This window comes from Cavia porcellus, unplaced genomic scaffold (genome assembly GCF_034190915.1).
Source record: "Cavia porcellus strain 051 isolate PalLab524CR breed Dunkin Hartley unplaced genomic scaffold, mCavPor4.1 scaffold_3, whole genome shotgun sequence".
In the NCBI taxonomy this organism is placed as follows: Eukaryota; Metazoa; Chordata; class Mammalia; order Rodentia; family Caviidae; genus Cavia; species Cavia porcellus.
The window spans coordinates 48,551,246-48,623,334 of record NW_026947486.1 but is presented as its reverse complement, the minus strand read 5'-3'; the positions used below and the strand labels follow the sequence as shown (position 1 = coordinate 48,623,334).

At 34.5% G+C, this 72,089-nt stretch overlaps 1 protein-coding gene across 1 annotated transcript; it reads right to left on the bottom strand.

Annotated features, from left to right (window-relative positions):
• Positions 1-51,429: 51,429 nt before the first annotated feature.
• Positions 51,430-54,757, bottom strand: Pou3f4 (POU class 3 homeobox 4). The gene has a single exon (XM_013153636.3). The coding sequence runs from the start codon at positions 54,750-54,752 to the stop codon at positions 53,607-53,609; it is 1,146 nt and encodes a 381-aa protein (XP_013009090.2). The 5' UTR covers positions 54,753-54,757; the 3' UTR covers positions 51,430-53,606.
• Between the last annotated feature and the right edge of the window lie 17,332 nt (positions 54,758-72,089).

Genomic DNA, 72,089 nt, shown 5'->3' with positions numbered 1-72,089 from the left:
AAGTTTATAATGTTGAATTCCCAACTCAGTAAAACAGAATGGGCTCAAATATAATTCTGATTTTAGTGTATATGCTGATGAAGTGATCAAAATGAGTTTAAATAAATAACCCTATAATGCATCTCAATGTCTTACCAAAACAAGAATAACCCAAACCCAAATCTAATATGAAAAAGAAAACTATAAAGAGCAATAAGGAATTTATGACACTGAGACTTAAAAAATACAAAAAAATCAGTAAAATAATAAAGGTGGTTCTTTCACATATTAAATACAATGAACAAAGTCTTACCATACTAAGGAAGGAAAAGAGCCAAATCCATGCAACTAGAAATGAAGGTTAAATCAAAGTGGACTCTGCGAAATCTTGATTACAGCTAGCTGCTTTGAGAAACTGTATTCTAATAAAATGGAAAATTCAAAGAAATAGATAAATTCCCAGATTTATAGAAACTACTAAATCTGAATCTAGAAGATATAAAAAGCCTTGATAATCCAATATTAACTAATGTAACAAGAAATTATAAAATCTGCCAACTAAAAGAAGCCCAGATTATAATAGATTCACTGCCATGTTCTAAAATAACATTTGATAAAACATAAAGCCAATGCTGCTTATAATCTTTAATAAAATTAAAAGGGAATCAGTACTTCCAAAGTCATTCCTGAAAGCAAGCTTTCACCTGATTCCAAAGCTAGGAAAGTACTCAGTCAAATAAGTGAACTCAAGGTCAATCTCTTTAATAAACATAGATGCAAAGTACTCAATACGATATTGCTAAATATAATATGGTAAATTATCAAAAAGTTTATAACCCATCAACAAATAGTATTCATTTCAGGAATGCAAGAATGATTCAATGCATACAAATTAGTAAATGGAGTAACCCACATATACAAAAACCAAGAGAAAAACCACATAATCATCTCAGTAGACATAGAAAAATTATCTTTAAAAAACCAGACTTCCATTCTTGATTTTAAAAAACTGAAGCAAATAAGAATAGAAAGCTTTTTCACAATAAAAAGCCATTTTTTTGCCAAGCAAATGTTCAAAGTGACATTAAGCAGAAAGAAGCTGAAAGCTTTCCCTCAAAAGACAAGAAAAGGATAATGATGATGTTCCTGTTCAATAGAGTTCCCAAAACAATAGCTAGAGCAATGAAATGAAGAAAATATGAGTAGGAAAAAAAAAGAAGTTGAACTATCAATACTTGTAAATAATATCACCCTTCGCATGTATGATCCCCAAAAGTTCACCAAAATACTACTATAACTTATAAGCAAATTCAGTAGTGTATCAGGATACAAAGAGCACTCTAAAACATCAATGTAATTCCTGTACAGCATTAACAAACTCACTGAGAGAGAAATCAATGAGACATTACCTTTTCACAGTAGCATTGAGAATGTGAAATACTTAAATTCCATCTCATTCCAAACAAATGGCAATCACCAAGTAATTAATCAAAAACAATGCTGGAAATGTTTAAATGATAAAGTAAACCTTCTTTATTGTTTGTAGAAACTGATACAACCACCACAAAAATCAGTGTGGAGATTCCTCAAAAACTATAAGAAAATCCATTTACTCTGTTAACATTCCCAAATCATTAAAGGTATCATATCACAGTGATGTATGCATACTCATGTTATAGAAACACAATTCCTAATAGATAGATCTTGGAAGCAGCATATATATCTATCAACAGATGGATGGATAAAATCTTAAACTGCTCCCTTTTATGCAAATCAATCTAATTATCTCAACTCCTTTAGACAATTTTAACTTTCTCTTTGAAGTAATTGCCATGAAGAATATATACTGTCCACCTCACCAGAGTAATTACTATGCCCTACTAATGCCTATTTTGGGTTTCCTCTTTAAATTAGTTGCTCTACTTAAGTAAGAAAATTCTCATATTTTAATGCATATTTTATCCAAGTATACTGTGTGTATGACAATTGTTTGTATAATTACTTGTAAGAAAAAGAAATGAATTTGATCTTGAAAAAATGAGGAATGAAGGCAAAAGATAGTGTGAAAATTTGAGATGTGTTTTGTACACATATCAATTCCCAATAATAAATTAAATCATCATTTACTGCAAGCACATAAAATAAAAATATTTAAACAAATAAGATTCAATTTATAAAGTTTCAAAATTCTCAAATCTAGAATAAGTATTTAGCTGCTACTATTTACAATACACTTACGTTGTAAAGAAAATTGTAATGTAGTGTTAATGCCCTTAATAAATGTAAAGCACTATGTTAGTTAATGTGGTTGACCTACATTTATTTATTATATGTTCAAATATTTTCATATTCTCATATCATCCATTGAGGAAAACATTTAAATGTTGAAAACTAGAATAAAAGATAAGTTTCAGCATTTCTGAGGAAGGTGAACCTTAAAGGGATTTAGAATAATCACACTGAAACAAAAGGAAAAGAATCTAAAAAGGGATAGTTCAACAAATACTATTTTAGCAAGGCTTATTTTTCACCTGGACAAATTTTGTGAAGATAGATCTGTTTGTTTTTATGTTGTTCCCAATAGAATGTAAGTGGAAACACTTGGATTTCATATATATGTATTTTTAAAGAGGGTAAAATAAGCCATAACAAAACAGAACAAAGTAGATCAGAAAAAAACAATGTAAGTGACACAGATTTCAAATCAAGACAACAGGGGGTCAACATTGACTATCATAATGTCTCTTATTTTCTTCTAAATAATTGTCTAAACCTTCACATACAATGAATTCATACATTAAATAGTATAAAACTGATCAAAATAGAATAAGGAAATCATTACAGGCCTTCAAAACCAGACAATAGGAAAATCAACAATGGCCTCCATGATGTCCCTTGTTCTCCACAAAATAGCTGTCTATACCTTCATGAATGTTGAAATGAAATAATGCAAAACAGACTAACACTATTCTAAACAAACAATAAAATCATTACTGGATTTCACAGCATAATAATAAAAAATCAACAGTGAATACCACATCTCTTTTTCTTCAAAGTAGCTGTTCACATCATCATGTATAATACAATTGATTCCTGTTAACTATTATATATATATATATATATATATATATATATATATATATAATATGCCTAGAATATATATATATTTCCATTTTATCTTCAGGATCTAGTCCTATATCTAGAACAGAGAAGCACTCAAAAAACACTGTTGGATAGAAAATATTGCAGACGTCTATCAAAGTTTGGGCAGCTGATGCTGTTGCATCTCATTATGTCTAAAACATTAAAAACCAAAGGTTTTGACTGTACCCCAGTAGACAAATGGATCCCATAAGTACAACTCTTTCAGACAACATCTACATTTAATTTACTCTTTCAAATAAATAAGAAACATTTACCACTCAGTTCACCTGAGTAATTGCTACTCCCTACTGTCCAATAGCCATTCTGTATCTCTCCATTAAATTAGCTGATAACAATGCTGGAAATGATTTGGGGGATAAAGTAAACTTTTTTCTTTGTTGATAGAAACTGGTACAAAAATCATGTCTTCATTTCACTTGTTAGTTACAAAATTTTTCTTCTATGCCCTGCCTCTTCTTCTTTTCAACAGCCAAAATTTATCCTGTCAATTATTTATTCTACAATATTTTCTTTAGTTATTTACTATGATTCAGACTCCTGGTAGGCAATGTCACGATGAATAAAGGACATATTCTCAGTATTGGGAGATTTCAGAAAAAATGAGTAGATGGAAAATTAGATAACCTATTATGACATAGCATGATTAGAATTATGAATAATATTGTATAAGAATGTGCTGTCACTTGCTCATTTTATCTATTTTGTTTTCCTCTTTTGTTATATCTTTTTTGTTATGGATGAGATCTAGAATATTCCCATTAATTATTTTGAATGTAGAGGTTTTTGGACCACTGAGGTTATAATTATTTTATCTATTGATGAGTTCAACAGATATATATCCTGCTGGGAGGGTGACCAATTCGGAGGTGAGGTATGACCTGAAATGATTTATTCTTTACCTCAGAATTTCACTTATTTTCCTGCTTTCAAACTGCCATGGGTAGAGCCTCCTTTTCTCTGCCATGCCTCTGTGCCATCTCATTTTTGTTGTGAGACCTGCTAACCATGGTCCAAAACCAGGAGCTAAAATAAGCCTCTCTTCCTTTAAAATTCATAACTGATATTTTGTCCCAAAGCTTTTAATGTAGCGACAGATTTTGTTAGCAGAAAAGCAGGGTTACCTCTGTGAACCTACTTGATCATGTGATCCAGAAATGTTTCAAACTGGTTCACAGGGAGTTTGGAAAGTTTGGAGATGACAGGTAGGGAAGGCCTCAAATGCTATATGCTAATGATAATGGGAGATTTTGTTGGAACTCTAAAAAGATCAGGATACTCACAAAAGTGTATACTGTAAAGATCAGGCTCAATGGTTTGAATTTTGGGAATAAAAAAAAATACATTGGTAGACAGACTAGAGTTCATGTACATAACATGAGAGAAGAAAATATGTCTTCACTTTCTATACTTAGAGGCTTTGCAGATTACTGGAATTAATATGATGAAATATTCACTCTGACAGGAAATTCCAAAGGAGTCAAATGCTGAGGCTGTAGCATGGGTATGATTACTGTTTTCAACCGAATTTAAAAAAATACAGATATTTTGAAGGAAGCACCTGCAATGTTAGGGAAAAGAGAGATTTGAAAATGATAAATTAAAATTAAAAAGAAGCCATGTATTTTGTATCCAGATGTCAGATTAAGGTTTAGCAGGTCAAGGAGTATACCCTTGAGAAGTAAGTAATGAAGCTGTAATAATGAAACCAAAATTGCACCTGAGAATCAAAGAATTCTTTGCCAGGAACTCCTGCTGAGAAAAGCCCAAAGTAATGAGCAGAGCCACCATGATAGAGAACAGGAGGGTTGAAATAAGCAAGATTGTGGTGAGGGAATGGCCTAAGTGCTTTGGAGTTCATATCTTGCCATATTCTGCCCCTGTTCTTCAACACAGATTCAGAAGATTCAATGTTTTCCTTGCTGGGTTAAGACTTTGCTTTGGTGTCTGGAGGACTCTGGATATCTCCGCCCAGACTGCTGGAGTTCCCCCAGGCTTCCAGGTGCAGTGAAGGGGAGAGGTGGGTTTGAGGCTTCCACATCAGCCTCCCCATTCCGGCTTCACTTGGAGAACTGCTGAGCTGCCGATGGAAGGGCGGGCCCACACTATCAGCCTAGCCCAGCCTGTTTAGCTGCCGCCCCTGGCCATAGGTCTGCAGAGGAGGAGCTGGGCAGATCTGGGGTGCCCTCACCAGCCTCTCTGCGTGTCTGGAGGACTCTGGATATCTCCGCCCAGACTGCTGGAGTTCCCCCAGGCTTCCAGGTGCAGTGAAGGGGAGAGGTGGGTTTGAGGCTTCCACATCAGCCTCCCCATTCCGGCTTCACTTGGAGAATTGCTGAGCTACCGACGGGTGGGTGGGCCCACACTATCAGCCTAGCCCAGCCTGTTTAGCTGCCTCGCCTGGCCATTGGTCTGCAGAGGAGGAGCTGGGCAGATTTGGGGTTCCTGCATCGGCCTCTCCAAGTGTCTGGAGGACTGTGGATATCTCTGCAACCAGGGAGGGTCCACAGGTTCCTGAAGCACTGCGGCCTGTGGTGAGTACCCTAACCCGGCTGCGATTGAAGAACTGTGGAGCTTCCAAGGGGCAGGTGGGCGAACAGTATCCCTGAGGCCCAGCTTGTCTGGACCTGCGGAGTTCTGAGCAGGCAAAGGAGGGCCATTGGTTCTGTAGGCCTAATGGCTTGGGGTAGCGCGTTGCCAGAGTCTCAGTAGCTCCAAACATAGAAGGGGATTTTCAACAGATCCTGAGGAAACTTTCAAATAACACTTGAAACAGAAAAATATAGGAAAATGACAAAACGAAAGACCAAATTACAACCTCAAACCTCCAGCCCATCTCAAGAAACCCTAGGAGCAATGTATATAGAAGAAAATATATCCCATCCACTTCATATATTGGACACAATAGCCACTGAAATGGACAAGCAACTCCAGGAAACTTTAAAGAAATTCAAACTCGAAATAATCTCCCAGATAAAAGAAGAAATGATAAAAGAAATGAAAGAGATTCTAAATATATCTAAAGAAAACACAGATTAAAAAATTGGAGGAACTAAACAAAAAGATAGAATCCCTAGACGAGCATTATAAGAAACAAACAGAATACATAATGCAGATGCACAGAGATATACAGGAAATAAAAAACTCCACTGAAAGTTGTAAAAACCGCCTTAATGAAAGTGCAGATAGAATTTCAGACCTTGAAGACAGGATTGCAGCTAGTGAACAGGAAAGGAAAGATCTTTTGAAAATAACAAGGAATCAGGAAACAACAATTCAACAACTGCAAGACGATGCAAAGAAGAATAACGTAAGAATGATAGGGATTAATGAAAGAGAGGGAGACAACATGAAGGATGTCAGGAGGATATTTAGAGAAGTAATAGCTGAAAATTTCCCAAGCATGAGATCAGAAACTGACATCAGGATCAGTGAAGCATATAGAACTCCAAACAGTCATAACCAAAATAAAACTACACCCAGACATATAATAATCACCATCCCAGAAATCCAACACAAGAATAGATTATTAAAAGCTGTCAGAGAGAAAAGACAGATCACTTATAAAGGAAAACCTATCAGAATCACAGCAGACTTCTCAGCACAAACGATAAAGTCAAGAAGAGCATGGAGTGAAGTATTCCAGATCCTAAAGCAAAATGGTACCAACCAAGACTGATAAATCCTGCAAAACTATCATTCAAAATAGATGGTGCAATACAATACTTGCATGACAAAGAACAGCTGAAGAACTTCATGAACACCAAACCAACCCTGCAAAAAATATTGAAAGACAGTTTAGATACACAAAGGAAAAAACCACTAAGCAAAGCAAATAATTAAACAGAACAGAAAGATAAAGATGCAACAGCAGAGAGATAACATTCCTACAATTAGCCAGCATTTAACAGTAATAACCATTAATGTAAATGGTCTCAATGCACCAACCAAAAGAAACAGATTAGCAGAATGGATCAAGAAACAAAATCCAACCATATGCTGTTTACAGGAAACCCATCTAACCCAGAAGGATACTCACAGACTGAAAGTCAAAGGATGGAAAACAATTCTTCATGCAGCAGGAATCGAAAAAAAGGCAGGAGTAGCCATTCTGTTTGCAGACAACGTGAACTTTAAACCAACAATGACCATAAAGGACAAAGAAGGTCACTACATACTCGTAAGGGGAAAACTCCAAGAGGAAGCGATAACTATCTTAAATATATACGCACCAAACTCCAGAGCACCCAGTTATATAAAAAAATTATTAACAGAAATGAAAACTCAAATTACCAGTAACACAATTGTAACAGGAGACCTCAATACACCACTGACACCAAGGGACAGATCAACCAGACAGAAAATGAGCAAAGAAATAACAGAACTGAATCACACCTGTGAACAAATGGGTTTGATAGACATATACAGAATGTTCCACCCAACAACATCAGAATACACATTCTTCTCAGCAGTACATGGATCATTTTCTAAAATAGACCATATATTAGCTCACAGAACATATTTAAGCAAATGCAAAAGAGTTGAAATCATCCCTTGCATATTATCGGATCATAGCGCTCTGAAATTAGAAATTAATGAAAAAGGATACTGCAAAAATTCCGCAAACACATGGAAACTAAATAACACACTCTTGAGTAATCAGTGGGTCACAGAAGAAATTAAAGAAGAAATTAAACAATACCTAAAAGAAAATGAAAATGCAGATACAACTTACCGGAATCTGTGGGATGCAATGAAAGCCGTTCTGAGAGGAAAATTTATTGCACTGAGTTCCCACATCAGGAAAACAGAACGAATACAAGTAAATAACTTGATGCTACACCTCAAACAGCTAGAAAAAGAAGAGCAAGTCAAGCCCAAAGCCAAAAGAAGAGAGGAAATTATAAGAATCAGAGCAGAAATCAATGCAATAGAGACTAAGAAAACAATCCAAAGAATCAACGAATCAAAGAGTTGGTTCTTTGAAAGAATAAATAAAATCGATAAGCCCCTAGCCAACCTTATTAAAAAAAGGAAAGAAAAAGCTCAAATTCATGCAATAAGAAATGAAAAAGGAGAAATCACTACAGACCCAATAGAAATACAGAGGATCATCAACACCTATTTCGAAAACCTCTACTCTCAAAAGTTTGATAACACAGAAGAAATAGACAGATTCTTAGAAGCATATGAAGTACCAAAGCTAGATCAAGAGGATATAAAACTGTTGAATAACCCAATCTCTGCTAATGAAATTGAGAATGTAATTGGGTCCTTGCCCACCAAGAAGAGCCCAGGCCCAGATGGATTCACTGCAGAATTCTACAAGAAATATAAAGAAGACCTAATGCCGACACTCCTCAAACTATTCAATGAAATTGAAAGGGAAGCAATCCTTCCTAAGTCATTCCTGGAAGCAAATATTACTCTAGTACCAAAACCTGAGAAAGACCCAACTATAAAAGAGAACTATAGACCGATCTCCCTAATGAACACAGATGCAAAAATCCTCAATAAAATATTGGCAAATAGGATGCAGCAAATCATCAAGAAGATTATACACCATGACCAGGTGGGATTCATCCCAGGAATGCAAGGATGGTTCAACATACGCAAATCAATAAATGTAATCCACCATATCAATAAAGCCAAAAATAAGAATCACATGATCATCTCTATAGATGCAGAAAAAGCCTTCGATAAGGTCCAACACTTATTCATGATAAGAACTTTACAGAAAATTGGAATAAATGGTCTTTACCTCAATATAATAAAGGCCATTTATGACAAACCAACAGCCAGCATCATACTAAATGGCCAAAAATTGAAAGCCTTTACTTTAAAATCGGGTACAAGACAAGGATGTCCTTTATCACCACTCCTATTTAATATAGTACTGGAAGTACTAGCCAGAGCAATTAGGCAAGAAAGAGAAATAAAAGGGGTAAAGATAGGAAAAGAAGAAGTTAAATTATCATTGTTTGCAGATGACATGATACTCTACATAGAAGACCCCCTAAACTCCATTGAAATACTCTTAGATACAATAAATAAATTCAGTAATGTGGCTGGATACAAAATCAATACTCAGAAATCAATAGCATTCCTATACACGAACAACAAAATTACAGAGAGGGAAATAAGAGAAACTGGACTATTCACATTAGCAAGCAAAAAAATGAACTATTTAGGAATTACTCTTACGAAAGAAGTGAAAGACTTATACAGTGAAAATTATAATACACTGAAAAAGGAAATTGAAGATGATCTCAGAAAATGGAAAGACATCCCTTGCTCATGGATAGGAAGAAGAAACATTGTGAAAATGGCCATTCTCCCAAAACTGTTATACAGATTCAATGCAATCCCAATAGAAATACCATCAACATACCTTATAGATCTAGAGAAATCACTCCTAAATTTCATCTGGAACCAGAAGAGACCTAGAATCGCAAAGGCAATTCTAAGCAGCAAAGACAAAGCAGGAGGCATCACAATCCCTGACTTGAAGTTATACTACAAAGCAACAGTAGTAAAATCAACATGGTATTGGAATCAAAACAGAGCTGAAGATCAGTGGAATAGATTAGAAGATACAACCACAACTACGAACACACTCAACCACCTTATTTTTGATAAAGGAGCCAAGCAGGTTCACTGGAAGAACGACAGTCTCTTTAATAAATGGTGCTGGAAAAACTGGCTCTCCATTTGCCGAAAACTAAAGCTAGACCCATGTCTATCACCATGTACTAAATTAAAATCTAAATGGGTCAAAGATCTGAATATTAAAACAGAAACACTAAATCTATTGGAAGACAAAATAGGTAGAAACCTTGGAGACATAGGAGTAGGTAAAGAATTCATGAACAGGACTCAAACCGCACGTGAAATACTTCCCAGAATCAATAACTGGGACCACTTCTTATTAAAAAGTTTCTGCATGTCAAAAGAAATCTCCAGCATAGTGAAAAGAAAACCCACAAACTGGGAAAAGATTTTAGTGAACTCTCTCTCAGACAAGGGCCTCTTGTCTAAAACATACAAAGAATTAAAGAAACTCAGACCTCCGAAATTCAAAGATCCAATCCAAAAATGGGCATCTGAGATGAATATGCAATTCTCAGATGAAGAAATGCAAATGGCAAATAAATACATGAAAAAATGCTCATCATCATTGGTCATTAGAGAAATGCAAATTAAAACCACACTGAGATACCATCTCACTCCTGAAAGAATGGCCAGGATCAAGAAAACCGACAACAAATGCTGGAGAGGCTGTGGGGGAAAAGGAACTCTCCTGAACTGCTGGTGGGAGTGTAGATTGGTACAGCCTTTGTGGAGATCTGTCTGGAGATTTCTCAAAAAGTTGGGACTGGAAATCCCATTTATTCCAGCTATTCCACTTCTAGGCATATTCCCAGAAGAACTGAAAGCATCATACCACAGTGATATATGTGCACCTATGTTTATAGCAGCACAATTTGTAATCGCCAGATCTTGGAAACAACCCAAGTGCCCATCAACTGAGGAATGGATAAAAAAGTCGTGGTATTTCTATACAATGGAGTATTATTCAGCTATAAAGAAGGATCACATTGAGATATTTATCAATAAATGGGCGCAGTTTGAGACCATACTCATAAGTGAAATAAATCAATCTCGCATGTGTGAATACCGAATAGTTTCCCTAATGTAAGTAATGATTCAAATATATAAAAATATGTGGTAATCATGATTCCCCATTAGGTGGCCTTGAAGCCTTATAAAGTTTTCACTCATTAATTAGAAAGGCTTTATTCTGGGCTCCTTGATATGAAAATATTTGAAACTAGAGTATATGAAGTTTTATCCAAATATTTCAAGGAAAAAGACACTATGGTAACTACTATTAAGTCGGGTTATATGGTGGTGAAGTACTAGGTTGTTGAAACAGTCATGCTGTGACCTCTATTGTTATATTGTTATGTCCTGTTTTATCTCAATCTCCCCCTTATTGTTTTAAAAAAATTATTTAGTCATTTCTTATGTTTGTCTTAATTAAAGAAAAAATTCAAAAAATTGGGATATATAAATAGTAACTCTTTTGATTTCCTATTAACTTGTTTTGAAGTCCTGTAGTACTCCCACGATCTTGTTTTGACTGATTAGACTCTGTTCCATTCTATATGATAGTATCAAGTTTGAAGACATAGGTAACTACTTTGAAGACAATAAGATTCACTAGATACCAATTCTGGTTTGACTATTGTCTTCTTTGGAAGTCCTGTAATGTTTACAATGCCTAAGTTTTATTGGTCTTGTTCTCTACTGTTTTGTCCAACTTTATAATATCTAATGAGATAGACAATTCTTTTTAAGGAAACAAGGGACAACGTTGATAACCATTGTTGATAAACTTGTACTCTGTTCTACACCATGTGCTATGTCTATCCTTGGTATTGACTGACAGCTTTGTTTTGCCATATTTGACTGTATTCTTCCCCCCCCCCAAAAAAAAGTAATAAGCACTAAGGAGTAATAAAATCCAAAATGTGTAAATTTTGTTGTAAAAAAGAGATGGAAAAAAAAAAAAAGAAAAAGAGCTCTAACAGATATAACAGAAAGTGTGTTTATGGGTGTTAAATAGCTGACTATATCAATGTTTTTGGTTCATTGAACACAGCTGTTTGCAGTCTCCCTGTTTGAATGTCCACCTTGTATTATTTGATACTGTGATTTGAGGAACTATTTTCTTTTTTTTTTCTTCTTCTTTTTTTTTTTATTTAAGAGGAAAAAGAGAAAAACACAAAACAAACCAAAGCGGCATAAGGGTACACGCAATACAGAACTACAAAACAAAACAAAACAAAACAAAACAAAACAAAAAAACATAACAGTAAGAAATCACCTGCTAGTAGATTACAGACTATCTTCTTGAAAATAGTTCCTCAAATCACAGTATCAAAGAACACAAGGTGGACATTCAAACAGGGAGACTGCAAACAGCTGTGTTCAATGTTCCAAAAACATTGATAAAGTCAGCTATTTAACACCCCCAAACACACTTGCTGTTATATCCGTTAGAGCTCTGTTTCTTTTTTTTTTTCCCTCTCTTTTTTACAACAAAATTTACACATCTTGGATTTTATTACTCCTTAGTGCTTATTACTTTCTTTGGGGGGGGGGAAGAATACAGTCAAATATGGCAAAACAAAGCTGTCAGTCAATACCAAGGATAGACATAGCACATGGTGTAGAACAGAGTACAAGTTTATCAACAATGGTTATCAACGTTGTCCCTTGTTTCCTTAAAAAGAATTGTCTATCTTATTAGATATTATAAAGTTGAACAAAACAGTAGAGAACAAGACCAATAAAACTTAGGCATTGTAAACATTACAGGACTTCCAAAGAAGACAATAGTCAAACCAGAATGGGTATCTTAGTGAATCTTATTGTCTTCAAAGTAGTTGCCTATTTCTTCAAACTTGATACTATCATATAGAATGGAACAGAGTCTAATCAGTCAAAACAAGATCGTGGGAGTACTACAGGACTTCAAAACAAGTTAATAGGAAATCAAAAGAGTTACTATTTATTTATCCTAATTTTTTGAATTTTTTCTTTAATTAAGACAAACATAAGAAATGACTAATTTTTTTTGAAACAATAAGGGGGAGATGAGGATAAAACAGGACATAACAATATAACAATAGAGGTCACAGCATGACTGTTTCAACAACATAGTACTTCACCACCTTATAACCTGACTTAATAGTAGTTACCATAGTGTCTTTTTCCTTGAAATATTTGGATAAAACTTCATATACTCTAGCTTCAAATATTTTCATATCAAGGAGCCCAGAATAAAGCCTTTCTAATTAATGAGTGAAAACTTTATAAGGCTTCAAGGCCACCTAATGGGGAATCATGATTACCACATATTTTTATATATTTGAATCATTATTTACATTAGGGAAACTATTCGGTATTCACACATGCGAGATTGATTTATTTCACTAATGAGTATGGTCTCAAACTGCGCCCATTTATTGATAAATATCTCAATGTGATCCTTCTTTATAGCTGAATAATACTCCATTGTATAGAAATACCACGACTTTTTTATCCATTCCTCAGTTGATGGGCACTTGGGTTGTTTCCAAGATCTGGCGATTACAAATTGTGCTGCTATAAACATAGGTGCACATATATCACTGTGGTATGATGCTTTCAGTTCTTCTGGGAATATTCCTAGAAGTGGAATAGCTGGAATAAATGGGATTTCCAGTCCCAACTTTTTGAGAAATCTCCAGACAGATCTCCACAAAGGCTGTACCAGTCTACACTCCCACCAGCAGTGCAGGAGAGTTCCTTTTCCCCCACAGCCTCTCCAGCATTTGTTGTCGGTTTTCTTGATCCTGGCCATTCTTTCAGGAGTGAGATGGTATCTCAGTGTGGTTTTAATTTGCATTTCTCTAATGACCAATGATGATGAGCATTTTTTCATGTATTTATTTGCCGTTTGCATTTCTTCATCTGAGAATTGCATATTCATCTCAGATGCCCATTTTTGGATTGGATCTTTGAATTTCGGAGGTCTGAGTTTCTTTAATTCTTTATATGTTTTAGACAAGAGGCCCTTGTCTGAGACAGAGTTCACTAAAATCTTTTCCCAGTTTGTGGGTTTTCTTTTCACTATGCTGGAGATTTCTTTTGACATGCAGAAACTTTTTAATAAGAAGTGGTCCCAGTTATTGATTCTGGGAAGTATTTCATGTGCGGTTTGAGTCCTGTTCATGAATTCTTTACCTACTCCTATGTCTCCAAGGTTTCTACCTATTTTGTCTTCCAATAGATTTAGTGTTTCTGTTTTAATATTCAGATCTTTGACCCACTTAGATTTTAATTTAGTACATGGTGCTAGACATGGGTCTAGCTTTAGTTTTTGGCAAATGGAGAGCCAATTTTTCCAGCACCATTTATTAAAGAGACTGTCGTTCTTCCAGTGAACCTGCTTGGCTCCTTTATCAAAAATAAGGTGGTTGAGTGTGTTCGTAGTTGTGGTTGTATCTTCTAATCTATTCCACTGATCTTCAGCTCTGTTTTGATTCCAATACCATGTTGATTTTACTACTGTTGCTTTGTAGTATAACTTCAAGTCAGGGATTGTGATGCCTCCTGCTTTGTCTTTGCTGCTTAGAATTGCCTTTGCGATTCTAGGTCTCTTCTGGTTCCAGATGAAATTTAGGAGTGATTTCTCTAGATCTATAAGGTATGTTGATGGTGTTTCTATTGGGATTGCATTGAATCTGTATAACAGTTTTGGGAGAATGGCCATTTTCACAATGTTTCTTCTTCCTATCCATGAGCAAGGGATGTCTTTCCATTTTCTGAGATCATCTTCAATTTCCTTTTTCAGTGTATTATAATTTTCACTGTATAAGTCTTTCACTTCTTTCTTAAGAGTAATTCCTAAATATTTCATTTTTTTGCTTGCTAATGTGAATAGTCCAGTTTCTCCTATTTCCCTCTCTGTAATTTTGTTGTTCGTGTATAGGAATGCTATTGATTTCTGAGTATTGATTTTGTATCCAGCCACGTTACTGAATTTATTTATTGTATCTAAGAGTATTTCAATGGAGTTTAGGGGGTCTTCTATGTAGAGTATCATGTCATCTGCAAACAATGATAATTTAACTTCTTCTTTTCCTATCTTTACCCCTTTTATTTCTCTTTCTTGCCTAATTGCTCTGGCTAGTACTTCCAGTACTATATTAAATAGGAGTGGTGATAAAGGACATCCTTGTCTTGTGCCCGATTTTAAAGTAAAGGCTTTCAATATTTGGCCATTTAGTATGATGCTGGCTGTTGGTTTGTCATAAATGGCCTTTATTATATTGAGGTAAAGACCATTTATTCCAATTTTCTGTAAAGTTCTTATCATGAATAAGTGTTGGACCTTATCGAAGGCTTTTTCTGCATCTATAGAAATGATCATGTGATTCTTATTTTTGGCTTTATTGATATGGTGGATTACATTTATTGATTTGCGTATGTTGAACCATCCTTGCATTCCTGGGATGAATCCCACTTGGTCATGGTGTATAATCTTCTTGATGATTTGCTGGATCCTATTTGCCAATATTTAATTGAGGATTTTTGCATCTGTGTTCATTAGGGAGATCGGTCTATAGTTCTCTTTTATAGTTGGGTCTTTCTCAGGTTTTGGTACTAGAGTAATATTTGCTTCCAGGAATGACTTAGGAAGGATTGCTTCCCTTTCAATTTCATTGAATAGTTTGAGGAGTGTCGGCATTAGGTCTTCTTTATATTTCTTGTAGAATTCTGCAGTGAATCCATCTGGGCCTGGGCTCTTCTTGGTGGGCAAGGACCCAATTACATTCTCAATTTCATTAGCAGAGATTGGGTTATTCAACAGTTTTATATCCTCTTGATCTAGCTTTGGTACTTCATATGCTTCTAAGAATCTGTCTATTTCTTCTGTGTTATCAAACTTTTGAGAGTAGAGGTTTTCGAAATAGGTGTTGATGATGAGGAACTATTTTCAAGATGATAATATGTAATCTACTAACAGGTGATTTCTTACTGTTATTTTTTTTTTTTTGTAGTTCTGTATTACGTGTACCCTTACACTGCTTTGGTTTGTTTTGTGTTTTTCTCTTTTTCCTCTTAAATAAAAAAAAAAAGACTTTGCTTTGGTTCTGTGGTTTTCTGTACCACTTTTTTTTCTCTTTTGTAAATTGAATGCTTATCCTGTGCCATCATATGTTAGAAGCATTAACTATTCCTCTTGATTTTTATGGAAGCTAACAGTTTACCTTGAGTCTCAGAGAACACTTTGGATTTGAAGTTTTCAGAAATCCTAGATCTGACAAAAACTTGGCATCTCCTAGATATGAGCTAAATTCATTTTCTATAATAAGATGGACATGGGACTTTTGAGTTTCAGGGTCAGAATATATCTTTTTATTTACAGGATAGGCTTGCAATGGTTGCCTTCAGAGTGGCATACTAAAGTGTAACACTAAAAAAAGGGGGCTGTGTGCACATTAGACATTTGAAAGACATAGTCAAAATTCACAGGCCTGGAGTTCACTATAAAGTCCCATGCATTTCTATATCAGAAAACCAAAGGGTCTTATTTGCACTTGCAGCCCAGAGATGGGACATCCAAGAAATAGGCAAAGACTGAAACTCTTCTCGAGAAACAGAAGCAAGTCTTAATTTTTCTCCCTTTTCATTCCATTCAGGTTACAGACCTATTAGATAGTGCCATTCACATCCATGGTGAATCTTTCATCTTCAGTAAATGCACTGGGTCACACACAAACCTATGTTAATCAGTTGAGCATTTCCACCTCAAGTTTATACAAAAGTTAATTTTTGGAATCCATTCTTTTTCAACATAAAAACCAGACATCTATCTATAAAACACACATAGATTAGAGATACAAAGACAAATTCATAATTAAACCTAATATTGTAAAACCATCATGTGTACAAATTGAAATTCACTATTTACCTTTATAGAAGATGGCAAGTTTTTATTTCAGTGATTATTATTCCTAACATCTCATATTTTATATACTATAATATAGCTTTAGCAATGTTTAAAAACAATATCAACTTTATCAATATTTTGTTACAAATGGAACATATTAACAATATGAGATAACAACTATAATTACAACCTTCATTTCTGTAACTGATCATAACTTGTATTTAAAGCTACCTTTTCAAGTGGTCCATTCTATATTTCCTTGACACTCAACTAGCACATTAGGAGATCTTCATTCTTTCCCTCCTAAGTATCCCATACCTTCATTCCTGAGAGTACTGAACCATTTGTTTTCCTGCCTGGATTGAGTTGTAGTTACTGATTGGCCTTAAAAATGGAGCACGATAATACTAGAAGGCACTCTAAGCAATCACTTGCACGCAAAGTATATTATTCCTCTCTTTCATTGTGTAGTAATAGTCCAAATCTGTTTTGAATGGCAAGACCAGTAATCTCAGGCAGCACTGTACTCTGTTTTCAAATTGATAACTCAAGAGGCACAAGCAGTGTAAAATGTCCAGGAAGAGGTCTTAGCTTTAGTTCAATGGAGTCATTGTTGTTATTACTGGTACAGACTTGTCTCTCTGGAAGTAAATATGTAGGCCACAGGGCACAAAGTTGTGATAACAGGAAGCAAAATTTTTGCTTTTGTATCACTATGATGAGAGGTACCTTACCAACTTCAACCTCTTCATTTCTGAAGCTATGCATCCTGACTGTAAGAAACAAGTTATTACATAATGGACACTGATTCAAGTACAGCCTTTGAAGAACATTGCCTAAGTCCTGCAAGCTATTGTCACCTCACTGGTGCTATTACTGAATTTTGCAAAAGCAATTCCATTTATGTGTTAATCGAATGACTTCTGGATGGTAAAGAACATGATAAGACCACTGAGTTGAATAACAATGAGCTCACTAACTCACTTTCTTTGGCTGTAAATTGTGTTTTTTGGTCAGAGGCAGTGCTGTGTTTTCTATCATTGTGCATAAGGGTGGTAAATTTGGCAGAAGCATTGCATATAGGGGAGGAAGGGAAATCTATAAACAGGAGAAGACTCTATGACAGTAAGGACAAAACTCCGTACTTTCAATGATGGAAGTGGTGCAATACAATCAATCTGACACCAGGTCTTTGGCTGATAACCCTGGAGAACAGTGCCATATCGAAGACTCTTTGTTTATCTCTGGCATTATATCATACACTAAGTAGGCAGATAAGACTTAGTGAGTGAAAATCCATGTTTTTGAGCTCACACTTAATTTCTATATCAGCTGCCATGAAGAATTGGTTCGTGAGCCTATTGCACAATGACAGGGTTGGCTGAGGAAAGAGGTGATGGCTATTATTATGGTTGGTACATTGTATCAACCTGAGAAGTTTAGAAGTTTAACTGAGGGACTCAGCATGGAGATGGGATTCTTGTTAATATCATTATTCAAAGCCACAGGAGGGTACAGAGATTTTGTGAGTGCTACACCCACCATTAAGGGGCAATATAGCCTGTGTACAATATAAGGTAAGAGAAGAGGATTGTCCCCCCCAACTTTTGTTCTGGCTTCTTTTTGGTCTGGCTGCTGTCTTGAAGTGTTGACCCAGTGTCATGCACCCTACCTTGGAGCCAGTTGTTTATGGATTGAAACTTCTAGAAACTGTAAGCTAAATAAACCTTTCTTTACTTTGGGTGTCATGTATTTTGTCCCACCAATGAGAAAAAATTAACCAAGAAATCTATGAGTAGAGTATGTCACCCTATCCATTGATTATTAAATTCTCTTGATAAGGTCATGGTTTGACAAGTGTTTCCATCATATACAAATATATTTACACCATTTCTTATATGCACCTGTGTATCCATGACCCTTTTCCACAAATAACTTTGTCACTATTTTTAAAATCATATTTCAAGAAATGCTGGAGAGGCTGTGGCAAAAAGGGAGCTCTTCTGCACTGTTGTTGGGAGTGCAGACTGGTGCAACCACTGTGGAAATCAGTCTGGAGATTCCTCAAAAAGCTGGGATTGGAGATCTCATTTGACCCAACTATGCCACTTCTGGGCATATTTCCAGAAGAACTGAAAATACCATACCACAGTGATGAATTTGCAGCCATGTTTATAGCAGCATAATTTTTAATAGCCAGATCTTGGAAACAACCTAAATACCCATCAAATGAGGAATGGAAAAAAATGTGCTATTTTTATCCAATGGAGTACTACTCTGCTATAAAAGATTACCACATTGAGATATTCATAGTAAATGGATGCAACTTGAGACCATACTCATAAGTGAAATAAATCAAACTCACATGTATAAATACTGTACAGTCTCCTTAGTGTAAGAAATGGTAAGAGTACATAAGATACAAAAAACTCAATAGACACAGTGAAAGGACAGGAATCTTCTTAAAGGGGAAAGAAAAATATCTCAGGGAACATGTTAACTATTTTGTTCTTGGAACAAAATAGTTAGCATTCATAGGATTGGAACAATTGTGTATATTATTGTATGGTGATCTGAGGACCTCTTGAAGATAATTATGTAAAATAACAACTCTATGCTCATACCACCTAGTTTTGAAGGCCTATATTGTCAGTATCATGGGCTCTTTGCTGTTTCTGTTTATATGTCTTTTTGTTTCATGTTTTTCTAGGAATTTGCTTGGTTTTGTTTTGTTTTTCCCTCTACTACAGAAAGAATAGCTATACATGCCATAGAGACTAATGAGTGCATACAACTTCTAAACAGTTTTTGACAATCGATTGTACAATGCATGACAAAATGAATAGCTTTCAAGAAAAAGAGACACTAAAGTACCCATTGTTGATTCCATAGCATCATGATGTGAAATCCAGCAATACTATTATTTTTTGTTCAGAATGATTTTAGTCTATTTTGTATTATTTAATTTCAACATACATGAAGGTACAAACAGCTATTTTGAAGACAATGAGAGATATTATGGCAGCTATTATTGACTTTCCTATTGCCTGGTCTTGAAAGACTAAAATGCCTTCTTCATCATGTTCTGATCAGTTTTATACTACTTTGTTGTGTATGAGTTTGGTGTATGCTAAGATATGGACAACTATTTGGAAAAAATCAAGAGACAATGTGATACACAGTGAAAGCCTCTGCTTGTCTTGCATTGAAATCTGTGTCTCTTACATTTTCTTATGATATGCTTTGTTTGTTTTAATTTTACCCTCTTTAAAATAAAATTTTAAAAAAATAAAAAAATAAAGTCATGTTCTTTCCACATTACTGACAAAAGAGGCAGACATTAATCTTATCAGTAAACAGTCACACATCTAGATTTTTTTCTTCTGAACAAAATGAGCTGCCGTATGCACTGTCAAACTATTTCCCACTGTGAAGATTTCGTTTCACCACTGATCTTCATGGAAAGGCATTACAGATGTTCCCTTGCACATATGAGTGCATAATGTGCAGATCCACATGTAAATCAGGCCATTGCCTTCTCTCTTTCTGTCAGCTGATCATATGGTACATTTCATGAAACCATATTTGCATTCTGTAAGACAGAAGGCAATTGAGCAAAAGGAAGAACCATGAACATTTGGGCAACTTTATTGTGTAACTTACTTGTGCCCTCTGCACCTGCAATGACTTACTCAAATATATATCACGTTTATTTTAGAATGGACTGGTTCTGTGCACATCTAACCTTGTTGCTTAGTGGATAAGAAAATACTCATTTTATGATGGGCAACTCAGGTTGCATGCTAATCTGGTGTGCCATGGTCAAAACTGAGTCTCCACTAAGATCCAGTAGCAAGGGAATTTATATGTATACAGGCAATGGGAGAGAGTTGCTCAACAAACTAGAAGGCCTCCATTGTGATTCACATATGAGAACACACCAGAGATGCCAAACAGTGTGCTTACCTTCAACTGGTACTTCAAATACCATTGGATCTGCTGGATCATTTTGTCCCAGTGGTAAAGCAACCTTCACAAAATACTGGACATTTAAATCGAAATCTCTTTTTCTGGGCACACTAAATTCTAGCAGCTTTCCACATTTCTCAGTAAATAGGCCAAGATGAGGAATGTTTTGCCTCATTTAAGTTATTTTTCTTGTCAGTGAGATAAAAATACCCTATACCCACAAGTTCAAGGAGGAAAGGTTTATTTCAGCTTACATTTTGTAGAGGTTTTACTCCATTGTCCATTGGCGCTAAGGCATGGTGTCATGGAAGAAGGGCATCACAGACTATTTCTGACCTGGCAAGCAGAACACATCAAACAGCAGGCAGCAGCACCAGCAGCAGCACAATGATTGCCTTCACTCTTCCTTTATATACACGCTGGCAACAAATCTAATAATTGATGTGACATATACCCAGGGTGGCGTTTTCATTACCCCAGTGAGAACTCTGTTAATTACAGTCAGTGCACTTATTTACTGCTACACATCCTTAGTCCTGGTATTATATTCCTTAGATCCAGGCAGCTCTAAAATTTTCCACTTATCTGCACATGAGGCTTAGGGAGACATTTATATGCAATCCATCACATTTCACCTGCAGTCCTTAAAAGAATCATGCACATCCACTAAAGCAAAATGCTTTTAATTCATCTCTAAGAATTGTCAGATTTCTAGCAGTTTCCCATTGCCCAAAGGCTCTTTTGAGATTTAAGATAAATCCTAGGTTCAATCCACTGTACAAATGAAAACAAAGTTAAACATTTCCAGTATACAATGGCAAAAGATAAATAGTCTCATTCAAAATGTTGCAAATTGTGAAATAGAAAGGAGTGATAAAAGCAAGGCCAAAATCCAGCAGGACAAACATTAAGTCCCATAGTTCCATTTAGTAACTGGGTCAATCTGTGGTTAAATGTGAACAAAATGCTCAGGTGGATCTACCCCTACAACATTGTCTCTGGTTGCTGTTCTTATGACTTTTTTCCAAGGCCGTTTCTGTTCACTCCTTGCAGCTTTCTCCTGACAATCCTTATTCCTGGCATTTTCAACTTTTGTGGTATCCACTGAAACTTTGGCATTATACTTGCAACTTCACACACTGCCCTCTCAAGGACATCTGTATTGAAGCCTTCCTTAACTCACCACTTTTGCATTTAGCATGTATCTAAAGACAGCACTAGGCAGAGGATGCCAAATTCTGCTGCCAACTGGATCAGCCCAGGCTCTCTGGCTGTATGATTTGAATGCTGGACTGATGAACCCTATGAACATAATTTCAGTTAACAAATTCCCTAGATCACTGCTTTTCTGGAAGAAATGATGCTCCTGGGCACTCTTCTCAAAGCAAAGTCATTCACATTTGTGATTTCAAGGCTACAAAAAGTGAAGTTCTGCTGTGATGTCTTCAGGCCATTTTTGTTATTTTCCTGTTCTTTTTCAGCTGTCTTGATTACTTTTCTCATTACTGAGACAAAACATCTAACACAAAATCTCAAATGAGTAAGGGTCATTTTTTTGGCTTACATTTCAAAGAGGTTTCAGTCCATAGTCAACTAGCTCCAAAGCAGGATGGCATGGCAGAGGAACGTCAGAAAGCAGAAACAGTCCATTGCAAAGCAGGCTAGGCAAAAAGCAGTCAGCAGTGAAGCAGAAAACAGCTTTTGACAAACAGCAACAGGAGAAGCTTGCATCCTGTCCCATATATTCTATGCAAATTACCCACCATTAGGGTCACTGATGGTTTACACCCAGTGTGGGGCACACTGAGTCCTAGTATCATACTATAAATAAGTTCAAACATCACATCATTAATTATGACATCACACATTCTATGTTTAGCCACCTCTAGAAAGCTCTACATATGACTTTATGACACTTTCAAGGGACATCTAGATAAAAGCCATAATATCACCAAACAAGATCTCTTTTGCTTCTTTGCACCCTATAGCTTTTACTATTGCTTCCTTTATGGCCAAACTCAAACCATTTGAAACATTCCACAGTGCATTTTGAATCTTAATTCTCAATATAAATCTGACTAAAAGCCCCAAATAATAGCCATGCCACCACCTCAACATTAGACTGCCTTAAAATTTCTTCCACCAAATTAATTAGTTTATGGCCTTTGGGCTCAGTGTCAGACAAAATTTCTGGATAAGTGTAACAATTAGGCAAATTTGCTGTCAAAGCATGACACACATGAACTGAATTGTAACAGTTAATACAGTACTTTTTGACAAATGAAGCCTCTTGAGACTGGACCTTGCTGGCTCTATTTTTAACAGCATTTTGGTCTTCTGAGCTCTGACCAGAATGTCCCATCTACTTTGGCCTACAGAATTCTCACATTGCTTCTTCAGCCAGCATCTCCAAATCACTTCAAACACTTACCACAAGTGAATTTCAAAGGCCTCTGAGCCACATGGCCAATAACATCACAGCAATGACCACTACTATGACCAAAGTCAGTTGAACATTAAGAATGACTGGCACAAAATATCTGACATGCATTGATTAAAGGAAGAAAGGCATGTCTGCTTACAGTTTGTAGGGGTTTCACTCCATACTGTGCTGGCTCCAAGGCCAGTTAAAATGGCAGAAAGACATCACAGATTGTTTCTGGTCCTTCACTGTATTTCTGACAGTACCAGGTGAAAGCAGAATTAGATAAGGATGTAGTGGAAATCAATTTCCCTGCATCCCTGAAGTTCTGGATAGTAACAATAATCTCTAAAAATCTCGCGAGGAATACAATAATTTTTCTGGTTTAAAAACAACCCAGGCTAGAGCTCCCCTGAAGTCCCTAGGCTGGTGAGTGTGTGTTTGCTGCTTCCAGGCCCATGCGGCCGGAGACCCATGGAGCAGCTGCCATGAACAGAGCCCAGAGAATCTGCTTCTGAAAACACTTCTTCAGACAATAATAAAAAATACAGAACCAGAACTTTCCGGTTTCTTGCTGTGCTCAACCAGCTTCAAGGAATGGGACCTTCCTGTGTGTGCCCTGAACTCTGAACTGAGTGGCCTGGGGTGAGTGTCCCTGCACCATCCAGATCCCCCCTGGGAGGGAGATTAAGATACATCAGAAAACAGAAAATTGGGCAGGGAAGCAAAACTCCAGTCAGCATGCTTCTGAAAGATCCTAAGCAATATGGAGAGGACCAGAGATCCCCCAGACACACCTGTCTGAAACAAACCAGAAACATGATGAGAGACAGGAAAAAAAAAAAAAACAAAAAAAAAAAAAAAAAACAAAAAAAAAAAAAACAAAAAAAAAAAACGCCAGCCACTGATCATGGAAAAATAAGCCCAGGAGAGGTAAATACAGAAGACAACCAGTGCATTAATCATGCAATACTAGATATAGCTTCAGCACACATAAAGAAATACTTTCATGACCTCATAGACAAATTTAAAACTGTACTTCTGATTCAAGTGAGGAAAGATATAAAAAGATTAATTAAAAAAATGATAAGCCCCTCCCAAGAGAAGACAGATGGAAGAACAGAGGAACTCAGAAAAGGAAGAGAAACCTTTCATGAAGAATATAAACAAAATCTAGAATACATGAAACAGATCCAAAGAGCCTTCCAGGAAACTAAAAACTCCATTGAAAGCTGGAAAAATGCCTTGACAGAAACTAAAGTTAGTCTTTTGAAACTTGAAGAGAAATTCATGGTGTGTGATTGTGAAAGAAAAGATCTCTTAAAAATAAAAAGGAACCAGGAAGAAACAATACAAAGGCTAAAAGATGACAAGAGGATTTATAATTTAAGAATAAAAAATGTGAGTGAAGAAGCAGGAGTAACTACAAATGAACTACAAAGAATATTGACAGATATAATTAAGGAAAACTTCCTAAGCATAGGAAAAAGTAATGATATCCACATAAAAGGGGCATACAGAACACCAGCCACCTACAACTGAAACAGATCTACATCCAGACATATAATAATCAAGATTGCAGAAGTCAACCACAAGAACAGAATATTAAAAGCATCCAGAGAGAAGAAGCAGAGTACCTACAATGGAAAAATTATCAAAATAATGACAGACTTATCAACACAAACTCTCAAATCAAGAAGAGACTTGAGGGAAATAGTTCAAGCCCTGAAAGAAAATAGCCTCCAACCAAGACTGATGTACTGGGAAAAGCTCTCTCTCAAAATTAATGGAGAAACAAGATATTTCCAAGACAAGGAGGAAATGTGGGAGTTCATGGCCACCAAGCCAACCCTACAAAAAATACTTAAGGACATTCCAAAGAGAGAGAGGAAAAAATACCAGGATTCCAGCTCAGTGACAGAGAGGCCTCAATGAACAAGGCAGACATTGAAACGAAGGAGTAAAGTGGAAAAATAATAGCAGAAGAATACAATAGAAGAAATGGTAAGCTATAATCTTTAATATAGATAGCCCTGATACACTAACCAAAAAAGAAACACAGACACAGTAGATTAGGAGGAAGGATTTATTGAGATGCTCTAAATAGGAAGTACACTCAACTTGAAAGAAAGTTCATAAACTGAGAGTCAAAGATGAGAAAACAATGCTATATGTGACTGGAAACCAGAGAGAAATAGGGACAATTCATTCATCAGCTGCAGATAGATTGGAAAGCTATGACACTTTTGGGCAGTGTATAGCTACACAGCTTGAAGGAAAGAAAACCTTGTGACTTTAGTAAGTAAAGGAGTACAGCTCAAGATCAAGCTCAGGGGTAAAAAAGTTTAACAACACTCAGATAGATAATATTTTGGCCCCCTAGTCTAAAAACTAAAAGAGCTAGTAGGAACCAAAATATACAAAGCACTCTGAGAAAGGGAAAGGGGAGGAATTGTCTAAAAAAGGAAAGCAGAGGATATTGTTAATAGTGTATCAGGATTTAAAAGTCACAGTAGTCTTATTACTCTGTTTAGTTTGATTATATCTTGTGCCAGTCTGTCAACTCATATGAGATTTGAGGGCACAGACAGCTAACCCCAAAATGCCAGGTGATACCACTGTAGCTATCCTTAATTTCCTATTAATTCACAGTGAAACCCTGTATTACTTACATTGTCTTACAATGACAGATCTTATTTGAAGCTGGTTGGTTAAACCACTTAGCCTCAACTGATTTTATTCAAATTTGGTAAGCTTGATAGTACCAAGTTTAAGAGCAGAGGCAACTACTCTGAAGATGACAAGATGTAAAAGATATCCATTCTGGTTTTGATTATTAACTGCTTTCGAGTCCTACAATGTCTTCAAAGTTGTGTTTTTATTAAAATAGCTATGCAATGTTATGTTCAATTATACTATGCCTGATGATGTGGACAATTCTATTGAAAGTAACAAGAGAAAGCATAGTAACTACTGTAGATCAACAAATATTGTGGTCCTATATATCTTTTTCATTTCATATTTTTCTAGGAATTTATTTTGTTGTCTTGTTTTGAACTGTTTTCTTCCCTATAATATGAAAAGGATAGATATACATGTAGAGATTCACACATGGGAAGAATTACTAAACTATTCATGGGAACAGATTATATAATACACGATGTAATGAACAGATACGCTGAAGAAGAGACACTAAGAAGCCCAATGGTAATTCTGCAGCACTATGATACAAAATCTAGCAATGCTATCATTCACTGTTCAGAGTGATATTAGTCTAGTCTCTTATGTTCAATTTCAGCATACGTAAAGATAAAGACAGCTACTATGAAAAGACTGAGACACATTATGGTAGTCATTATTGACTTCCCCCAAAACAGGTCTTGAAGACCTAAAAAGCCCTCATCATCCTGTAATGATTTGATTAGTTCTATAATGTTCAGTATATATTCAATGTATGTGAAGATGGGGACAACTATTTGGAAGAAAACTAGAGACAATGAGATAGACAGTAAAAATCTCCAGCAGACTTGCTTTGAAATCTGTGTTTCTTTAAATTGATTCCTTATAAACTGTTTTGTTCTGTTTTGCTACGTTTATTGTTACCCTCAATAAGATAAAAAAAAAAAAGTGTGTATGACTGATAACCATATTACTAAGTTCTTGTTGGATCACTGACCAGAACCTTTTGCAGTGTCATTATTTGAATATCACTTTGTAAATTTTAATTTTGTACTCAAGCAACTATTTCTAAGATGATGGTATGTAACTTATCGACTGTTGATTTCTTACTGTTTATTTTTCTGCAATTCTTTATTGTTTCTAGCCTTTCTCTCTGTTTTTTTTTTCCTCTTTAAATAAAAAAATAAACAGGAAAAGACAACTTCAATCACTTCTATTTGGGTTGTTTCCAAGATCTGTCTATTACAAATTGTGCTGCTATAAACAAGGGTGCACATATATCTCTGTGGTATGACGTTTTCAGTTCTTCTGCGAATATGCCTAGAAGTGGAAGAACTAAAACAAATGGGACTTCCAATCCCAGCTTTTTGAGAAATCTGCAGTCTGACCTCCACAATGGTTGTATCAGTCTACACTCACAACAACAGTGCAAGAGAGTTCTTTTTCCCCCACAGCCTCTCCAGCATTTACTGTTGGTAGTTTTCTTGATCCTGGCCATTCTTTCAGGAGTGAGAACGAATCTCAGTGTGGTTTTAATTTGCATTTCTCTAATGAGTAGTGATGATGAATATTTTTTTCATGTATTTATTTTCCATTTGTATTTCTTTGTCTGAGAATTGTGTATTCATCTCAGATGCCCATTTCTGGATTGCATCTTTGAATTTTGGGGTCTGATTTTTTTAATTCTTTATATATTTTAGACAGAAGTCCTTTGTCTGAGGGACAGTCTACTAAAATTTTTTTCCCAGTTTGTGGATTTTCTTTTCACTATGCTGGAGTTTTCTTTTGACATACAGAAATTTTTTAATAAGAGGTAATCCCAAGTTTTGATTCTGGGAAGTGTTTCCCATGCAGTTTGATTCCTGTTCATGAATTCTATACCTACCGCTATGTCTTCAAGATTTTTACCTAACTTGTCTTCCAATAGATTTAATGTTTCTGTTTTAATATTCAGATCTTTGATCTATTTAGATTTTAATTTAGTATATGGTGATAGATGTGGATCTCATTTTAGTTTTCTGCATATGGAGAGTCAGTTATTCCAACACCATTTTTTTTTAAAAGAGACCGTCCTTCTTACAGTGAACATTTTTGGCCCCTTTATCAAAGATAAGGTGGTTGAATGTGATAGTAGTTGTGATTGTATCTTCTAATCTATTCCATTGATCTTCGGCTCTGTTTTGTTTCCAGTTCCATGTTGATTTTACTACAGTTGCTTTGTAGTATAACTTCAAGTCAGGGATTGTGATGCCTCCTGCTTTGCCTTTGCTGCTTAGAACGGTCTTTGTTATTCTAGGTCTCTTCTCACTACAGATGAATTTTAGGAGTGGTTTCTCTAGATCTATGAGGCATGTTGATGATATTTTTATCGGGATTGCATTGAATCCCTATAACAGTTTTGGGAGAATGACCATTTTCAAAATATTTATTCTTCCTATCCATGAGCAAGGGATGTATTTCCACTTTGTGAGATCCGCTTCAAATTCTTTATTCAGTGCATTATAATTTTCCCTGTATAGTTCTTTCACTTCTTTCCTGGGAGTACTTCCTAAATATTTCATGGTTTGGTTGCTAGTGTGAAGGGTGTGGGTTCTCTTATTTCTCTGTCAGTGAATTTGTTGTTATTGTGTAGGAATGCTATTGATTTTTGAGTATTGATTTTATATCCAGCTACATTGCTGAATATATTTATTATATATAAGATTCTTTCAAATGAATTTTGGGGGTCTTCTATGTTGAATATCATGTATATTCAAATAATGATAGTTTAACTTCTTCTTTTGCTATTTGATCCCTTTTATTTGTCTCTCTTGTCTAATTGCTTGGGCTAGTATTTCCAGTACTATATAGCCGCAGTTATAAGGGACATCCTTGTCTTGTGCCTGATTCCAAGGTAACAGTCTTCAGTTTTTTGCCATTCAGCATGATACTGGCTGTTGGTTTGTCATAGATGGCTGTTGTTATATTGAGGTAAATACCATCTATTCAAATTTTCTCTAAGGTTCTTTTCATAAATGAATATTGGACCTTACCAAAGCTTTTCCTGCATATATAGAGATGATCATGTGATTCTTACTTTTTGCTTTATTGATATGGTGGATTACATTTATTGATTTACATATGTTGAACCATCCTGCATGCCTGGGATGAATCCCACTTGGTGATAGTGTATAATCTTCATGATGATTAGCTGAATCCTATGTACTAATATTTTATTTAGGATTTTTGCATCTGTATTCATGTAGGGAGACAGGCCTGTAGCTCTCTTTTTTAGTTGAGTCTTTGTCGGGTTTTGGTACTAGAATAATATTTGCTTCCATGAATGACTTAGGAAGGATTGCTTCCCTTACAATTTCATTGAAGAGTTTTAGGTGTGTCAACATTAATTCTTCTTTGTACTTCTTGTAGAATTCTGTAGTGTATCCGTCTGGACCTTGGACTCTTCTTTGTAGGTAAGGACTTAATTGCGTTTTCAATTTCATTTATAGAAATTGGGTTATTCAGCAGTTTTACATCTTCTTGACCTAGCTTTGGTACTTCATATGTTTCTAGGAATCTTTCCATTTCTTCTGTGTTATCAAACCTATGAAAGTAGAGGTTTTCAAAATCAGTGTTGATGATCTTCTCTATTTCTACAGAGTCTCTAGAGATTTCACCTTCTTCATTCCTTATTACATGAATTTGATCTTATTCTTCCTTTTTAAAATAAGGTTGGCTTGGGGCTTATCAATTTTATTTATTCTTTCAAAGAGCCAACCATTTGAATCATTGATTCTTTGGATTTTTTTCTTAGTCTTTATTGCATTTAATTTCTGCTCTGATTTTTAAAATTTCCTCTATTTTTTTAGACTTGGGCTTGACTTGCTCTTCTTTTTCTACATATTTGAGGTGTAGCATCAGTTATTTATTTGTGTTCATTGTTTTCCTGATGTGCAAACACAGTGCAATAATTTTTCCTCTGAGGACAGTTTTCATTGCACCCCACAGATTCTGTTAAGTTGTATTTGTATTTTCATTTGCTTGTAGATATTGCTTAATTTCCTCTGTGACCCACTGATTACTCAAGAGTGTGTTATTCATTTTCCATGTGTTTGTGAGAATTTTGCAGTATCTTTTATCATTAATTCCAGTTGAATTAAGTATTGAAGTATCTTTTATCATTAATTCCTGCTCAATAAAGTATTGACTTTCAATCTGTGAGTATCCTTTTTGGTTATATCAGTTTCTTGTGGATAGCATATGGTTTGATTTTGTTTCTCTGTCCATTCTTCCATTCTGTTTCTTTTAATTGGTTCATTGAGATCATTTACATTAATGGTTATAACTGTTATATGTTGTTTGGTTGTTGACATGTTATCTTTCTGATGTTGCATCTTTTTCTTTCTGTTTTGCTTAATTCTCTGTTGTGCTTAGGGGTTGTTTTCTAAGTGTATCTAAACTGTCTTTCAGTATTCTTTGCAGGATTGGCTTGGTGATCGTGAAGTTATTCAGCTGTTTTTGGCATGGAAGTATCTTATCTCTGTCCATTTTGAAGGACAGTTTTTCAGGATACATCACTCTAGGTTGTAAATTATTTTGCTTTAGGATCTGAATTACTTCACTCCATGCTCTTCTTGACTTTGTTATATATGCTGAGAAGTCTGCTGTGATTGTGATAGGTTTTCTTTTATAAGTGATCTGTCTTTCTCTCTGACAGCTTTTAAAATTCTGTTCTTATGTTGGATTTCTGAGATGGTGATATGTATATGTCTGGGTGTAGTTTTATTTTGGTTATGGCTGTTTGGAGTTCTATATCTTCACTGATCCTGATGTCAGTTTCCAGTATCATGTTTGCAATATTTTCAGCTATTACTTCTCTACATATCTTGTTGACATCCTTTATGCTGTCCCCTTCTGTTTCATTTATCTTTATCAATCTTAAGTTGTCTATTGTTTGCATCATCTTGAAGTTGTTCAAATATTATTTCCTGATTCTTTGTTATTTTTAAAAGATCTTGCCTTTCCTGTTCACTAGCTGTCTTCACAATCTTGTCTTCGAGGTCTGAAATTTTATCTTTGCTGTCATTGAGGCAGTTTTTACAACTTTCAATGGAACTTTTGATTTCCTATATATCTCTTTGCATCTGCTTTATGTATTCTTTATGTTTCTTATATTGTTCATCCAGGGATTCTACCTTTTTGTTTAGTTACTCCAATTGTTTAACTTTGTCTTCTTTAGATATGTTCAGCTTCTCTTTCATTTCTTTTATCATTTCTTCTTTTACTTGGGAGATTATTTCTAGTTTGAATTACTTTAAAGCTTCCCAGAGTTGCTTCTTTATTTCAGCTGCTAGTATATCAGATATTTCTGGTGTATGGCATGTATTTTCTTCTATATACATAGCTTCTAAAGTTTCTTGGAATGAGCTAGAGGTTTGAGATTGTAATTTGGTCTTTCATTTTGTCATTTTCCTATATTTCTGTGTTTCAAGTGTTATTCCAAGGCTTCCCTAGGGCCTGTTGGAAATCCTCTTCTATGCCCTGAGCTCCTGAGACTTTGGCCAACCAGTTCCCCTGATTGAGAAAGGGTCATTGGTGTGGGAAGGTCGGCTCCTGACCTGTCAAGCTTGTGCAGTGAAACAGGAAGATGTGAAGTTCCCTGTATGAGGCTGAGCAAGGACCCTAAACTTTTGGGCTCAGAGGATGGTGTGGGGACACTCACCTCAGGCTGCCCAGCCTCTGAGAGAGATGGTGCTGGCAGGCCTAGAACTTCAGAGTCTGCCAAGCATGGCAGTGAGCGGCAAGGCCCTTTCAATACCTATAGAGCTGGTGCAGTGCAACAGGAAGACATGGAGTTCCCTGTCTGGGGCTGAGAGAGGATCCCAAACTAGCTAAGCTCGGGCATAGTGCGGGGACACTCATCCCTGTCCATCCAGCCTCTGGAAGTGATGGCACAGGCATGCCTAGAATTCCAGAGTCCCTCTGTTTTGCTTTTTAAAATTAAAAAAAAAAAAAAAAAACTGCTTTAGGTAACTTAGGGTAAAGATGAGGACATTATTAACCATATACATTTTGGTGGCTTTTCTTCAAAAGAACCCAGACAACCCTTCATTCCAGGGATTCTGTTTGTGAACGGATTCTTATCTGTAAACTAATTGAGAAGGGTTTATTCTATGTTACCACAGTTTGAGATAGATTTCTATTTAATTGCCCGTATATATTTGTTTTATTTTACAAAACTAAAAAAAAAATGATGTAGACTTCATGTCTCTTCCAGTTTTAGAAACAATGTGACTAGCCAACCAACATCACAGGTCTACCTGTGTTACATCATTCAAATCATTGGCATCTTTTTGCTCTCCAACTTGGCAAGCGTGTACACTATTCTTTGGTTGATCACTGCCAATTGAACTCTGCCACTCTAGGATCCAATTTAGCCCATTGACCTTAATTTTGTAAACTGAGTAGCTATAGTCCCCACTGTAAGGAGCAGCATATGGTAAAAAGCAATGACATTGCTCTTCAGGGATTCTGGCACTCCCCTCATGAATCTATTTGCCAAGGTGTTCATGAAGTGTATATTTTCTGGATCATCTTAGTGTGAAGGGTGAGAACTAACATAAAAAAATCCACTCTAGTGTTTCCATTTCCCTGAACCTTTAAATAGCTTCATCTACAGTAAACCAAGGAACATCAGACATCTCTAACTCATTCACAGTGGATCATATTTTCATTTTTATTTCTGCCAACTATTCAAATAATAAATTGACACCTTTTGCTTCATGAACTGCAACATTAAATCCAGAATCTATACTTTTTGGGCTCATATCAACAAATTCTTCCTTGTTCAATTGTATGTCTTTGCCATCATTATCCAGTATGGTTAAAACTCATTCACACACTTGCTCATTAGGCTTGCACTCAAAAAATTAGAAAACTTAAGTTCTTTGGGAGAATAACAGAGCTTCTCATGGCTCTTAGTATGAACATAACCTCTAAAAACTTTCTAGAATTTGAGCCTTGTTATAGGTCTAGAGTTGAAAGTGAATGGTGAAGTCAAGTTCTGAGGAGTGACAGCATAATGCTTGTTCAACACAGGCATAGGAGGAGAGACTAATACCACAGGGTATGGAGGTAGAAATGATTCTGCCACTGCTGATAGAGAAATCTTTTGTTCTGACAAAATAATCTCATCCAGTTAACGTCTTCAGTATCATCTGGAACTTCGCAAGTGTTTCCATCTCAATTTAAAGAAATGCATTCTTTTCCAATCAGGGGCCTCAAATTTACTTGAGATATAAGTTGATGCTATGTGTTAAATCTATGCAATAATTCCCTCAATCAAATTGTGGGAACCTGTGTTTGGGAATTAGCAATCTCAGCCTAGAAGCTAAAGAAGAGATGACTCTCTTTCCAGACACATTTAGAAACTTATATATTTTTATGTGTGTCTCAGTCTTGTAGCTCCTTATTTTCTTTCCTTAATTTGTCCTCACATTTAGAAGACTTTAGATTTTCTATGCATGTTTTGATGTAATTTTTCCTTTCATTTGTTTGTCCAAAGGTATCAAGAGCTACCAGCCAGAATTATATTTCACACTTTACCAAATTTTTTCAAAAGTATTATATATGGAGTGACTAAATCCCCTGCATCTTGTACATGTGAATTAGAATAATCAAATGGATCTACATTGTTTATTACTTAAATAGTACACATCATGGACTATCAGTACATTCTTATCTTTACAACTCTATTTCTCTAGGAATGGTCCTAGAGAAATCTGTATCAATCAGTGTTCACTCAAGCAACATATGGATTGATAGGATATGTTTACCAAAGGTCACCTGCAGAGTCAGATGATGAAGAGTGAAAAATGATTTTCTGCATAGTGTAGATCTAAAAGGTCCATTCAAAAATTGAAAATCTAAGGCCAGGAGTTTAGGTAAGCAGCATAAGCACCTGCTTGACTAGTGCAAGGTAGTGAGTTTGATCCTCGGTACCAAATAAATAAATAAATAAATAAATAAATAAATAAATAAATACCTGGAGCTCGTTTTTGGGATCCATAGTGGTCCATATCCTGCTGCTGAGTATTTTGCAATGGAAGACTTAAGAGTCTGTATTGGAAGGCTAAAGATTCTCCTTGAAACCAGGAGATAGTCTTCCAAGTTGAAGGAGAGGATTGGACCTTCTTCACAGAAACAGAATTGAGCCTTCCACTTTTCTCTCTTTTTCCCCATTCAGATTATAACCCTGTTGATTGGTGCCTCTTGCACCCACAATATGTCTTTCATCTTTAGTAAATCTATTCAGTCATACCTAAAACTATACTAAACTAGTCAGATGGACATTTCTTACACAAGTTGACATAACAATTAACTGCCATAAGTGAATCAGTGGATTCATTCACTTATGAGTTCAGTAGCTTAATATGCTTTTGTGAATGGGGGCCAACTTGGAGGTCATTTATCAAGTGAGACTTACAGGGGTTTACTATGATTACCAGTTTCATGCTTGTTTGTCTGCTTCCTTGCTGCCATGAGTTGAATATATCTTTCTGTCATACCCATATGAATCCTGTTCCTGACCTGGAGGTAGCCAAACATGGGCTAATATCACGAGCTAATAAATACTTCCCTTTATGGCACAGATATCAGTTATTTATGTATTGGCAAGGCAAAGTGATTAAGACACTTATACCTTATTTTTTCTTATATTTTTGATGCTAAAATAAATATTGTAAAAATGAAAGTGAAGAAAAATGTTGGAAAGGATACAATGGTACGTATAGTGTAAAATAGATGACCATATTACTAAAATTCTATTAGATAATTGAACAGAAGAGACTGCACTGTCAATGTTTAAGTGTCTTGCTACCTTTTATGCTTTGTGTTTGTAACTTTAATAACTATTGTTAAGATGACAATATGTAAGGTATCAAGTAGAAATTTTATGATGTTAATGTTTTTTAAAATTCTGAATTCTATTTTTTCCTATTTTTTTACAATTTTTTTTTCTTTCTTTCTTTAAATGAAATTTAAAAAGTATTTGAAATTCAGGATTGAATAGAAATTGGACCAAATATTTACTAATCAAGAGTTGAGAAAACTTGGTGAAATAGAAGTGTATTCTACTCTGCAAAATAATATCATGAAAAAGCAAAAAATTTGTAATATAACATATGTTTGAATTAGTATTCTGTCAATGAATAACTTACATACCAATTAAAATTTCTGAATCAGTCTTCCCAATTTAAAAATTATTAATTCCATATGTATAATATATTTAATGAGCTTGTATATTGCAGAACAGTTAATAGGTAAACCTAAATATTATCTCTTGTTTTTCAATCACTGATAGACTGAATGCCTATTATTTGGTAGGCATGATTTTACATTCTGGAAAAATGAAACATGACCCCTCACTTTATAAATTGGCAGTCTAGAAATGATTAGTTACTCTAAATCAGTTGAATGCAACTATCGTTTTATCATTTCATCAATATATGGAAATAATTCCATAACAAAAGGAAATATATTTCATTTTTAAATTATTATTTAAAATATTAAGGTGGCTTATGAAGTTTTGTGAAGTCTGTAATTTCCAAATCAAATAATTTAAATGTAAATGGTAGTTATATTACATTGAAAATAAAACACAAATGGCTATTGAAAAGCCTAAATTTTTGGTCTTTGAATACAATCAACAAGGATGCCATGTAGGTCTTGATCTGTAACACACCTAATCTCTTGATCGAAACTACGGGTCACTCTTTTAAGGTTCTCTCTATCTGCTTATCTGTCTGTCTGTATCTGTATCTGTTTCTGTACATTATATAAATAAAAATATAAATATATATATACATATATAACATTATGTATAATTATCATTATTCACATATATTTAAATTACCATTATTTGCATATGACACAATCCACCACAAAGAAGACTGAAAATATCTACAAAAAACTCATAAATTAATTACCAAATTCATCAATGAAGCAAAGGGGCCCAGGATTTGACTCAGCAGTATAAGCATCTGCCTGACAAGTGCGAGGTCATGACTTTGATCCTCAGTAACAAAACAAAACAAACAAACAAACAAAAAAATGCAGCAGGATGTAAAATCAGCACAAAAGTAATAGAATTCTATGCATCATTGATGTACTCACTGAGAAATTTAGAAAACATACCATTCAAAATAGAATGAAAAGTTAAATACTTAGGAATTAACCTAAGCAAGGAAATCAAAGGTTTGTAAAACAAAAATTGCACTATGAAGTAAAATGATATTGAAGAGAACATCAGAAAATGGAAAGACATCCCATGTTCCTGGAAAACAAATATTGTCAACTGGCCATACTCCCAAAAAATTTATATACAGTTTTATAAACAAAATACCGACAGCATTCTCCACAGAACTAGATAAAACAATCCGTAAATTCATGTGAAACCAGAAGAGACTCAAAGTAGCAAAAATAATCTTGAGCAAAAGGAACAAACTCTAAATACTCTGTAATACTTTTGTCCTATTGAATGGTTTTACACTGTTTTGTTATGTTTGATAGTATACGAAGGCATACTCAAATATTTCAAGGAAAGAGACACTAGGGTAAATACTGTTATGTCAGGTTATCCTGTGGTGAAACACTATGTTGCTTAAATTTTTCTGTGCTGAAAAAAAGGAACAAACCAGGAAAAATCACAACACGTAAGTTGAAATTGCACTACAAGACTACAGTGTTAAGAACAACATGATCCTGTCACAAAAGCAGAGACATGGAATAAAGGAATGGGACAGAAGATAGAAAAAATGATTCTAGAAGCAGTCAGCTATTTGGTCTTTGACAAAGGGGCCTAGGATTTAAATTGCAAATGGGAAGCCTACTTCTCCATAAGCAGAATGTTAAAGCTAAATTCATATTTCTCACTATGGACTAAACTAAAATAAAAATGAGTCAGTGTTCTAAATATTAAAAGAGAAAAACATAAACTCCTGGAAGATGAAATTGGTAAAACTCTTGCCGTCAGAGTTTCAGGCAAAGTTTTTTTTTTTTTTTTTTTTTTTTTTTTTCTGAACAGAACTCTAATTACAGAAAAAAAAATGATAGCAAGATTAAAAAATGGATTATATCAGATTAAAAAGCATCTACATAACAAAAGAAATAACCTCTTGAAGCCAGAGTTTCAGGCAATGTTTATTTTTTTTTTCTGAACAGAGCTCCAATTGTAGAAAAAATGACAGCAAAATTCAAAAAATGAATTATATCAGATTAAAAGCATCTACATAATAAAAGAAACAACCAAGAATGAAGACACTATCTAGGGAATGGGAAAAAATTTGCCACCTACACGTCAGACAGAAGACTAACATCTAGAAGAATAGAGTTAAAAAATCGGCATGCAGGACTGAGTCTAAAACTAGGCAAATGTAACAAATAGACACTCTTCAGAAGAAGAAATGCAAATGACTAATAAATATATGGAAAACTGTGAAAGTTCTGATCATTAGAGAAATTAAAATTAAATCAATGCTGCTATGTCATTTTACTTTCAAAGAATGACAATCATCAGTAAATCAAAGAATACCAAATGTCATGACTGTGGTAAAAAAGGAATCCATCTACATTGTTCATTTGAATGTAAAGTGGTTCAACCACTATCAAAATCAATATGCAGACTCCTCACAAAACTAAATGTAGAAATTCCATTTGATGTAGCTAGTTCCCTTCTAAGTATCTTTCTAGTTAAAAAATAATACTACAGTAATACATGCATGTCAATACTTATAACAGTACAATTCAAAATAGCTAACTGTTGAAAGCAGTCTGTATGTCTGTCCATGAATGAATAGACAAGTAAATAAATAAATAAATAAAATGAAGATAATAAGAATCTTTGTTGTGATTATTTTTAATTCATGAAGAAGTGGGTTTGCGGATGAGGAGCAGAAAGGAATAGGCACTTCTCTTAAATTCGAAACAATACTATGAACAGTAATTCATATGTCCATTGAGGGGACAAATCTTTCATTACATGTGACAGGAGAAAAACAAATCTTTAAGAAAGTTTTCAGTATAAATCTTTTAATATACATAACAGGAGAAAAAAAGATGTTAGGCAGTAGTAGGGTGCTAAAGGGTGTAGGTAGCCAAGAGTAACTATGCACCAATTCAGCAATGAGAGCCAAAATGAATTTTACTATCTTCAAAGTGTTCCTTTCTTTTTCACTCGTTTTTTTTTTTTTTTTTTTTTTTTTTTCTTTTGGTATCAGGAAGTGAACTCATGACCTCATTCTTGCCAAGCAGGCGCTTATGCTGTTAAACTAAATCCCCAAGCCCTGTTTCTCCGAAGAATTTAGAGATAGTTCATGTTAAAAGTTCGTTATTTATTCATTTTAATACTGAATAATTGTTACAATGACTTTTTACTTGGAAAATCCCTATAAAACTATTTTTTTTATAATTTAGACCATTGTGAGAGTCATCAATTCATTTTGATTTTATATAAAATTTTAGTGTGTACCTTCTTGAAAACACATGAGAATATTTAAAGAAGGATTTATATAACATAAATTACCTTCAGACGTTATCTTTCAAATGAAATAGTGCACTAGTCACTAAGTTTTATATTGTTCAGTACATCATCTTTTCCCCAATTAGGATAGGATAGTAAAAATTATGCTTAAAATGATATAACTATAAATATAGATGTTGCTAAATTGCTACCATATTTTTAATCCATTTTCTATAACAGAAACAAGTTTTCAACAGTTCTTAAATGTCTCCTCTTCTTTCTCTTGTAGAAGAACCCCATTCAATTAATGTTTTTGCTAGGATTCACAGTAATATTGGGAAACTTTACTAAAATCTCTTTTAAAACCAAAAGCACTGATGTATTTTCATCAAGCCTACTATGATTTCAGCTGATGTGCCAGTCAGCTTTCCACTAGTGAGACAAAATATCTGAAAAAAATAAACTTAAAGCATGAAGGTTCACTCTATCTCCATTTCAGAAGTTTCAGGTCATGAGCAAGGCTCCATTGTTTCTGGCACATGCCTACTCAGTATATCATGGCATTTGGGCATGCTGGAAAAAAGCCAGTCACCTCACAGCAGCTTGGAAGCAGAGAACATGACAGACTCAGAAAAAAGTAAGCCAGTTCACAGAACCATGTTCACAAATTCATGTCCCTATGAACTATTTTCCTTCAATTAGGCTCTGCCTCCTAAATTTCCATAACCTCCCAATAAAATAATCAAGTTATGAACTCATCACTTGATAAATGTACTAATAAAGTTAGAGTCTTCATAATCCCATCAGTTTTCCAAAGCCCCATCTCTATTTTTGGTGCTTTGTGGACTAAAACTTAAGCACATGTGCTCATTGGAGGAAATTTTAGATCCAAATTGTATCAGTGGATATCTAGTAGCTTGTGTGATATATACCAAGGGATTTCAGATTGTCTTGCAGGAGAAATTCCAAAAAACTAGTTAATTTGGATAAATGATATACAGAAGGTGGTTTTTCTTGTTATAAAATCTAACATTGAACTAAATCCTCACGCAAGAGATATCTGGTTTTTTTTGGTTTGTTTGTTTGTTTGTTTTTTAGTTATGCTGTGAAGTGCTAGGTGCTGCAAGATACTATCCAGGCAAACTCTGTCAGTCTGACTGTCTGTCTGTCTGTATCTCTTTATATATATATATATATATATATATATATATATATATATATAATTTAATCTTATATATGTAAAATTTCTATTTACTAAAATTTATATATATATATGTAAAATTTTTATATATAACAACTAAAGTTAATAGCACAATTTTATATCACTTACTTAACAAATGAAAATCAAACTATTAATTTTTGGTTAAAAAACAGTCACCTCTTTTTTGGTTACATATATATTTATAGATAGATAGATAGACAGATAGTTTTTCAGAATTTTATTACTTTCTTCCAAAGAAACGTTTTCATTCTAACAACTAGAACATTTAAACTGAATTTAATACATTTTGCTAATAATTATTGCTTCTACCATACTAAATGTTTTGTTTTATATTATTTTCTATTTTTCTTGCAATTGTTGTAATGAGAATGAGTTATATATATAATGCCATTCTGGATACTCATACCAATTTTTGCCCAAGAGTATAATTATTTGTTCTACTCTTTGTTGTCATGTTTATTACTAGAATGAGAGTCAGTAGTTTTATTTTTATTTAATGCTTTTTAAATTTAATTTTAAAGGAATAAAATAAAGCAATGTGATGAAATTAAACAGTGATAGGAGACTAGGAAATCTGGATATGTTACTATATTGCATACTGTTGTCCTCTAAATAGGAGATCTGCTTTAGGCATGCAAAGTTATTCAAATAATACAGTTTCTAGGGATCACTTGGTTGCTCAGGAAGGTGTAGGAGGGGGTGCTGTTTTCCTCTGCCTGATCTGCTCCCACTGGCTCACAGAAGAGAGCTTATCTTCCTTCCTTGTTCTCCCCAATCAGTCCTTGCTCCAGCTGACTCACAGTCAGGGGTTCACATTCCACCCTGGATCTCCCCCATTCAAGCTCTGGGCACAGGCAACTGTGAGGGTGGGGTGGGTTTAGGGGTTAACTTAGCTGCCTTCCTGGCTTTTCCCAATCAGTGCTCTGGATGGTTCACAGGAGGAAGGAGATTCAATAGTTTTAATGCCCAGTGCAGTGCGTGAAAGACTATAAATGTTTAATAAAATCATAAACATAGACTTTAAACTTATCAATATTCTGCATTTTGATTGGTTGCCCATCTTATTTAATCAGTGCAGGTAACTGAAACTGTAAATAGGTTGAATAGGAGTGGATATTGAATCACACTACACAAAGCTTGTAAAGATCTAAATTGTGCAGCTGATTTTTCTCTATCCTACCATATATAATTTTAGAATTTTAGTGAAGCTATTATGATTTTAATTTGGAAATATACACATATAAACTAATGTGAATTCTTTTCCTAAGTAATGGTGAATACAGAGGACTCATTTTACCTTCCTTTGTAGACATGTCTATAGTGCTATATGGGAGGTGATTTTGAATTTCTTAATGACAATGAGATATATCGGTGTTTGTAAATGTTAAGCAAGGATGACAGCAGTGTTTCTTGTTAATGCTTTAGTTTTTAAAACCTATGGGCATATCTATATAACAGCAATTTTGAAACATCATGTGAATACACTACTGTATTTAAGGTACTTGAAATAAGTTAGAAAGAATGTGTATTATGACAGCTGCAATACAAAGGCTCATGTGTTATGTATCTGCTTAGTTAAAATTAATTAATCAGAATAGATTCTAGATTGTCTAGAAAATATCCATCTTAATTTCCAGTACTACAGTTAATGTCCAGGGAGTTGGATATAATAATGGGAAGACCATTCAGTGTACAGCTCATATAAATGTCAACTGTCAAGTGTGTTGCAGTTGGGAAAAAATGTGAAACACTTCAGTAGTCAATGCAGAAAAGAATCTTTCTCTCAGTTCTATTTAAATAAATTTTGACAATATAGAATAAAGAAAAAGAGAATAAACAAGCGCAACAATGAGTTAATTTCTAGTGGATACTTCCTATAAGGCAAATACCAGGCTAAACATTGTGTATAGATTATACTTGCGATTTTCACAACAATCCTATTTAATAAGTATGATCACCACTTTTCTCTTTGTCTTCAGATACAAATCTACAATTTTCTCCAGCTTTCCAGTGCTGAATCACAATAGCAAATCAAGGTGAACATCCAGGCTTTCCACCTTGCACTTACATATTTGAAACTTCTTGTTCTGTTCCTTCCATCTTCTTGAATTGAACAGTTACTGTGTTTTCTCCAGCATGCTAATGCCACTTGGCTATTCTTATACTTCTGATCTCAGAGATGACCACTGTAGATGCTCCCACCTTGAATTCTATTAAACTACTTAATAAATACCCTTGCATAAGTTGTATATATTTTCTACTGATTCTATTCCTCTAATGAATACTAATATAGTAAGTGCAATTATTATTTCCATTTTATAGGTGAGTAAACTGAGTCACAGATAATAAAAGACTTCTTCAGTATCCCATAGTTAGTTAAAAGGCAGACCTGCAAAACAAACCATGGAAAACATCTTACAATACAAATTAGAGTTTTCCAAAAACAATACTGATTTTAAAAACCCACTATATGCTAGGTACTCAATAAATATTTATTGTATAAGAGGATAGGTCTAAAATCTGTAAAACCTATTTCCCCTGTGACTCATTTGTTATTTACCTATTTAATAGGATTACTATTCCCTGGGTTATAGTTGGGGCCTAAAATTATAAGAAATCATCTCAATGAAGATTAAGGTGCATATCAATTGGAAATCCTTCCTGGTGGACAGTCAGGGTCTCTAGTGTCTTAATATGAGACTGGAACTATAAGTTCCAAATAAGAGCTTAGTATAAGTTCAAAAAGAACTCAGAGGAGGTTATTTTGAATCATGCACTGATTCTCTTTACATATCAACAAAATTATGAGGAAAAAATCCAAGTAAAATGACTAATGAAATTACAGAATTATGAAAATTACTGAATTACAAGAAAACAATTCAAGTCAGGTTTTTTAATTATTAAAATTGTGCCTTGATGGTTTTGGTACTGTGGGTTGAACTCTAGAACTTCACATTGACCTAACTTTACAGTCATATTTATTTATTTTTGATTTTGAGAAACAATCTTGATAAATTCCTCAGGCAGGCCTCAAATTTGTAATCCTTCTGCCTCAGTCTCCAGAGTTGCTGAAATTGTAGGTGTGCTCTGTCATCCCAAACATTCCTTGACTATTTTTAATTGAAAAATTTCTTGCACTAATCCTAGGTGTTTACATTCTTAATAATTTTTACAAAAACACCTGGGTACCTTTTACTCTGTTTACCTAAAATTAACAACTTCCAAAGCTATAATATTTATTTTGATGACGATATTAACATAAATTCATCCAGATTGACGTTTGACAAACCCAAAAGTCATTTGCTCATTCAATTAGGATCCCTTTGAAACACTGCTTACTATTGTACTGAAGTAATTTTACTTCAGTTTATCCTTGTTAATGGCAAAGCATGACAGACAACAGTAATAAGTGTGTTTTGGAAGATTTAGCTAGTAAATCAGCACAGTCATAAAATTGTCTACTATGCTTTTATCCTTTGCCTTTAAGATAAGGTTGTTCTTGCATCTTATTACTCTGAGTTAAGAAAGTAGATTCAAGGCAATTGAAAAGATTTTCTGTTCCTTCTGATAATTTCTTTTATAATTGTTGGGGAACATACTTCACATTGAGCATATTTTCCCTAAAATAATTGGAAATTTTGAAACAGTGCTATATGCTTTACTTTGTTGAATGCTTTTCAAATATATATATATATATATATAAAATTTTTGAAAAACATATATATATATATATATAGAGAGAGAGAGAGAGAGAGAGAGAGGAATGCATGCAATGCTTGAGTTTTTGTTAAAGAAATGGGTTACTTGAAACTTTGAAAATCATTCTAAAAAGTCAATTCAATTATCACACTAAGCATCAAGCCATTTCCCTCATAGGTTGCTGAATTCAATGACAAATTTATACACAGTTTGCCAACAGAAAAACACTACTGAAAATATAAATGAGGCCAACTTTTAGCTGGAACCAATTTGGTTTCAAAAGGTTCTTACTGATTCTACTAGAGGTTCTTACTGATTCTTTCCTTGTTTTAAGTAATAAAACTCTTTAATTTTTCAATGGGAATTTCTGATCAGGAAATATATTTTACTTCCTTGTCTTTGCCTAGTGTTTTTACTACATCATAAATTTCTTGCAATGGAATCCATTGTGAAAGTAGAAATATCAAATACAATTATTTTGTTTTAAAGTCCGATTCCTAGCACTTGGTCAGGCTTTCCCTCCTTCTTAACTCAAACATAAATTACTAGATGCAGAACTGTGAGGTGTACTATTCCAGTTACGGGAACGTAGCTGAAAATAAGTGGGGGGGGGATCACTTTGTTCAGGTTACTTCTCATCTATTTTTATCCAAGTATAGAGGAAATAAATAGGGAGTAAATTTTAGAAACTTGCAATATGTTTCCACAAATTCTCTTCCTTAAAAAAATTCCACATATTCCACACAAGAATTCAAGGTATTTAGATCTAAAGTCAGTGACAAAAATTTGCAAATAAAGGGCTTACTATCTAGACACATAAGTCAACTAAAAATTGAATATACCCCCCCAAAGAATTGCACATTATTAAAATAGCACAAAAATGCTATATTTGTGTATGGATATGTATTATAAAAAAGTAATCCCAAAATATAAAAATAGTGTTACCCTCACTGAAAAAATACTAATTTAATTAACAGCTGAATTTCTGTCTCATTCCTCTCTTACCCCTAGAAATTGTTAGTTTTCCAAAGTGATGTTTCTTACTCACTATACTATTCACATCCTACCTCCATAATATCTTGTACATAGTAAAAACTCAGTGAATGCTTGTAAAATTGAATGTCACCACTCTTTTTACTCTACAAAATTGTATGTTGAATATGAACATGTTAATTCAGGAAAAACTGCTGGATTTTGAAATTCATGTGCTGTTACTTATATTCCACCTCTTTTGTCATTTCTTAATTTGACACTAAGCTTTGAGCGAGTGCTGCGTAAGTCTGACAGTCATAGATATGGAAACTGGGTCAGGGCAGGTACAAAGAATTTAAAGCAACAGATATTTTCCAGTAAATAGAGAGATTTATTGCAGATATTATTGCAGATAAGTTGGAGTTTGGTATGCTTCTTCAGAAACTTAAAAAAATCCTGCTTGTATATTGTCAGGTAGTAATGACCATAATATGTGTGATCCCTTCACTAAAGAGGAGCTGAACTTTTGTATCACCTGTATCTGTTAAAAGGGCTAAAAGTGAGCAGAAAGTGAATTAGACTCTACTAAACAATTAGGGATATCTCTGAGAGCATCCTTTTACTTTAAATCATTGAATGCATATAATCATTTGCCCCACACTACTATATGAATATGTTGGTCATTTTTACAAAACTCAATCTGAAATGTGGGTGTTGGGGTATTTTACTGGCATTGCAGTTTGTAGTTTCAGACAGTTCAATTATTACCCCTAAAGCAATAAACCAGTGTATAAAGACCTTAATTATATATATATATATATATATATATATATATATATATATATAAATTGTGTGTGTGTATGTGTGTGTGTGTGTAATAAAAAAAAACTACAGGCTAATTTTAAAATAGACGATTTTTAAATAAAGCATTTTGATACAAATATTCATATTATCTTTCTTTAAATATAACATACTAAATGCTCAATTACTTTTGAATATTTTTGGTCTTTCAGTTATGAAAATACATCTTTTTTTCCAAAAGATATAAAGATAAATTTAATATATTATAATCAAAATTTGTGATTTCATTATATTTCCCCTTTTTGTATGAATGACATAAGTTTCAGGTGTAGGCTTTGATTCTTTGAGATGTGAAATGATGCGCTTTCATACTCTTACATCGTGCTTTTCAACTGTGTACAGAATCCCTATTAATATTAATGAGGTTTTTCGGATTGAGTATGGTTATTTTGTGTGGTTTGAGCTAGTAATTTTTTGTGATATTCATATTGGCTGTTGCAGAGTATAGAATATATATTATTTCAAAAGTTCTCAGGGGCCTCTAAGAAGAAAGATAGTACATAAATCAATAAATATCTTCACCTTTCTTTAAATTCTTCAATATAGGAATTCCCAAAATCATGCATAAACATGAGTGTAACATTCAAATCTGATGCATAAAGTTCATAAAAGTAAAAGAATTTTAACTCAGTAATTTTGAGATTATGCACAAATGTACTTTCAATCAAATGAAAATAAAATTAGTTCAGCTTTCTAACTCAACAGAAGACCTCAAACAAAAACAAACACAAGCAGAGTCCTGAGGGGTAAAGGACCACTGCACAGGATTTGATCTTATCCATTGAATATCCACTATAAATAAGAGTCTCTCTCTCAGTGTTGGCTGTAGGATCTTTGTCATACAGTCTCTTTCACAGCAATTTCTTTACACCTGACCTAAGAATACTGGTGGGAATCATCTACAAAACCAAGACTGTCCACTCATCTATGGACAGTGATGGTCAGAGAACTCAGGAGATAAATGTGTAACTTTAAAAATGACTTTTTTTGCTCTTTTATTTATTCTTATTTTCATTGGTATAATTTCAGCATAAAATCTGGAGAAAATTGAATTTTTTACGCCTAGAAAACGAAAAAGGAAAGTAAAAGATTAACTAAAGTGCATTTATTTAGAATCTCAACCACTCAATTCAATCAAAGGCTTAGAATTAAGGATTTTAGATTAAACATGTTCAGCTTTTCTTAGCATGATAATATAGAATTGTAGAGAATGATTCTTCAATGGACAATAACTGAATTCCTATTTCTTCAGAGTGGCTACTCTACAGTGTTCTTAAGAAAAATAGTTCCTGTTTATGCTAATATATCTCACAAACCTGACTTCTTTAAGTTTACTTTTCAGGAAAAATTTGATTTTGATTCTGAACTTTTCTACATACATGTATTTGTAGGTTTCTGTGACAACATGTTTTGTAGTTAAAAGCTAATAATTGTGAATGCTAACAACAACTCTATAGGTAGTAGCTGAATTGTAAGACATTGGGATAAGTAATACTCATTACAATGAGTCCACTCAGATATTTTTTTTTCTGCAGCTTGAAATCGTGTGCCATTTAAAACCAAATGATTTATAACACCATATTCATGACTCCTTGTTTTATCTATTGTAAAAATAGAATACAAAGCAGTGCTTTTTGCAGATAACATGGATAGCTATTTGTAGATTTCTCTGGTCAAATTGAAGAACAAGAAAGAAAAATCTTTTACCAAGTATAAATTCTGTTAAAATTGTCTTTTAACCATCGATTTGTGTGAGGAGATATGGACAAATATTTTTCACCTATTTACAGAAAGTTTTTCTATGTCTGTAAAAGGCTAGTTTTCATTCACAACAAATACGACAGTGGGAGTCTATAATATATGAAAATTAACTTGGAAAGAAAAGAAACGAGTGTTAAAAATGTTTATATGACTGTTTCCTTGCAGTAATATCTGACATAGACATTGTTTACAAGATAAAACTTATATGCAGTAAACTCACTGGTGTGTGTGTGTGTGTGTGTGTGTGTGTGTGTGTGTGTGTCTGTTTAAGTTGGGGGGAAGATTGCACAAACTAGATTTTTGATATTTAATGCATAACACAAAATTTAGAAAAAAAAATTTGCTTTTGTTTCAGTTGAATATTTCAGAATAATATCTACACAACTTCAGAATGTTTGCAAAGCTGGAGAAATAAAAAAAAAATACCTACATGAATCATTGAAACTCTTTTTTTTCTGCTTTGAGGACAATCTGTTTTAGTGTTTCCTGGGGGTGGGTCAACGTGAAGATGACAGGGGGAACCGTTATGATATTGAGTATGTGTCATATATTTATTGTAAATACTGTGGAGTTTCCTAAGAACTCTAAAGAAATATGAAATATGTCTCCTTACTTACAGGACAAAGCCATCTCATAATAAGATCCTTTTAGTAGTTGAATAAGCCAGCTCCACTGTAAGGCTTCCAAGATCAACCCATTTTATAAAAACAAAATTTCTTGATAACAAATTGTGTTATAAAGAGAACCCGATGTTCAATCTACTGAGTGGGATAATGTGTAAATAGCTGAAATTCTATACTTATTTTTAAGAAAGAAACATAGATTTTAACATTTTTTATTGGAATAGAGAAATATTTAATTTTGTGGATTAAGTTTAGTGGGGTAGTATTTTGGATACTTGTAGTTGACTCTTCTTTTTCTTAGAGGTTATAGAATTTAATTTGATTTTTGAAGCTGTACTTTTTATGTAATCTAATTTTGCAATTGTTACATTAATAAAGGTCTTAATAAAGCATACTTTAATTTCATCTATTTTTTATTTTAGTTGTTTTCAAATATATTTGACATCTGCTTTTCTTAACGTTTTAAAAATTAACATCAAGAAACAAGTAACTGGAGGATTATTTTTGATGTAAGCATTTTTTTTTTTTTTGATACCGAGGATCAAACTCACAACTTCACACTTACCAGGCAAGCACTTATGCCACTGAGCAAAATCTCTGGCACTGGAGGATTATTTTTAATTTTGTTTTAAAAATTAAAACAAAAAAGGATTGAACTGATACAGAATTTCAAAAAACAAAAGAAGCAAGCAGGGAATTAATACTAGTTAACATATTGTACATTGTTATCTCAGAACTATTTGTTTAGGTTACAAAATCTAAATACAAAAATGATAAATCAAACAATATACCCATGTGAAATAAATCAGACAAACATTTGTAAATAATGTATTATCTCTTAGTGTAAGAAATAATAAAAAAACTGAAAGAGTAATAACATCCAATATGTACAATAGAAATTGTAATAATGAAAGAGAAAGAAAGTGCTCAAAGGGACAGAACTACTGAGACAGAGGAAAGGAAAAAAGGAAGAAAGAAAAAGATTATATATATATATATATATATATATATATATATATATATATTAGTAAACAATTTTTTGTATGTATATGTATGTTAGATATATAACTATACTACTACTCTCTCTTAGTTCATCATGAAGAACAGTTTGTGGAGGATTATTTTTAAATCACTACCCAAAGGCATGTGTAAAGACTAATCTACTCTTTTAAATTACAGAATGGTTAAATGTGAGTGATATTAATCCAAATGGTTTTGTTTTGCTCTTGTTTTCCTCTTCAATGATATTTTGAAACCCTCACATGTTTGAATTTTTAAGCAGCAAGTCATAGAAATGATTTTCACAATTCTGGGATTCCATATGCCTTTTCAAAGTCTGACAGGTGGGAAAATACATTTTTCTATTTACAAAACTATAATTCAAACTCAATCATTTTCTGTTTTTCTATTGTCCTTCCTTTCTTTTCTAAAAAAAAAAAAGAATAAAAATCATAGTATATGTTTTATTTACAACCTATATGCACTGCAGCATCATTAGCAGCCTGACGTGGAATCTAGGGAAATATCTGAATGTTAAATATTTCCAAGGGAGCAGTGTTTTACCTTGTTAAAGGTAAGTGTAAATCCTATGCTAATTTAGGCAATAGGTCCCACATTCTTTTCTTTCTAAAAGTAGATAACTAATTTCCAGCGATAATAGTTATTTTCTTTCATTGCTGGAAAACTAAAAGGTATAATTTAATACTTTATTTCACTTTTAATAGGCATGAAGAGAACCACAAGTATGAAAACAACTCTGTTTACATAAATATATTTACCTGATGTACATATTTTACTTTGTTTATGGATGTATAGCATCTGTGTGCTCAGTCTTTTTCATATCCTATACTCCTCTAAAACTTTAAAATTTTTTATTTGTTTGATTTGCTGATGGGGATGAAAGTTCTTGCCTTCACTATATTATATGCATTATTAGTTTTTTAATAGTACATGTTTCTAGAGCATAAAGATTACATTCATTATAGGAAGCAGGTACATGTAATTAACAAATTAATTAACATCCTAATTCTTTTTGCTTCTCCTTGCCCTCTACTCCCTCCCCTCACTTCCATCTCTGGATCCCCCTCTCATTTGTGAAAGATCTATCTCCCTGGTTTTTGAACCCATCCATTATTATTTCATGAGAGAGAACTACTGTTGTGAAACTCTGAGAGAAACCAAGGACAAAGCTGCCTCTCCTACAAAAGCCTTAGTTGGGAGCAAGAATAGCAACAACTTCAATACAAGCCAAGCCCCAGTCAGAAGTCTCAATGATATCCAATATTTAAAGATAATATTATATTGGTGATACATAAAGTTTCATAAGAATGCCATGATAAAAGCCAATTGGGCTTTGGATATAATTTAAGAAAAAGAAAGGAGGCAATAAAGGAATAAAGCTTGATAAACATATAAAATAATAATACATATAAAATATTCAAAATAGTGATGTCTATGTCTATATTTATATTTAAGTAAATGTATATTGAAATATTTGCCTATGTGTCCATTAAAAAATTCAAGATTCACTGTAGGTTGCTTTTTGTGCTTAGTAGTAAGAAAATTTTTAATCTTTATTCAAATTTGTAAGGATATTGAATGATAGGAGGTTAATTGGCATGAAACAAAAAAGAAGCTGCAAACTTACTACCATGGGTTTTGTAGTTGTAGATTAATTGTTACAAAATCAATAATACCAGAATTTTGGAAAGGTAAAGTAGGGAGACTATAAGAAGGAGCACAGCTTGTGCAACTTAGGAATTTTGCAAAATCCCTTCTTGAAATAAAAATTAAGAAAAAGGGGGGGGTGGAATGTAGCTCAGTGTAAAAGCCCAGGGTTAAAAAATCAGCAGTGCCAAAAAAGAAAAAAAAATAGCAGCTTTTATGAAAGAAGATATATCTACATGTATGCATAGAACATGTTGTGTATTTTATAAACAACACACACATGTGAATAGAGTATCATGCTTTTGTACTTGATTAGGCAATGTGAAAATGCAAAGCACTACATGTGATAATTATTACCTAATTAACTGATTAAATAAGCTTACTTTGCCTAACCAAAAAAAAAATCTATTTCTCATTAGTTGAGGAAGTATTTACTGCTGGAAAACTATGGTAAAATCTTTATTTGTTACTCCATATATGCTAAAAAAGTTTTAAAAAGGCATCCTTGCATGTTTATACATGCAAAAGTTTAAAACTACCTGCTTTCTATGTGGGAAATTATTCTTCAGGTTCCACCTCAGCTAACAGTCTCTTGTTTTAATGAGCATCTTGTGAAATCAAATAATATAATTGAAATTGTTTAGAGGATCAGGAAGAAGAGTATAAGAAATCAAAATTTCTGTTAGAGGACTCCATGTAATCTTTTTCTTTTGTCCCAAACTCAATAGGAGAGATAGAATTCAGTCCCCTTGGGCAAAATAAAGTTTATTTAGACATCTAGGCCCAGGGAAAGACTTAAAAGGAAAACAGGCTTATGTATAATCATGGTCCAATACCTTTTCAGCAGAGGAGGTTCACCAGAAGGGCACCCCAAAGGAGTAGATAGAAAAAGGATGAGTGCACCAATGAAAAAGGGTGATCCTAACGTTCCCCACATATTTTCTCACTATTCAGTGTGTAAATGTGATTTAAGTCTGGGTATGGGAATGAGAACAATTCTCCTTGTGTTAAGAGAGCTGTACTGAAAGGTCAAAAGTTAGAGGAAGAAAAGCAAGAATCATAAGACTAAGAATTTCTAACCTGAAGAAATTCAGAGTGCTGCTCACCCAAAACATGCCTCTGGTTAGATGCTCCACTTCACACAGCACATAATAAGACCAGCAGAATAAAACTGAGTTGATATTTTTTGGAAAAAAAATGGTTTATTTAAACCTTTTTAATCTTTACAATAAAATAATTGTGTAAATATAAACCCCTTGACTAAAACTGTTCACACCGAACATTACTGCTAATTGTTTTCTTTTTGACATCAACTCATTTTAAAAAGAACTTCCTCTTAAACACAATGCAGAATTTATTGAAAATAAATAATCGTTGGCAATGGCAATAGGCAATTTGCAAAAACAACTCTTAATGAAAATAGTGTTTATTATACATGTTACTAAATGAATAAATGATCTTTTTAAATTAATAACTTCAAAACGTTTAATATACAAAACTGTACAGTTATAAAGTCGGCTGAAATATTTGGGTTAACTTAGGCTTGATCATAGCATTTAATTGGAAAGAAAAAAATAGAAGCAAACAAACAAACAGAAACAACAATAAAAACTAAGCGAAGAGTTTGTGAAACATGAATTCAATATGGAAAATTCAAGCCCAGAACTAAAATCTAATTACCTGCAGAATGAAGAAGCTTGACAAAAAGACTAAAATGGTCTGAAATTTGAATTAATAAATGCTTTCGACCGGCAGCTGGGGTCAGAGCTAAGCATGCTAAGCCAGAGGCCTGGCAACCCACTGGCAATGCCTGCAGACAAGGGGCCAAGGTTTTCTGGTCCTTAGGTAATTTGAAACTTTATCTACTGCAGCAACTCCCAGAGGCCACTTTGGCTACGAGTCTGGCATGAAGAACTTCCACCCAAGTACAGCAGGCTGCAACTGTCTGTGGCATTGTCTGCCCGCCCAGCACACGTGAGTTCCTTGGGAGTGAGGTGCACCTGTGAACCTGGCATGTGGACAAGAGAGCTAGCAATAAAGCCACTGCAACTGTATAATTTGGGGATTTGCATATAATCTAGCAAATTTTTGGAGTGTTTTTTAAATACAGTAATACGATACTCATAGCTATCTACACACACGTTTGCACGCGCACGTAGGCACACTCTCAGAGACACAGGCGCCAAGAGATAAAAAAGCTGGAACCCAGTGCCCCAGCGCTGGCTAGCTTGGTCGATCTTCTCTTGCGCTTCCATCAGCTGTACTTGTCAGAATCAAGGAGACAGCGAAGAGAGCAGTGTATATACACTAGAGACAAGGGGTACTGATTGGACTAAAATCCCCGTGAACTTTGCCAATCGTTTCATTGTCGTTCTGTACGGAACACAGTAACTGTCGCCCACTCCAGACTACCACCCTTCCCCCGGAGGGTTTCTTACACGGAGAGCGGGTTGTAAACTGGAGGTGAATTGAACCGGGAAGTGCTAGCGCGGCCAGGAGTTAGCTTTTCCCCATCTTGGTCTGAAGGAAGCATTGCCTTGTGAGGACTAAATCCTCTAAATCCGGGAGAGCACAGCTAAGGTCCTGCAGGCGGTCGATCTGGCTAGGCTGCAAGCCTATACAGAGATCCACTGGCATATATCCAGGACCCCAGCGTAAAACCATTCTCAGGTCATCCTGAGGCGCTACATCGGAATACTCAAACATCAGGATTTCAACTGTGGTACCCTTGGGGGCTCTACAGCTTCAGAACACAGGACAGAAAGCTGTAAGATGCCTCTCCTACTTTGAGCTAGTTTGTAAACCTAATCAGGTTGCCTATTCTGCTCATCTTGGGTACCTCACTATCCGTGGAAAATAGCTAATATTCTCATCAACTACTCTTTCCATTATATCCTCTCCTCTCCATACAGATTTTGGTGAGTGGGTAGGCATTTCTCTCCTTCTTCTTCCCATCCTACTCCTATTCTAAGTAATTAAAAAACTATCAGCTCAATCACAAAATAATGATAACAATAATAATGTGTAGTGGTCGGTTAGATACAAATTATTTCACAAATATTGTGTACAGCTTGTAGTAAAACACTGTAGACTTTAGAAACATTATACAAGTTTTTAAAAATGCAAAACTACTCTATTGTAAAACAGATTTCACCTGAAATACAGCTGCTATAACCAAGGCGCTGAAAGGTTATTCAGAGGCACACGTCTGTCTTCCCATCCCACCCCTGCTCCCAGGTTACCCCACTCTTTGCTCTATTTAGAGAGAAGCAAAAAAAACCAAACCTTACTAAGTAAACAAGATATATTGACCAGCAAAGAGGATTGGCAGGAAATTGCCCAGGCAGCAGGGAATAGGAGTTCCCCACCTGGATTATTTAGTATAACTGAGTATCAGATTAGAGAAAACTGAATATGAGTATATGTGTTTCCCTTTTTTAAGATTAGTTAGAATTAAGAGAGAGAGAGAGAGAGAGAGAGAGAGAGAGAGAGAGAGAGAGAGAGAGATGTTATAATGAGAGAAAGAGAGTGAGGAGAGAAATCCGCTCTGCTCCCAGTGCGAATGGCCTTCTGCTGGTTTCCTCCAGTCAGAGATCATGGCACAACGTATCTGTTTTCACCTTTTGCGAATAAACCTCATGTGGCTGTTGATCGCCTGGTGGAGTCATTCTTTTCTCTTTTTGCCTTCTATTACAGAACCAGACACGCACTACTTCTTTCTCCAACTGGAGGCTGTCTGCCAGCGAGGAGATCTCCTGTGCTGCAGGCTTGGGACACTTGAGGAAATGCGTCTCCAGAACGCCCTTGACACTCACCTCAATGGAGGTTCTCTTCTTTCTCTTGCGGCCCTGTGCTGCGATCTTGTCAATACTTGTTGGACTACCTGTGGACAAATCTGCCTCCTCCAGCCACTTGTTCAGCAGGGGTTTCAGCTTGCACATGTTCTTGAAGCTCAATTGCAAGGCCTCGAACCTGCAGATAGTGGTCTGGGAGAACACATTGCCGTACAGTGTGCCCAGGGCCAGCCCCACGTCAGCCTGCGTAAAACCCAGTTTGATTCTTCTTTGTTTGAATTGTTTGGCGAACTGTTCCAATTCGTCAGAGGTTGGCGTCTCCTCGTCGGAGTGGTCCTGGCAGTGATGCGAACCCAGTTCGCTGTGGTCCTGGGGGTCCCGGAGGACTGGGTGCAGGCTTTGTGTGGAGGCAGCGGCTGGTGGTGGGGTGAGTCCACCGTGCTCTAGCATGCCGCTCACTGTGAAGCCTGGCTGGGAGTACACGTTGAGGGGTTGGCCGCTTGAGGTGATGGACGGGTTTGGCGCAGGGCTTGCCCCCCAGGCGTTCGGGTGGTTAGTGTGCGGTGAGTGGTGTGCTACATGTGATCGGTGATGAATGATCGCACCAAGTTGCAGGTCTTCTCGCCCGGGCTTCACGTCCTGCTGGTCCAGAGTGCTAGTGGCCAGTGTGGAAGACCATGGACCCCCATCGCTCAGACTGGTCACCCAGTGATGCCCAAGGGGATGCCCGTTGCCTGGAACTCCTTGCAAGTAATCACTTTGCAGAAGTTTCTGAGGATTGCGGAAAGGACTCCCTTGCTGCATGCCTGCGGAGTCCGCATGGATCAGGGAGCTGGAACTGAGAATGCTGTAGGGATTCGAGGCAGCTGTGGCCATGGTCTGTGAGGATTCCCCTACTAGTAATAATGTGGCAAAGGGAGCAGCTGCAGCCTTTGACATCTATGGTGCAGGGAAGCCAAAGCTGCGAGCACCGGTTACTGGCACCCACTTTGGCCAATTGCAGAGCTTCTCGACCTGGCCAGGCGTGAGCAAAGCCAATGATATCATGGAAGGCCGAGCTTGCTTTCCAAATTAGGCAGGCGAAGCTCAGGAGTTTCTGTGAGACCTAAGCAGGAAGTGAATCACTCTTTGGGCTCTATTGGCTGCGTAGCAGAGTGGCGGCGGTTCTTTTGATTAACCCTTTCTCAGATCCCCCTCCCCAGCCGGTGTTTGTGGTGGAGGAGGATGGAGGAGGGCTATGTATTTGGATCCAGAGAGGAGCGAAATTGCGAACTGGCATTTTAAAACTGTTTTTTGATTTATTTAGATTAACATTAAGAGCAAAACCAAAATAAGTTTAAATGTCCTTTTGATCTTAATGTACAAATATTTTTCCAACTCAGCATTTTGGGTTACTGTGTGTCAGGGACTACAAGACCAAAAGCCTTTACAAACTTTGAGCAAAACAACATTTTTATGATAAGAACCCATGTGAATTAATTCAATATTCCAGTAAGAACTATTTCATTTTATTTTCTGTATTTCATTTTATTAGTTATAATAAATTTGATCCCAAGATCTGAAGAATCTAAGAAATTGATGTCCTGTGTCTTATAAAAATGAAAATAAGAAACAAACAAAAAAAAAAAAAAAAAAAAGAGATTGAGACATAAAGAACTGAAAAATTCTCAGAAATCAAAATTTAATATGAATATGATTGTGGCAAAAGTTTAATTATTTTGAAGTTTGCTTCCCAATTCGGTTTGTCAACTGGAAGCTTTGCTTTATCATTGCTGCATATCAGCTCCCAGGAGAGGTTCCACAACTTTTGTGAAAGGAAGTGCTTTCTGAGGAAAGCACTCCTCACTCACACTTACCACTCTCCCAAAAGGTATGGAGGAACACATTTAGGACTCTTTGCTTGATGGGGTACTCTTGGGAAACTGTTTAAAATATTTCCTCACCCCAACTCTTATCAAAACTAAAAAAAAAAAATTGTGAATCATTTAATGTACCTGAGAAACGCAGAGACACCAGTTTATTTGGAATAAAAATTGCTCACCCTTTCTTCCCTGTGAAGCTTGAAAAACAGGACTACTTTTACACTTTCAAAAAACAGGAGAGAAAAAAAGACTTGTTAGAGAATGACAAGTCCCTGTACTCCAAAACATCATACAAAGACTTCCCTCATAAGCAGAGTTCAGAAACATGCAAAGATTTTAAGTTTGTTCTAGCAACAGAAATGCAACAACCTGATACCAAACACAAAATCTGAAGTTTAAAACAAATAACTTTTCATTATATACTTTTGGAGGTAACTTTGCTGCGTAATTATATCTGCACTTAAAGAAAATGGCATCAGAGTTCCCTTATTGATTTGAAATTCCATTAAATATATTGCAAGAGCTCCTAGGTTAAGCTTGATTTAAATTTGCATACATTTTCATATATTTAGCAGAAATAAAAGAAGGCTTGCAGCTACCAGAAAGTCATTAAGGCATTAGTTTCTCAGAGAAGACTGATCTGAAGAAAATGCAAGAAAAAGAAAAAAATCTAAGGTGAGCTTATTCTGCCTTTCCTTTATATAAATAAAGAAAATCTATTTCTTGTGAAATTAATTGACTTCTTATGCAAAGTCAGGAACTGCTATCAGTAAACTAATATGTGTTTATCAGGTAGGAAAATCTGGCATGATCTATTTATTAAGATTTATTTATTTCTTTTGTTCTTAAAAAAAACTAAACACTTAGTAATTATTGGCAGACAATATCATTTGCCATCTTCTAGCTAGTCTCTTCCTACTTCTTCATTGAAACTGTAGCTGCATTTGTAGATGTCTAATTGTTAGGACTTGTATACTTTTTAAAGCTAGAAATAGATTTTTTTCCTTTTTCTCTCTTTCCTTCACCCTATCTCTCTTTCTTTCTCTTCCTCCCTCCATCTTCTTTGTGCACATGTACTCTTTTTCTCTGTTCTCCTGTCTCTATCTCTTTTCTTTGCTGCAGGGGAACTCATTTCTTACTGCCAAATATGTGCATCTTTCTTTGCACAAATGCAGTCTCATTTTTTCCTAAACTTCTCTTTCCCAAAGAAATAATAATTTGGTAAAATCCACAAAAGTACAAGTTAGGCTGCCCATTCCAAAATTCAGTTTTCAGTCTATGTAGAGTCAGCTTACAGATCAGAGAAGAGTGCATTGAAGAAATTTTATATGTAGAACATGATTATGGTCACATTTTGCAGCTGTGTCTAGGTGAAAGATTTGCTAACCTTAGTGTGACAATACAGGGATAAAAATAATTATCAAATGATAAGGTTTTTGATTGAAAAAGGGCATCTTTTATCAATTCAGTCTTGTATGGGTTTCTACAATCAGCTTTTCTCTTATCCATGGATTCTGCTTTGGTTACTGGGTTTTGCCAGCTAAGTAAAAGTATTTCAAACCATTTGCCAGGAGGCTGGGGGAGGGGGAGTAATGAGATGGGTCATTTAAGCCTAGGAAAATGATTTTCACTATCTTTGCTTTTGCAGTCTTTAAGAATAGCTTCTGTTGGGAGCAGAAACCTGAAGAAACAATATTTGTCATCCTCTTTATTTTTTTTCTCTTCTCCTTTCCCCATCCCTTCCCTGCTCTCCTTTCCCCTCCCCTCTTCCTATTTCTTTTCCTCTCATTTCTTTGTCTCTCTCTTTTTCCTTTTGCTCTTCCTCCTCCTCTTCATTTTTCTTTTTCATTTAAGAAATTGTTTCCCATAAATATAGATATTGTTTATTGAATTTATATGCAATCATATCTTGTAGTGGCAGTGATAGAACCCTCTCTTTATATAAGGTGCTTTTTAAAAAAGTCTATCTGCGTGTAGTCAGATCCTTCTGTTCTTACTAATCTATTAGAGACATTTCCTTCACCCTGTCCTGTCAGTCTAACTTCCCAAGTGTAACAGATGCCGCTCAAGCGCTCCTTTCTGCAGCTTCTCTTTATTCAGCTTTGCATATTTCTCCCCATGATCTGGGTTTCCATAGAGAGAAGAATAAAAGGGGGGACCATGGTCACAAATCCCTTGCCCCATGCAAAATAAAAGAGCTTCATTCAATAGACGACCCTGTCTGGACATGGGAGAAAAATAAGTCCGTTAGAAGCTACTGTTGCAAAATGCTTGTAACTTATCATGGACTGCATTTTGCCTTAAACTCTTAAGTAACCACTGGTAAACCTGCTCTCTTGAGCAGCTGTGCTAAATCCACATTTTGGTTTGCTCTTCATTCAGACCTTGAAGTACACTTAGGGTCCTCAGATTTCTGTACTTCCCCTTGAAATATATTTTGAATAAAACCACAATAGCAATAGAAGCTATCCAGCTTTGACAGCTAAAAATTGCCCTAGAGAAGAGCCTAGGTTTGAAGTGAGTGTAGTGAATTTACCACCTGTCTCCAGCAAGGCAGTTCATGTTTAAATTCCTGGACCAAGAAAGCACTTGGCATCATCTTCATTCTTTGTTGAGTTACCTTCAAACTCCAGTTTGCTATCCCACTGTTTCTAAGAAGGCAAAACATTTTTTCCCAAAAGATAGTTGAGCTGTATGCATTTATTTATACTGTCATTTTTTTTTTTTTTTTGTAAAATGAGGCTTTCACTTCTCACAAGATGTGAGATAAGTTCTGAATATCTTTGCAGAGAAACTTGTTCCTCTCTCTCTCTTAACAAGCAAGGAAGGACTCACAAAAGAAATTAAGCAGATTAATGTGATTGAGGTCTTGCTCTGTGGAAGCATGATAATGTGGTCTCAGCTGCACAGAATGCACCCAGACGCATTGAAAAAGTGCCTCAGCCTTATGGATTATGAATACTGCAGATTTCATATTTGTGTGTAGTTTAGGAAGCAGTCTCATTATGTGTACAAATTGGTGGGGGGGGCTACTGAACAGATGGATTAGGGGTTGGGAAAGAAATCATCCGAAGGTCTAGATTTGTTGGGGTATAGAGACTTGACCTGGAGAGTGAAAATTTCAGCTTCTCTTTTATAAATAAGACAAGAAAGATTGAATTAAGGAGAGAGAAGTGCATATTTAAAAAAAAAAAAACCTGAAACTCAAATTGAACAGAAAACAACTGACAGTTTCACAAATCAACAGAGAATGAATATTTTTTAATGGTAATTTTATGTTGAGTTCATGAGACATCCTTGGTGCGACATACAGCTGTCCTTCAAAATACAGGGCCACTGTCAAGTGTCTTATATTTCTCTCCTTTCTTTTTTTTTTCTGTCTTTCTCAGCATTTTTTTTTTTTTTTTGCAAATTGTGTGGCGAGAAAGGAAAGGGACTCCAAAGAGTCTAGGGAAAAGATGTAAGAATTGAGTTTAGATAGCATTGGTAGGCAGTTGCCAATGGCGACACACCTTCAGTCAGCTCATTTTTTTCTGGGTCTCCACTGTCTATTTTTCAATGTGAGGGAACGAATTCTTAGAGGACAGGGAAGATGGAGAGGAAAAGGGTGACAGTATACAGCAAGTAATGCATGAAAATAAGGATAACTTTTTAGAAGAAAAATATACTATATATAAAATTTATACAAATAGTTCAATTTGGAAGAATATTAGCCATATGTAAACAAAATGGAACCTAGGTGGGGAAGTTCTGAGGCATTTTATGTCTAGGTCTCTAGATAGGACAGCTGCAGGACATGCAAAGACAGTAGAGACCCTGACTATGTGGGAAAAGATGTTTGTTCTATTGTGGTATTGGCCAGCTCCCATTGATCTATTCTCAGTTTCTCTTCTGTGGTCACCACCTCTTTCATTGCTGTTGTCATTGTCACTGATTGACCTGATCTTATAGAGTCCCTCACAGAGAAATCTATGTAGACAGAGCTATTTCATATTGTACAGCACTTCTATCATTTTCTAGGCATCAAGATTTGGAATAAGAAACATTGTGGACACTTGCCAGTCACTTGTTTTGCACTGCAGATGAAGCTTTGCATTGAGGAACTCATTTAAGACTTTTACAAAATACAAACTCAATGTGGAATTATGTTTTAATGGCATCACAGAATGTATCCATATTTAAAGGGCAGTGGTACTTATATATTATATGTAATACATATTATATTATATATTTTTATATAGTACATAATATATAACAATATATTTAATATAATTTTGTTCAGAAATGGCAGAGGTATTTAGAAGTGACAAAAATTGTTCTTACTTCTTTACTTATCAGAAAGTATATAGAGATTGCCATAAAATTCTAGGAATTAGTATTTTAAGTATCAATAAGCTTATTTGAATATTAGGTGTCTTTTAATATTAAAAAATCCGTGTCAGATTGAAATTCACTTCTTCAAGAACAGATCAAAAGTTTTAATGTACAGAATTGTAACAATGCTGACCTTCATATCTGAAATCCTGTTTCTTCTACCACCCCCTCCCACCTTAGTGAATGTTATTTATCTGTCATGGCAAATATCTCCCATATTTATGAGAGTACAGGAAGTTTGAATATACATAAACTATGATCTCCAGATAAAAATAGCTTTCAATAAATAATTTTCTGTGTTTCCAGGGCTCAGTTTACTACTTTAGAGTCCCACAGTGGACAGAGATCTGTTTACTGTTTGAAAATGAACAAATATTCAGATTTTGCTTATTTTAATTTAGAAATTTTGATCATTTTTATTAGTTTCAAGGACAGAGAAGGTAGAGTAGGATTCCAAATGTTGTAAAAGTAATTCATGCACATACATACACACATGTGAGCAGAGAGAGAGAAAATGCAAATGTTAGGGAAAAATCTGCTTTGTAAAGACATTTGGTGAACACATTTTAAACAAGAATATTAATGCTTCCTTTCTTGTGATTGTCATCCTGTTAGGTCTTAGAGAAAGGATATTGGTTTCCTGAGTTTTTAAAAAATCTTTCCTTGCTGTAACTTTTCTTTGGGTTGATAGCTCTTGCATTTTACCCCGCTCTGGATTTGTGCAATCATTTTCGCTCCTCTGCTCTAAGAAAATTATTGAAGTTTCCACTTGCCCATGAAAACATCATTATAGTTTTATGTGTACAGTGTATGCGTGTCTGTATATATATATTTTATTTCCAAGAACTTTTTGGAGTTTTTTGTCAAAGAACAAGAATCAGATGACCAGCAAAACAATTTGTTTCCTACTCAGGACTTTGGCCTTTGGGGATCTGCTCCATGCTTCCCTGGCTTGAATTGAATAGTCACTACTCTTCCTAGTTAGGTGTTACTGCTTAGTCAAGTAGCTCTTTCTAACCTTGTATTGCTAGAGCCAGAGGCAATCAAAATGCTTGCCTGAATTCCCAGACAAGATGGTGACAGGAAAGGGGAAGATCTGGGTAGCAGCAGTGCCTCTCATCTCCTGGGGAGACTGCCTAAAATGAAAGGTTGTAAATAAAGAATATCTTAGCCTGGGTTGTGGGGAAGACTAGTAAAAGAAAGGAGGGTCGAGAGTGTTGGGCTGACAAATTCGTTCACTTTGCTCTTTAAATTGTTAATATTTTGGGTCTATCATGTCATAGAAACCATGGATGTGATTATAAACTTTCTGTGCCTGACTTAATATTATTTAATTACCTGGTGTTTTTTTTTGTTGTTGTTGTTTTGTTTTGTCTGGACAAGAATATTTGCTCCTGTGCAGCCTTGGTCCTTTACCTTGCTATCCTCTACCAGACCCAAGTGCTATTTGGAGCCCCACTACTATTAAACATAATGATTCTCTCTAGGCATTCATCAAGGTAAGGTTCTCAAATCAAAGTAGATTTTTGAGGAGGCAATGCCTAGCCTCTATACTTTTTGTCAACACAGCCCTGCCTCAGTGATGCCCTCTCCCATACGGGAAAGCAGTAATTCTCATGACTCTATGTGTGATTTAGGATGATAGTTGCTCTAAATATTTTGTTTGGATCACACTGAATGCTCAGAGTTTAAGCCTTTCTAATTCTCCATCAAATAGTTTCCTGTTTTTAATTATTGCCAATGGCAAAACAAATCTTAAGTTTCTGAGGAAAGGTATTTAGAATGCTCTAAATATAAACTAACATTTCTTTTGTACATTGAAATTACTCCTTTTACTTTATTCAAATGATGATAAAAATTCTTTGTCTTTCTACCTTCTTACTACTTTTACTTTTGAGAAAACTTTAGGTATTTGTTTGCAGTTAACTGTAGTTCAATCCTATCATCCATACCTTTTCATACATTTTCCTAGGTGCTTATTGTGAAAGTTAGTTATGCTCTCCCCTGTACACAAATAAGCGAGGGAGAAAGGAGAGGAGGGAAGGAAAGAGAGAGAAAAATGGAAGAGAGAAAGGGAAAAGAGAAAGAAGCTGCAGGGTTAAACCTTTGCATACTAAAGAACAAACCTATTTGAGTGTAAATTGCCTTCAATAATGATTGCAGCTCTCAATATGGGTCTAGGCTCTTCAGAAATTTAAGTTTAGAGCAGTCAAGATTTGTTTTTTCTTTCACAAGTCCTTAACAACTTTGTAAAGAACTTAGATTTGTCCTACACCAATACTCACATTTGTGTAGGATAGAATTATTTGAGTATCTCTCACCTCTTTGTTGTCTCTCAGAAGAACTGCATTTTAATGCATACTTTGTACATTTTAACTACCATCAAGGGGTCTGTTAATTTTTATAAATAGAGTGAAAATAACTCACAGCCCACAAATGAAGCACTTTTGGAATTGGACATTTTTCTGAAAATTTTAATACTACAGATAGAACTTAAGCTTTCTTAAAAATGAGATGGCAACTGACTCATCTAATAAACATTGATTCTTCTTGGATCAGCCAGTTGCATTTAAAAGCCTAAATTTTAATAATCCATCCTACCACATTTATGGAAGTATGTCTTTAACAAAATCAGAATATAGTTACTGAAAGGTTTAATACAATGTAGGTTAGAGCAAAAAGAAGTATGGTTAACTTTTACAATACTTTAAACATCCATTATGAACTCTTTCAGATACTTTCTTGGAAATAAAAATTAGTGTTGTTCATGAAATAATCTAAATTTGCTAAATTACGAATGTTTGTTTGAAAACTGTTGGTCTTTCTGCCTTATATTATTTTTCTCTTAGTACATGTTTGCAATATTCTTATAGCTGGCCACTTTTCAAATATGTTGTTTTATTTCTCATTTGGTAAATCTATAAACTATTTAAAATGACTAGTAGTGTGTAAGTAGTAAGTATGCAAGTCAACCTAGTGAATTAAGATGATTCTCTATCAGTTTAATTTATGTTTTATAGTTAGTATAGCATTCTGAGTTGATTGCCTTAGTAATGTGAATTGCCTACAGCTGCTGATGATACAGCTTTAATTCTGTTTTAAAGGTCATGTAAACATGTGCCTGTAGCATAAAGAATGCAAATTCAATTCCCTTTTAATGTTTTCTCACATTCACTTCAGAGCCTTCACCTAGAAAATTAGTGAGATTTAATATAAAGCTATTTTAATGTTATGATTTCATTGAAGTCTTTTTCAGTGCTTTTCTTTTTCTTCTGCAGGGCAAAGAATTCTTCAACTTTATAGTGCTTAGCTAGTATGATATACACTAGCAATATTGGAAGTAGAGAAATATTTTGGTTAAAATATATTTACTTTTCTGATGCTTCTACCAATTAATAGCTGTGAACTTCATTTCAGTCTTCCTGTAGCTGGAAGAAAAATAATACAAAACAATCTAGATAATCTAGTCCCATTTTAGATTGCATTAGAAGTAAAATATTGTGCAGACACACAGGAGATTTTATTCACAAGTATTTTTACAAAATGTATACATGATTGAAATGGATGGGGAAACATACTGATAAAAAAACATCTAATAAAAGTGGGAGGCAGAGCAAAATGCTTTGTTACAAATAAGTAGGCAAAAAAATTATGATCTCAAGTTCCCCAGCTTTTTTGTGCTATGTAGTTTATTTTGTTTAATATATATTAATCCTTCAATATTAATGCAAAATTGTCATCAGATCAAATTAAAACATTATTTTTTAATTGAATAAACCTTTAACAATTATTTAGTTCTTCCTAGAAGAGATAGTCATGTAGGAATGAGGAAATGAGGCAGTAAACAGACAAGCTGAAATATGCTAGAAAGTTAAAACCTAATTGTTGTGGTGACACTACTGTGCTGCTTTACAACTAATATCTCTTCTTTTTGTATTTCTCTAAATCAATATTTGATTACAATAAATTTCAACTGGAGATCATGTTTTCAGTTATTTTCCTCTTTAAATTGGGTTGCTAAAGTGATTATAGTATTAAAATGTATAAATAGGGCTGAGGAGTTAGTTCAGTGGCCTAAGTGCTTACCTGGCAAGCGTGAGGTCATGAGTTTGCTTCCTGGTACCAAAAAAGAAACACCCAAAAAAGTACAAAAAATAAAAATATATAAATATATTTATTTGTTAATATGTTGGAGCTGTATAAAAACAAAAATAAAACATGTGCAAATGAAGCCTGTGTGGTCAGTCTGAAACAGTCTTATTTGATATTGAGAAAAGGTAACAAAAATATTTGGAACTTAAATTTAAAAGATAAATTTTGTTACATTGTTGGAAATATGTGTTTTTCTGTGTTTGTGCTTTATAACTTACTTTTATCTACATGTGAATATTCCGGAATGTTCAGGAAGGGAAAATCTTTGTTATGAATAACTCCTGAACTTGCAATTTTAAAACACTTGTCTTCTTTTTGCTTTCTTAATAGCACCCCCCCACACACAAAAGTTATATTAAAGTCTCTAGAAAGTGCTATATTTTTATTTAGATTCTAGATTGTAGAAATACAGTACTGTATAAATAGCTGTTTGATGAAAAAATCAGCATAAAAGTAAACTCTGTATGCTATGATTTGTTTCAGTTTCTTTATGTCAGTGTAATTTAGTGAGAATTGAAATTGCAGGTATGTTCTTTTTATTATTGAGGTTGCTTTGCATAATCTTGGTTTTGATGTACATATGCTCTTAGAATTAAGATCACAACTGTTAAAGTTATGTTACACATACATTGTAAAAATTTCAATAATGTTTTGTATTTGAAAGAAGACATTTGGTTATACAATTTTTTTTTGCTTTAAAAACAGCAATGATAAAGCCTTTTTAGTTTTTTGAAATTTGATATTTTGAACAATAAATTCAAGTAAGTAATTTTATAAATTTTATTCTGGCTTAAAATTGCAAGATCTCTGCTCATCAATATGTCCTTTTAAATATAAATAGCAAGCATAATAGAACCCCAAAACCTGACCACTGCATGGAAATCTATTTGTTCTACCTGAGATGAACAATCATTGTTCTCATTTGACTGTATATATTTTATACCAACTTATTTGGATATTAATGCCTCAACAGGTGTCATTTTTACTGTAGCTATATATTTTTCTTTAATGAGATATCAGTGTAATTTTACTGCAACAAAATCGATAAAATTGAAAATTAGCTATTTCATGCCTGAATATTCTCTCACCAAAAAAGAGTACACAGTTATACGTCACTTGCACTTGTCTTAGAGAAAAGCTTTACTTGAAGTAGGTACATTAAAGAAAATATCTAAAATTTTTAAACAATTATCACCTCACCTCAAAATAAAATTCACCATTTGCATTCAACTGAAGCATCCTATAAATCAAATGCAAAGCAATTAACAGAAATGCCTCTTTAAATTTCATGCAACACACATATACATCCCTCCTGAAAAGAAATTAGGATATTTTTAATGAAGTTAAATATATTATCATTTACTTTCAGATTTATTTCTACTGCAGCTAATTTCTAGATATTCCTAATTTCTAGTAACTTTCCTTGTTAGGCAATGATATATACTATTTGTATTTTGAGAGTGAATTATCTGAAGATGGGGAAGTTACACAGGTGCAGGTCTGTATAATAATAATGATATAGAAATTTAATGTTGTGTATAGAGAAACTCTATACATTTACTTAAAATCAACTTTACTAGAATTACTGAGACAGTGTCCAGAAACAATGAACCAGAATTCGACTTTTTCTAATAATGTATGTTGTTGTGTTCTATGTGTTTTTCTTCATTATCTTCTTACATCTGAAGTTCTATTTCCACTCCCCCTTCCTCCACCCTATGTATTTGATCATTTCTCCAAGTCCCTTGGCTGAACCAATCTCTTTTCATGCAGAGGATAAAAAGAGAAGAACTTCAAAGTAGGTGCAGGTAATTAACAGCTGAGGGGAATATAATCTAAATCACAGGCCCTGCTTTGCACCCAGGCTGGCTCGCTGAGCCAGCCGGAGAGGGAATGCCTATTCCCTATAGCATCTAAATCTGCTTCCTCTGAACAGCTCTGCCAGGCCCCCAGTTATCACATCTGCATTTCAAACACCATGGCTCAAGCATTAATTATTAATTAGCCTACAGTCACTCTGGAGGATTCAAGTTCCAGTCTGCATGCACTTACTCATTGACCTCTCTTATTTTTTTTTTTTTTGTGTGTGTGTGGGGGGGTGACTCACTAGAATGCTTAATAATTTCCTTTCTCTTAGACTTTCTGTTCTAGTTTCATAAAGAGGAAACAGTAGGAATAATCCAAGTAGAAGTAATCAGAGAATAGCACCCAATTTTGTTTACAATTAAATATTCTGTCAAAAGGTGAGGAGCACAGGAGCGAAACTATTAATAGGCAATATTGAGTTTAAAAGAAACTTTTAATGTTAAAAAATTGGCTAGCTACAGTTTCCTCAAATTCAGATGTACATACCTGAAACAAACTTATGTATTTAGTTTCTGTGGCAGCAACTACAGAGCTTGTAAAGTTAAAGTCCATCCTTGGATAATGTATATATATGATCAGTGAAACTGGTTGTAGATGCAACAGAATTGAGAAATTTCCAACAAAACTATAAACACAAAAATGCTTTTTAAAAAAATAATTTGTTTTATTTAAAAATTGTAGAAGCTCTTTTGTTACATGCACATATTTTGATGTATATTAAATTACGTAATTCATGACAAACATTTGTACCGAAATGTGAAAGCCTTCAATGATAGCACAGCCTAATGTTAACTGAGTGAGCTGAAAGTTAGGGAGAACTGAGTTTGTATCTCAGCTTGCCACTTACTAAGTGACCTTAAATCCTGTATCCTCAGACTTTAGCTTTTCTCTGGTAAAATGAGGGCTGGAGCTCTGAAGTGTACTTTGCTCCTTTGCATGGTGGTTCTACAATAGATGTCTCCAGGAGGGGATACAGGAAGAGAATTTTAAGTTTGGAAGAAGAGCTAAGGAATTTGGTTTTTCTTTTTGCTTCCTGCTCATGTTAGTATCACTCCAACAATTGCTTTTCAATCTAGAAATTACATTTGCTTTCAGCAATAATTCCAGTATCCACCATTTCTCCACAATTTCAGAATAAATCTCACTGTGCTTCATTGGAGGTATTAGCACAAACACAAATCTTCCACAACAGTCCACCTTGAGTAATTTGAATGAATCTCAGATCCATAAGACCTTGCGTAAGCCACAAGAATATCATCAGTCACCAGGAAGCACTTCCTTGTAGAAGGTTTGTTCACCTATTTTCAAGGCTTTTGTTTTAGGATCTAGGTTATGATAATTTCAAACTCTTTTCTTTGTTTCCCTAGACTTGTTATATGTTTTTGCAGGTACTCTTTCACTTATTCAGTGTTCCAAGTTTGCCTTTTCAGTATTGTAGTACTTGGTTATCAAATTCACATTATTAAGTTATCTCTGCTAGATTAAGCATTTTATTGATGCATTGCACTGGCTAGAATCACTACTATAATTCTTGTCTTGTTCTCTGTCTTAAATTAAAAGTATTTCTAAGTGTCAGCTTAAATATTACTTTGCAGAAGATTCTAACACTTACTTTGAAAAATATTTAAGTGACTTTGTTTTATTTCTGGCACATTGAAAGTTTTCTCATTTAGGAAATTAATGTTTACTAAATTTTTTCTGAAGTAATTCAAATAATAATATAAATTTTTATCTTTAGCCTGATATTCTGGATTCTGAATTTTAAAACAACATTACAATACCTTAATAAATTCAGTTTGTCCATAAGGTACTATATTTCTATATTGTAGAAACTTTTTGTACAGCATTAGTCAGAATGATTGAAAATAATTTTATAGGCAAGATATGTTAGTGATTTCTATTTTTGTGTTTGTAATAAAATAATACAGATCATGAACATACTCTCTTAAAGAGTATTAACTGTGACACCAATGCTGTGCAGCAGATCTTGAGTACTTATCTTATATGAAAAAATGCCATGCCAATGAACAGCAAGTCTCCTCCCCATTAGGCCTTGGCAATAGTCATTTTATTTTAATCAATTACTTCCTTAGATCCATGATATAAGTGCAATTAGGATTTTCACTTCTGTGATTGGCTTTTTCACTTGTGTAATGCTCTCAAGGTTCATCCACGTTATTACATAAAACAGGATTTCCTTCTTTTTGAAGACTTGATAATATTCTAGGGGGTGCATATATATTTATAAGCATTCATCTGTGAATGAGCATGTAATTGGTTTCTATCTATTGCTATTGTGAATAGTACTGCAATAAATTTGGAAGGACAAATAGTTTTCCAATCCAAATTCCAATTATTTTAGATAATGGGATTTCCTGTTCACATGGAAGTTTTATTTTTCTACTTTTTGTATGTTGCTTTTATGACTTTTATTTTTATTAACACATATTTCTGATTTATAATAAATACATTATTATTGTTATATATTTTTGTTTTGAGAAATCTCCATATTGTGTTCCTTAGTTTTTACAGTTTCACATTGTGCCAATGTTGTAAAAGTATTCTATTAGTTCATTCCCCACATGTATATAACTTCTCCTGTTTTATAGATTGCTTTTTCCTCAGAAGACTGACTATTTGAATGTAAAGAATATTTCCAGTTTGTTTCTGCCATAATTGCTTATTTCATACTTTTTCCTGCTTGTGACTTTTGTGTCACATTCAAGAAATCACTGACAAGACAAATGTCAAGAAATTTCTCCTTAGAAATTTACATTTAATTTTTATTTATAAGGTGTTATCAGTATATACTTTTATATTTTTGTGTGACATTTTATGTATGCATACATATCTTAATTCTTTTTTTAGTCCCCTTTATTGTCCCATTATCCCCACTGCCTCCATCTCTTGACCCTCTTCCCATTTAAGAAAAACATATCTCCACACATCTAGCTATCTATCTTTCATTTTGTTCTTTGTTTATACAAATCAAATCTTGTCAAGTTTCCCCACACGTTCAATAGTGAATCTAACCATTGAACATCAATCAGTTCTCATCCAAATTAGTTTGGCAGTTTAAAAATTACTGCTTCGATTTAAATACCTAATATTGGATTACTTAATTTCAAGTGTTTTATTTCTTTTTTTCTTTTCATTTTTTTGTTTGTTTCACGTACACTTAGGAATTCATGTACACTTCTAAGTCTACCTATGCCTTCAGAATTCTCTATTGTATTTATTTATATACAAGTTTGAAAGACAGTTGACAGCTTTTTAAAATTTTTGCTGTGTCTATTTTAATTTCATCTTTTCCAGTTCTAATTGTATTGACTTTGGCCCATTTGTCTCCTTTTTTAGTTAGTGCAAAAGGATTTGCTAAGAATTTGGCTATTTTTTTTTCATTTTTCTCAAAAAACTATCTCTGACCTATTGATATTTTGTATAGCTTTTAATGGTCTCAATTTTATTTATTTATGTTTTGATCTTTGTAATTTTCCTTCCTTGTATTAGCTTTGAGTTTGCATTGTGTTTTCTTTTATACGATATTGAGATGCTTCATTTGGTTATTCATTTGGGCTTGCTCTGTTTTTTTGATGTGGGTATTTTAGTCTGTGAGCATCTTTTTTTTAGTTAAAAGTTTTTCTTTTATACAGTACACCATTAGATTTTATTTCTTGAACCATTTTTCCAATCTGTGTCTTTTGATTGGTGAATTGAGATCATTCAGTTTGAGAGTTATCGCAGATAGTCATTGCCATATTCGTGTCATTGCTTTGTTTTCCTTTTGCTGATTTTTCCTTTCCATTCTACTGAACTGCTCAAACTAGGTGTTGTATTGCTTTCATTAAACATTCTGTCATTTTTAGTTGCACTGTTATTTTGTAGGATATCTTCAGTAATTTCTTGAGTGTTGGTTTGATTAAATTATTTAAGTGCTCTTCATCATGGAAATATTTTATTCCTCCATCAGCTTTGAAGAGCAGTTTTGTGGGATGTAAAAACTTGCATTGGAAATTGTTTTGGTAGGCCTTGAGCCACTTCACTCTGTTCCTTGTTGTACCTTAAGCTTTGTGTTGAGAATTTTGCTGTATTTTTCTGTTTGTTAACTTCTCTGATATAATTTTGAATAATTGGCTATGTGCCTGTTGGTTTCTTTCCCTTTAATACACTGTGGATCACTTTTGGAGAATTTGGACGTTTTAGAATAATTTTGTTGCCTTGTTTTCTCTCAGTATGTGTGTGTATGTGTGCATGTGTGTGTGTGTGTGTGTGTGTGTGTGTGTGTGTGTGTGTGTGTGTGTTGAGGTTTTTGGGTTGATTATAATGGAAATTTTTTTGTTAACATGGGGATTTCTTTTTCTTTTTCTGTCTTTTTCCTTTTTATCGGTACTGGGGATTGAACTCACACCTGCCTGCTTGCAAGGCAGGCGCTTATGCCGCTGAGCTAAATCTCCAGCCCCTTTTTTTCATTTTTGGTACCAGGAATCGAACTCATGACCTCGCATTTGCTAGGAGGTCTCTGTGCAGCTGAGCTAAAAATCCATGGGCCCAAATGGGGAGATATCTAATGTTCGCTTCTCAGTGGTATTCTCTGTGGATGACTAACTTTGCCTTTGCCTTTGTGCCACTATTCAGCCACCTCTGTTTCCTTGTGATGGATGATTATACCTTATTTGCCTCAGTACACAGGTCTCCAGAATTGGGCTGAGGTATTGTTAATCACACTAAGACAGTTCAAAATGGCAATTCTGTGAAAATCAATTAATAGTAACAACTATGTCACTTTGGCTACCACATAAAAGTCAGTATCAATTATAGCATCAAAGACAAACTAAATATCAACAAAATTTAAGGTTCAATATTGTATGAACCATAACCATTTAAAAGAGATCTCTATTACTCTGGCCTACTATTGACTTGCAATCAATCTCTCCTCAATGGAACAAGTTCAGATCTAACAATATAATAGTATTTAACAGTAATATCATAATGCTATCTAGCTATCTAGAGATTCAGAAATCTTAGTAGTTATATTAGTAAAGGTAAATAGTGTAGAGAAACATAGAATGGAAAAAAAAACAAAATTTGAAAAGTTAATCATTGGTTAGAAGAAAGTGGAGAGAAAATTGAAATAGGCAAATTGAAGTGTCTTTATTTCATATGTTCAATTTTTGATTGTCATTAAATTTGAATAGTTTGTCAGGCATGGTGGCTCTCACCTGTAATCCCAGCAGTCTGGAGACTGAAGCAGGAGGTCACAGTGATTTCGAGGCCAGCCTGGGCTACAAAGTGAGATCAAGGCCAGCCTGAACTGTGTATTGAAACCCTGTCTCAAAAAGTAAAAATAAAATTATTCAGGTTTTCTATATATTGTAGATATTATTCCTCTATCTGAGGAAATAATCGCATTTTGTTTACATCTACATTTTCATGAATTTTACCTATTCTAGATGTCTTCTAATTACGTTAATTTTAGGATTGCTTTCTCTAGTTCTGTGGGAATGATATTCATATCTTAATAGGGATTATATTAAATCTGTATATTAATTTATGAATTATGGCCATTCTGACTTTATTCTGCCTATCCAGGAACAGTTTTTTTTTTTTTTTTTCCATTTTCTGGTATCCACTTTGATCTGATTTTTAAAAGTAGAGGTCTTTTGTTTCTTTAGTTAGGGCAATGATAAATAAGTATTTATTTTCTCTTTATGCTATTGCGAAGGGTATTGTTTACCTGAAACTTCTCTTGGTAAGTTTATTATTGTTGTACAAGAATGCCATTTATTTTTAGTGACTTTATATTTTGCTATTCTACTACATTTGGTAATATATTTTCAAGGAGTCATTAGAGGACAATTTGGAGTCTTTTTGTACAAGGTAATGCAAATAATACAATTTAACTTTTTTCTTTCTTTCCCATATCTCTTTTATTTATTTCTCTTGTCTCACTGATCTGGCTAATGTTTTGAATGGTATATTAAATAGTACATCCTTGCCTTATACCTGATTTTAGAAAGAAAGG

Excerpts from the sequence above, each read along its gene's own strand:
- Pou3f4 (XM_013153636.3), bottom strand. The coding sequence starts at position 54,752 with ATGTCAAAGGCTGCAGCTGCTCCCTTTGCCACATTATTACTAGTAGGG.